Here is a 71,928-nt window from a genome sequence, read left to right on the forward strand (position 1 = left end):
TATATATTGCTTTTGACTTTCATCTTCTCTATTACAGAAGTATAAATTTTCATCCCATGGAAATCAAACTTCATAGCCAGGCGTGCAAGTACACATAACACCATGTACCCTTAAGACATAAATTTTAAACCATGCTGATTAACCTTTCTACCAAGGTGTATGTGTGCTTTTCTTCCTCTTTATAATAACATTGGGATATACACATATTCTACTTTAAATACGTATTCTACAGGAGTTTACTATTTAAAGGAATTTTAAAGTGATTCCTTTCGGGACATCAATAATTCCCCTGGGATTTATTTGTTCTATTGGTTTGAACAAAACCTGGACATTATAAACTGTTTATACTTGGGGGATGTTGCTTGTGTGTGACAACCTTTGAAAATTTCTATCTGTCTCTGACTCCATAGTCAGCCAGCCTGCCAGCCTGCCAGCCAGCCATCTATCCATCCATCAACCAATCATATATTCTTAATTGAGTGTTGAGAGATTGGCATAAAGGTACAGGCAGAGAACTGGGGCTGACTTGATTGAGTGTCCTCCGCAGGGAGCTGCATGCACTCAGTGCCACAGATTTATGACGTTCCCCAAGGACTGGATTACTCGGCAAAAGATTAACATCCCTGCTGCACAAATTAAAAATGCTCTATTATTTGCAGCATGGAGTGGACTAGCTGAAGATCAGCATCTTCTCTTTGAACAACATAATTGAATGTCTCTCAGCCTGAACCCTTCACTGTATTGATTTGAATTAATTATTTGTGCATTTGTAATCTCCTGGCTTCCGCAGCTCAGGGGTGCCCCACGTGGAATGCTGCACGGCTGCCTCCTCCCCAGCCATCACCAGGAGTCTGGAAGCCTTTGACAGTTGGGAGGACAATTAATCAGTCAAACAGAATCAGCTTTTGCTGATAAAGGAGAGTCTTCCCTGTAAAACTGACATTCTATTTTCTGGAAATTAAGGTTCTGAACAATGACTATGGGCTGTCTTAGTTAAAAGTCTCGATTCATTAGGGCCCAATTTGGAGAAGCTATGGGAAATGGTGGTGGCAAGATCAATTTTTAGTATTGAGGGGCTTAAAGCTGATTCATTGGAAGAGAGCTGGAACAAGTTCAAATGCTTTGGTATTTGGACAGTAAGGATACTTCCAATTGCAAATGGAATTATTCACTTATGCAGATGAGAGTACTCAGTAGATTTTTGTTGTTAGAAACAGCAGACTTTCTTTCAAAGCAAAATAAGAAATCTTGTATACTCAAATTTACTTTTTAAAAGGCTCTGAAAAATAAACACTTGAAAGGAAAATAAAACTCAGGTTCCCTGCAATCCAATTTAACATTTTTGCTGTATTCTTAAATTGAAAAGTGGATTCATTTTTTATTGGGAAAAAAAATCAATTACCTGATTTGCTGCTGGGATTCTGGTCTAAAATTCTGGTCTGATTCTAAAACTTCTTTCTCTTGTTTCATTCTTCTTTAGGAAGCATTTTAGTTAGCTACAGTGCCCCTGACTTGTGAGTTGAGACTGCTGATACCAGACATAGGATGGCAATCAGCAAAGAACTTCTTGGTAGCGAAGGCAAATGGGAGGAAGGCAGTAGGGAGTGGGAGAACTAGAATAGTAATGAAACTCCATGTGCAGGACAAACACATAAGCAAGAGATGTCTTACAAGCGCCAATTTGCAACTTCTGGGTGGGAGTTTGAATTAGATATCAATTTGTCTTGAGGACTGTGACAAAAATAAATGTTGTTTTGTTTTTTTCTTTAATATAAATTCCCAATAGGGAATGGTTCCTTTGTGAGTGTGGAAGGGCGGGGTGACAAGGATCTAATCTATATGAGCTACATTCTTTACCGCTGAGTTACATCTCTAGAGGTTCTTCATTCTTAATTTTAACTTTACCCTCACAAATCTGACTAAGGACTTTTCTTTGTTTGTGATATGCTTTTACATTGATTTGTGCTTTGCACAATTCATTCATTTAAAACACTGTGTTTTAAATGAAGCAATAGTACAGCAGTTGACCTTGCACGAGGCTGACCCATGTTCAATCCCGGCATCCATATGGTTCCTGGAGCAATATCAGAAGTAATTGCTGAATGCAGAGCTAGGAGTAACCCCTGAGCATCACTGGGTATGACCCAAAAAGCTCACAACAGCAAGAACAACAATAATAATAATTAAAAAACAATGTGTTGATACACTCTCCACACTGTTTGAAAGCTAAGATCTTGATAACCAGTATGTCCAACCGTGGATCCTCTTTCAATCCATCCCTCCTGCTGTTCACCAATGTCATTTTCTTCCTATATTCATGTTCATCATTATCCTTTTCCTTGTAGGTAGTTTTTATCTTGTTTTGGGGTTACACTCAGCAGTACTGTGCACTACTCCTGGCTCAGTGATCCAAGGTCACTCACAAAAATGCACAAAAGTGCACAAAGACAATATAGGATTAAAACTGGAGCCATTAAATGCAAAGTATAAGCCATATATGGATTTAGGAATATCCAATGCTACTTAGTTTTTTCTCACTTATAATTTTTTTTTGCTTTTTGGGTCATACCCGGCAATGCACAAGGGTCACTCCAGGGTCTGCACTCAGGAATTACACCTGGCGGTGCTCAGGGGACCATATGGGATGCTGGGAATCGAACCCGGGTCAGCCACATGCAAGGCAAATGCCCTACCCGCTGAGCTATCACTCCAGCCCCCTCTGATTTATAATTTTAAATGAGACTGTCTATCTGTCCATTCCTCCATCTATTTATTATGTTTTAGCACTGTAGAGTTTAGCACTATAAAAAAGATAGTGTAAGGAAACTTTAAAATTTACAATTAATAGATAGCTAAGATGTAGTTAAACCATTTTTACTTTTATATAACATCTTTTCATGAGACTACTCATTCTCCAATTTGTGTAAAATGTTTTAAGATTATATGAATAGAGATACCATTAACATATATATATACATATATATATATATATATAGGTACAAGAGTTTTTGACACTTAGGAGTGAAATTTCTGGGCTACAGAGTATGTGAATATTTAGTGTGGGGAGTTAGTGCCAAAGTGTTTCTTCTATTCTTGTTTTTGGTTTGGGGGTCACACCCAGTGATATTGTGCAAGAATAATTGAGAATTATACCTTCATCTGCTAGTATTTAAAGTCCCTTAGCCACAAGGCTGGAAGCTCATTGACTCTGTTATAGTCCATCCAAGAAAAGCCTTAGATTAGGCAGGAAACACTTTATTTGGGGAAAAATGGTAACTAGGATGTGGCATGGAGATGGTATGAGACTCAGAGTGGCATGACCTCTGGGCACATCACTTTCCGTCAAATGCAGAGAATTCCCGAGACTGCATACAGCAATGCTGATAAAAAGGCCCAAGAGGTTTGGCAACATTGGGCAGTATCAGCCAGGGATGTCCTATCAGGGTGGTTGGGTACAAGTTCCCCATCAGTGTTAGGGCTGAGATTCTGCTTCCCAAATGGCTGACTCCCTTTACCTTTACCTCCTTTGCCTCTTCTCATCTCAGAGGTAATTTTGCTCTGCCTTCACTTCTCTCTTCTTTTCTTTGCTCTTCCTTCCTTAACCTTATTTTGGTTGGTGTCTGGGCAGGACCCCAATTTCATAGTCCTTTTGAACAGACCGTGCAATCTTCACTTTCTGGAACCAAAGTTCCCAAGTCATATCTGGTGAGTTCTTCCCACCTTGAAATAAATCATCTTGTCATCATGCCCCAGTTGTCCGCCTTAGCCTGGAATCAAGGGCCAAAGGAAGACATTATTAGGGGCTGGGGGTCGGGGAGAAGGTGAATCCTATTTAAGTTTCCATTTGGGGAGGCTGCCCATCCTTCCTGGATTGTGTGCTTCTTGTGAATTCATTGCACACAGTCCATTCTCCATCCTTACCTGGGAATACAGCACGAGGGACTCCAGAAACCTGTTCACAGCTCTCTATCCTTCTTCATTGTGGGTCTGCAGGTACACACTTCCCTTCTTTAGGGGTGCTGTTCCTAGTGGACTTAAGACCACAAGGACTTGCTTTAGCTTCTGTGAACTACACTTCCTATTTTGTCATACTCTGATTGCTTTTTTATGGGGCAGTGGTGTGTGTAGGGGGGCGTCGGGGGTGGCAATCAAGTTCCCACTTGAAAAAATTTGTAACCTCATCCACAACCTCTTCTTTGGTCTCCAGGAGACTGAGGGATTTCTGCTTGCATGTGAGGCACTCCTTTCTGTGAAGAACATGGGCATACCAGGAGAGTAGTTTCCCCCAAGCCACTGTCTACCTCTCACTATGTGTACTGAGTCAGGCAGTGGCTTCCAGGCAACAAATTTGCTCATGGCTGCAGGCAGGTAAGCCTGGTTCTGTGCAGCTCCTGGTCCCTAGAGTGATCTGTACAGGTCAGACCATCACAAACACATCGCTACTACCCAGTCTGGTGTCTGGAAGTGCCTTTTTCTTTTCAAGCACAGCAGGCCCATATTTAACATGACATTAGTCTGCTGCACTATTGAGTTAACTATAAAAAGAGATGATCCTTCTGGACAGAATCACTATCCACCAGACAAAATGATTAAATTTATAGCTCAATTGGTACTGATCAATAGAAATGAAATGTGAAACAATAATGTGTCCACAAGAAATAGCAGCCAACGAGTCATCTCAGGCATCCCACACGTCCCCATGTCACATTAGAGGTCTCTGCTCATGTGAGACTGTCTAAACTAGGGGTGGAGAATACTTTCTCTTCCAAAGACAATTGAGATATTTATATTTGAGATATTTATAATCATTCGTGGGCCAGAGAATTCAGGCAGACTGGCCCTAGGCTGCCAACAGAAATTATACATGTCTGGCCTTCCATGTATCAGGGCCAAATCACATAATTTGTGGTTCATACAGCCCACTTAGACAAAATGGTTCCAAATCCTTGTCTAAATGTATGTTTTCCTTTTCCTTCAAATAACAGTACCTAGTCAAATCAGTTAGGATAGTCTCGGACCCTTGAGAACAACTTCAAGGGTCCAAGGCTAACACAATGAAGAATGACGCCTCATTATGCTACATTTCCAGTATTTAAAGGCTCTTACCAGTTGTGAAGTGTCACATGGCCACATCAGAGGTTTGCCTGAAATGTTTGTTTCACAGAAAACATGGCTTTCCAAAAGAGAGCTTTAGCCCACTCACAACTCATGACCAGAATAGGTGATGGTTCCCCAGGGCCATGGGATACCCAGAATTAAATTCTTGAATCCCTGCCTATAAGCAGATAGAAGTTTTTGAGCTTTTGATGAACAACATAAACAACAAATATATGTATAAGCTTATTCTCCATTCTCCATCTCCACCATGTAGACTGGCCCACATCTCAACTTAAGATGTGTATTAGAAGTTTTCTCCCACTGGAGGAGCCTGTGTTCTGTGTTCCATTTTGAACATGTCTTTTTCTTTCTTACTCTCCCTTCAAACTTATCTAAGTAAATTTCTTTCATTAAAACTACTTTACAAAATGATAATTTAAAAAAAATCCAGCATTTATGTGCATCATGAGCTCCTGCTACTTGGGGCCAGAGTGATAGTACAGCGGGTAGGTGTTTGCCTTGCACTCAGCTGACCCAGGTTCAATCCCCAGCATCCTATATGGTACTCCAAGCACTGCCAGGAGTAATTCCAGAATGCAGAGCCAGGAGTAACCCGTGAGCATCGCTGGGTGTGACCCAAAAAGAAAAAAAAAATTGAGAGATCCTGCTACTATCACAGGATGAAGAATGATAGCCCCAAGGTAGGTCTCTTTCTTTAAGACATGTAATCTGATCGAAATGCATGCATTGCAGAGAGTCAAAAATGTCAAGGTACATGAAAATACTGTAGAAATAACATCTTTAAACAATTCAAAGTAGTAGTAAATCTAATAACTGCAAATTAACCTGAATGTCTCATCTGTAAGGAGTAAATCCATTTACAGTTGGTTTCTAAGAACAAGGGGAAAGAATGGGTCTGATTTATATCACACCTCTCCTAATGACCTCTTCCTTGCATGACCCTGATGGAGGGTACCTCTGACTCCAGCCTCCATGAGGTCCCAGAAGGCTGCATAGATGTTCTGACTACTAACAGTGAAACTACTTAAAGTGCCCTACACTGTGCCTTACTTAGGCATCGTCTGGCCAAGAACAAGAAATCAAGACATTCAGGCTGCAATAGGCCTTAAGGTTTAACATGTATGTATGTATGTATGCATGCCTATAGAAAGGATATTTCAAAGTCATTTTTTATTCAACTGTTATTTATCAATATACAATAGTTTATAAACAAGTGTCTGACCTTGTTTCCAATCTTTATTTAAAAATAAATATTATTGACAGTGGATTTTTAATTATGATGTGTCTTTTTTAATCAAAATGTCTCAAACGAAATAATTTACTTCAATAAAAAAGAAAATCCCCCAAAGAAAAAAGGTAAATTAAAAAATCCCAAAACACATAATTTGCTAAAAATATTTTGCTTTGTCAGAAAGGCATTGATCCAACATTTTTACATGGTATCCTAAAGATAACTGCTCAACAGTTCGTGCAAAATGAAGATTTAGAGGAAAGGTTTAGAAAAAAAAATACCTAGAAGTAGAGAAATCATTGATCCCGTGCAGAATGCATGGGCCAAACTCCATCTTACTTGGAAACTAGATGCATTTTTTTTAGGTGTTCTACATTTTTATCTTCCAAAAAATATGATTGATTTATTTTCCATGTGGACTCTTCATGCTTCTCTCAGTCTGTGTGTGTCCTTCTGGCGCCGTGGTCCTCCTCCAGGATCTAGCAGGCCTGGAATGCCCACAGGGGTGTGCGATCAGCTGTGGCATCAGTGCCCCAGAAGCAGGCGAAGGAACTTATGCAGAGCTAGCAGGAACAGGGACAGGAGGGGGTCTGTGGTATAGCTAGGGTCAGTGCCTACAGGGAACAAGAAAATGGGAATGGTTAGCCGGGTTCTCCACAATTGGAGGCTGATGAACAGTCCTGGGAAATGAGACTTCTTCCTTCTAGGCCCTTTGGGAGCACCTCAGCAGCTGGTTGCACCCCAGCACAGAGAAAATATCTTCCTGCTGCTTGTTTTCTGCTGATTACACATCTCAGAATTTCACTGTGGTCAGATTCAAAGCGACCCTGACTTGGAGGAGGGTGCATTTCTAAGTCATCATTTCATCTCAATATGCTGAAATGACAATATGCTTCTTCCCCACCCTGGGAGGCAAAGCATCCTAACATTAGAGGCCATGCTTTCTTCCCTTTCTTCCTCCATGAAGTCAATGGGAGACTCCCCTATTCAACACAATTTCACCTCTCCCACTTCCTCTCTGGGCCCGACCTGGGCTGCAAAGTTTAGCCTTCACAAGTTCCCATTGTAGCTATTTTCATCGTTCCAATCATGAACATTCTTTTCACATGCTATCACTCAACCTTCAGGATGCCATTGGAAGTTCAGAGGTCACTGGTTGCTAGATTTTACTCCTAGTGTCCCCAAGGAATGACTTCTAGGTCATCCACCTGCTTCTCCAATATGTGGCCCTGACCAGAGGTATGTGCTTTCGTTCCACTTCCACTGGGTTTTGTACCCACCTCCTCATTTATTTTTTCAGCACAGCTTTCCTAGTGTTGGGTGGCTGCATGAATTTGTGGGAAAGCTCACTCAGAAACCACTAGTTTGAGTCAAATCCATTTTGTCTCCAACTGCCACAATGTAATTTCTAGGTGAGAAGTGAACCCTGACGACCCCTGGAGATTGGTGGAAAGACACCATGGACAGTTCTCACTATCATTAAGAAAGACACATGGAGGACTCTACTCAGTGTTACCAAACACTTGGCTTCCACCACAATTTTCTTAAGGGACCTGTCAAAAACCAACCCAATATTCCTTCAGTGGCCTGAGTAGTCAGACCATTCTCCTTCTGGGTCCTTTAAAATATCCCTCTGGCTTGTCCTTAGTGGAACACCAGGACATCACTTGATTTGTATTCTAATCATGATGCCAATTCCCAGATAAAGATCTCCTTATACTTTAAATGACAGTCTGATTTTTTTCTAAGTTGACATGTGGAAGGCAGAATGCTCCATTCAAGTTCTGAAAGCATTGGGGATGGATTCCCAGACCCTGGGATCAGCAGTGCCAACTTGCATAGCGTTACCTTCGTGGTGGAAGCTATTACCAACCACACTCTACAGCTGGTGGCCTCTTCCCACTCACCCTGCCCAGCCAGCTGGACTAGAGTTCTGCCCCACAAGGAGAAACACAGAAGGTTCTACTCTGCCAGAAGATGGTAAGGTTGTGGCCACTCCCACGTAGCCTTCTAAAGGAGCAGCTACCAGACCAGCTAGACTTGAGGATTTCTGATCATGTGAAGTCTGAACCCAGGACTACTCTCCAGTTGAAGGAGCCGTCAGTACTTTCTATCCAAGCCACCTCCCCCAGTACAATTCTTTCCTGCTCTGGGTATGATTGTGTCACAGACTTCACTTCATGGGTAAGAGAGGTCTTCACTCTGTGAAGGAATACAACTAGACAAATGTCCAGGGGATAATTCCAGTTGGAGCCCATAGAATTCCACCTGTCCACATGCAGGGTGATGGGCTCTGCCCAAACTTTTGAGTGAAAAGGTAGTACAGACTATCAGCAGTGTAGGCCCAGTTAAACTGTCTCTAACTAGTGCGTAGGCCCTGACAAGAAGCTGAGAAAGATGAATCCAGATGCAGCTGACTTTCTCCATATTATTTTTCAGACAGCTGGCACTCCTGGGGATTCTCCGTAAAGTTTGGCCCAGTCTTCCTGCTGCTACTGGCAACAAAGAGGACTTCTGAGTATAAGGATTGCAAAGAATAGGGTCCTCCTTTGCTGCTACCTGATGCCATGTCTCCTGGGAAGGATGAGGGTGCATACCATGCTGAATAATCAGGAGCCTGGATGGAATCACCAAGGTGCCAGAGGTTTCAGGGACAATAGCACCAGAGTGTTTCTTGATCTCGGGTGCATGGGCTTTTGTGGTCAGACTGGCATAGGTCTTCTCGGATCTCAAACCTTCATGTTCCTGCAAAGCCTGACACTTGAGAAGGTGCAGGAGGGATAGGAACACTGTTAGGCATTTCAAAGGTGAGTGTTATGAGCAATGGACTCCAGAACCTTCAACTCTGCAGAAACCCAAGTGAAATGGAAGCAGGAGATATTGAGGAGGTCTAACTTGCATCCAATCATGGCCTCAATAATGTAGCCATTATTACCTACTCATTCATTATTACCTACCAGTCTTGCTTACTTGTGTTGAGGAGTTTTTAAATTGAATACAACATTATAAAGTCCCTGGCATGAAACTGCCCCTCTATACTGGGCTAGAGAGGAAGCAGCAGGGACTGGAAGGATGGCAAAGTGCTCCCAAGATAGAGTGCGGGGGGATAGGGGGGAAGATGGGTACCAAGATTGTGGTACTGCTGGTATATATTCACAGTGGCTGCTGAGGTTTGGCTGGCTCAGCATCCTCATGGAACAGAACATTGGAGGCAGGATGGGGCCAAGGACTGGTACTTGAGAAAGCTTTCAGGTCCAGCTCTTTTGTGGGCCTATGTGACAATGGTCAACGGTGTCCACCTCTCTAGGTTTTGAGTAACACTGTAACAGGGATACAGGGATGCATCTACGCGTGAATTCAGAAGCACATGATTCAAGGGGTTGAGATGAAATACAGATATAATAAGAACGTTGCAAAGAATGTCAACAAATGTTTCCCCTCCCTCAGAACCGAATCCTAGTATCCTCATCCAAGAAAGGTTTGCCACACCCTGAACCAACGGTTTGGCCATATGACTTGCTTTGGGCAATGAGTATTGTCAGGAGAAAAGATGAAACAGTTTAAAGGAGTTTGTATATGAAGCGTTGTCCTTTCTTGGTGAGCCACCAAGAAAGAACTTGGAACCTACTGCTATAGGAACAAGATATGGCCGCCTGTGCTAGATATGGCCGCCAGTGCTCAACAATCTTGAGAAGTTTCCACTGAAAGCCTCTAGATAACTAGTCCCCAACCCAAAGGACAACTGGACACTGTGGTATGAAGGAGCCAAGCAGAGTCTAGCAGAAATGGCCATTGACCCACAAACTCCAAAGTTAACAAGTGCTTCTTCAGTCATATCAAAACTCCTGCGTGTCACAGTCGCTTGGTACTAAGCAAAAGCTCACTGTTACAATAGAAGTACCTGAAACAGGGTACTGGAGCAATAGCACAGTAAGTAGAGCATTTGCCTTGTAGGTGGCCACCCCAGAATCAATCTCTGGCATCCCATATGGTCTCCTGAGTTCTGCCAGAAATGCTCCCTGACTAGAGTCAGGAATAAGTCCTGAGAACTGCTGATGTGATTCAAAAATAAAACAAAACCAGTTTTGGAAAACCAGTGACTGAACCCAGTCAAATGTCATACACACAGATATCAACCAAAAGGACAAAACTGCTAATTCCCCAAAAGGTTCTAGAAAAGAGCTTATTTGGGGATGAGGAGGGAGTTTGTACCTCCTTCGAGGAATATTTTCCAAGAGAAAAGCAGGGCAAGTACCACCCCTGGCTATAGATAGACACCCTAGGAATTCTGTAGTCAGAAGAAGGACCCATATTTTAATCACAAGCTATTCTCAGTCTATTGTTCCTTTCTTTCCCCAAATGATTCAGAACAACCCCAGCAAGACTGGCTCCCAGGCTGGTTCTGGAGGAAGCAGGGTTTGGGAGTTTGGGAGTCTGGTAGGCTACTATCTATTCAAAGAGAGACTGCCAATTGTCTAGAACACAGCTGCAAGACCACTTAGCATCTATGAAGGAGCCAGAACACCCAGTGCCATCTGCGCTCACATGACTCCCCAGGAACTGAGCTAGCTCAGCAGGTGGGGTCTCCGACATGGGCCTCTGAGAATGTGTCCTAGAGACCTCTGTGTCAGACCATGGGGACTGCTGTGTCGATTGAATGTTCTTGGCCTCTTTGTCTATTTTTCTCCTTTCCGAAGCAGTGCCCGGAATAACACCGGAATAGCACTCATTTATTTATCATGATTCAGCTGGAAAATCAGGCTGCTTGAAAGTCAGGGAAGTCCTTGGATGGAATCGGAGCTGATTCATTCTTTGTATTAAACAAGTATCACCATTTGGCTAATCATTGTTAAAGAAATCAAAGCTGTTCTGGCTCTGTGAATATACACATTTATCACTTAGAGAGTGAGTGGGATAAAACAGGACGTAGGGCCATTTAAAGGAGAGAACCCCCAAAGAAAACAGAAAAGTGCCAGTCACTGGAGGCATGCCAAAGGCACCAGTCCTGATGACTCTAGCTGTAACATTTCTCTTCTCCAGTGGTCTGCAGGGGCAGCTCTGCGGCCTTATTAAGAAAACATGTAGAGCAAGCGGCTGTGAGGGGAGCTTGCTTGGGCGGGCACCAGGGGGACCCCACCCTCCCATGTCCGATGATTCAATTAAGAAAAAAAAATTGAGAAAAAAGAAAACATGGAGATCAAAGGACCATCTCGTGCCCACTGGTGAAATAAAGAAGGAGGCTTGGGACAGCTACTACCCTGCCTGTTCTCGGAAGATCACAGAAACTTCTCCCAGTCTTGGAGGTCACTACCCCATCAGGGACCCATAGCCATTGCAGGTCTGCTAGTATTGGTGGGCTAGGAGCTGGGCTTGGAGTTTAGTACCCCTGAGAGTCTGGGAAATTTCGTGAGGTTGTTCAGAAGTTGCTCCCATCCGAGTATGCCCCACCCCTCATTTAAAACCTTAAATATCTGTCAGGAGTAGGCAACGTTCAGATATAGTTGAGGCCTGGCTCTGCATAAAAAGTAAAGAGCGGCTCATTCTGGCTTGTGTAGTTAAGACGCCGGGAGGCCCCTCCAGAGGTGACACTGGATTCTTTGCCTCCTTCTCCATTTGCTCTAGAAGCTGTCCCCTCTTGTGAGCTAGAGAGAACTCACTGTGATCCTGTGGGAATCAAGTCCAGAATAGGGGGTGACCAGCCACCCCCACCCCAACAAACCCCCCTCTAGGAATCTAATTCGCCAGCAGTGTGGGCATAGTCCCAGAGAACAGTGTGCCAGAAGAGAATAAATCAGTCTTAGTGGACAAAGCTATTCATCAGGATCATAGACATACTCCCAAAAGGTCTGGGCCAAGGCTCTCAAGGACAGTTGTCACCTTGGGTCAGGCTGAGCCAGCTACTGGCATCTGTCCTGCACTTTGGGAGTCTCATCACACATCTTTGGGCTTCTTGACTAGTAAGTTGGGACACCTGGGAACAAACTGGCTCTCCCCAGCAGGGAGGACAGAGTCCCAGAGGACAGCTGAGTCATGCTTCCTGTCCATCCCTGCCCTTAAGCTGCCCCTGACCCTTGCCCATCCCTGCTTGTGGCAGAGGTCCAAGCCCTACCAAGCTAAGGCCTCCTTTTGAAGCTTCCTGTAGCTAAGGTGCAGGAGTTTGCAGGGGTTGGTAGAGTTGAATTGAAAGGGCATCTAGGCCACTATGCTTTTATAGGTGGGGCATGCAGGATGGTCCAAGGAAGCAATAGGCCAATAGCCAGGCATTGGTGGGGATGCTCCAGAATGCTAGCCATTTCCTCGCCTTCCCCACCTGCCTCTCTGGATACACACCTACAGCATCTGAGGGCAACTTTAGGAGTTGTTCTGATCTATAGAAGGGTATGGCTTGGCAATAATAAGGATGTTTTTAAAAGTAAATTACAATTCAACATGTGAAAATTAAGGACTCTGATATACAGCTACAGATTTGGGAAGACCTAGTAACCATAGGCCTGCTTTCCCATACTACTGTGTCTCAAAGCTCATAGTCTCCTCAGCAGAAATCCCTCTCTCAGCTCCCTTAGCACACTGTGACTCTTTGAGTAATCTGTCCTCTCTTTGCTCCACCACTTCCCTCATCTCATCCCCAACTAGGCTCTGCAAACCTTGCTAGGTTTGTAACCTCAGATCTACATTAGTACAGGATCTGAGAGGCCTGCTTCTTCTAATTATCCACTGCTTCCCTAAAGTTAGGGCTTTAACGTTCCTGGCTTTCTGATGTCCACTTTTCCCACCCTACTGATTTCTCTGACCCCTGTACTGGACAGTTCAGCAGACTAGCTATAGCTGAGTGAGAAGATGCCATTTGTAGGCTGCTTCCATTGTTACTGGTCTAATTAAAGCCACTTCATAGATAATTATCCCAAGGGTTCAGTTGGGAAAAAATGGGTAGTAATAGAATTGGAGAGCATTTCTGTCATGAAATGAATGTGTTTGTAGCTGGAGACACTCGGTGCTATTGAATTTTAAAGTAAGTAGAGAGCCTTGCATGCAGCCAGCCCCCATCTGATCTCCATGACTTGGTGCTATGGTTCCCAGAGCATTGAATGAGGAATGGACTCTGAGTTCTCCTAGGTTGGTTTAAATCACACCCTACATGGATAGACATGGAGAGTATCATGCTAAGTGAAATGAGTCAGGAAGAGAGGGACAGACCTCTCAGACAGCAGCAAAGCTGCTGGGGACAGACAGCAAAGAGAAGGACTGCACTCATTTGTGGAGTATAAAATTACATCACATGAGGCTGACACCCAAGGACAGTAGATACAAGGGCCGGGGGATTGCCCCATAGCTGGAAGACTGCTTCATGAATGGAGGGGAGAAGGCAGATGGAATAGAGAAGGGATCACTAAGAAAATGATGGCTGGAAGAACCAGTTGGAATGGGAGATGCATGCCGAAAGTAGATAATGGACCAAACATGATGACCTCTCAGTGTCTGTGTTGCAAGCTATAATGCCCAAAAGTAGAGAGAGAGAGTATGAGGAATATCGTCTGCCATAGAGGTGGGAAAGGGAGGTATACCTGGGATATTGGTGGTGGGGAATGTGCACTGGTGGAGGGATGGGTGTTTGATCATTGTGAGATTGTAACCCAAACATGAAAACTTGTAACTCTCACGGTGATTCAATAAAATTTTTTTTAAAAATTTAAATTTAAAAATAAAAATAAAAATAAATCACACTCTACAGCCACAAACAATAATAAAATTAAGTTAAAATGATGGAGATGGAGATATTTGAATGAAAGTTGTTTGTGATGCAGAGCTACAAGGGCTGAGCTGAAGCCACTGGTCTTGTACTGTACTGACCACCTGCTTGCGGGTCCTCCCCAGGCTCCCAGCATCTGGCTCCTGGATATGAGGAAGCTGTCCTCCGGGGATGACAGACATCCTCTGGAGTGAGGTCCACACGACAATCCCAGTGCATAGTCATGTGGCATATGATGACACAGCACCAGGGCACAGGCAGGTTGCCTTACCTGGAAGTGCCTTCCAGCAATGTCTCTCCCCAGTGAATCCCTAAAGTTGTTTTCTGATCACTTCCTCCTTCCAAAGACCTGGAGAACTCTCTAGAAAGTGCAGGACCAACAGCAGCCCCTCTGCTCACTCCTAGGAGAAGTCTCCATCTCTATGCCACACCCCTGCCAACAATCTTACCACTGCCTTGTGCCAGCCCATTCTCAGGCCCTCTTTCCTTTCTGTGCCAAGAGTAGACTCAGGGATTGCCCCTCCTTTTTGGTTTGTACTATGTTTGTTCTCTGCCTCTAGCCTAGAAAAATTGACCCCTCCAAAAAGCCCTTGCCGAATATTCAGGACAAAGGTGTCCTTTGCCTCCGTCTCATGTCCTCACTCTAACCCACAAGCAGGTCAGAGGCAGTGGAAGCAGTTGGAGCTGACCTGACAGCCTATTCCGGGGCTGCACCTATAGCTGGGGGTGGTGGTCTGTGTTGGAGCTCATTCACAGATAGGAGTGAGCTGCAGGAAGCAGACCCAGCCCAGCTCAAGCCGAGAGAATCAAGTACCTGCGGAATAATCAAGCAAGGTTGCTAGTGCTTACCAGAGACAGGCACTAATCCAGTCTTCCTAGCTGTCAGAGTCACTATTTGACAACTATTTTAGAGATGGGGGATGGAGCAATGCTACAGGAAGCATAGGAAGTTCAATTAAATTGGAATTTAGGATAAATTTTCAGGTAATTTCAATTCACTTCAAGCACATGCATATTACAAATATTGATCAGACATATGTCTATGAAAATGGTATTAGTTGTTTACTGAAATTCAAACTTAACCAGAATCCTATGCTTTCATTTAGTAATTTGGCAGCCCTAACAAAACCATGCCAATAATTCAGAGCCTTAGTTTGGCTCCCCCCCCCCACATGCTTCAATGCCAAGAATGCTGCTTCTTAGGGTCAATAATAGGAACCTCCTTCCCAGTGCCTTGCTTGATCACCCTAGACTGCTTCCCAGAGAACAGTGTGTGTGTCTCGGGGGCTTGGGGAAGGGGGTGTTAATTCCCTGTACTTTAACAATCATAATGACCTTTTAATGTGGTCAACTTTGTTGCTAACTCCTTCTCAGTTTTTTATTTCTTTTTAAATGAGATCTTGGCCCAAATGATCCTTTAATAGCCTCGCTTAATGAAAATGGTTAACAGGCCTTTTCCTGGGAAGCTCTGACCATTGTCAGCATTAGGGTGGTACCCAAGAGAGACGGCCTGGGGAGTCCAACAGTGCTGAAAACAATTCTCAAGGGGAAGCCCACAGGCAGGTCCAGCTTCTCTAAGTTCTGAAGCTGTGGATGCTAACAGGCATGCAGTTATCAGTGCCAGGAAATACTTTCCTTTTAACTCTCCCTGGCCTGTGACCCAAACTATAATGAAGTTACTTACATCAGGAAGAGGAGTAGGCACAGGAAACCTGGCCTCACCTAACAGCTCTTCTCAGAAATCAGCAGAGGGGGCCAATCAATCCCCAAACAAAGTCTGTTCATGCCCTCTCTGGACTTCCTTGTTCCCCACCTCAGCTACCTGTCTCAAATCTTCTTAGGCAGTAAGAACACTGGGCAACCAATAATCAGACTATCAGGTAACCAATACGCTGAACAAATCAAATAGCTCCCATTATTATCCAAACTATCCATACCATCCATTTTATCCATGAATTCCTGGTGCAATTTGCAATCCAGTGCTTCTTGCAACCTCATACACAATGTGACGAACTCTTCCTTCTGCTTTGCTTTTTCAGCAAGTAGAATTTGATTTTGGATCAACTTTAGGAAGTAGAAGCCTCTGACTCCTTTTACAGCTGAGAACTGACCCCTTGCCAGAGATATTTTCACCTCCCTACTCCTTCAGGTGTCCAGGCTCCAGGCCAATGGACTCTTGCATAAAGGATGGTATACTCATGCTCCAGGCCTTCGCTCCTACCCCCAGTCCTTCACTCCCTACCCTCCGGCTGCACAAATCCCATCAATCCTACCAGTCTAGCTCAGAGGCCCCCACAAGTCAATCTCCAAGACATTGAGACATAAAGATGTATTCTCACCCCTTTGTTGCCTGGATCCCTTAATCCTCATTTATCACACAATCTCTCACCTGGTAGCAGTAGCATTCTTCACTGGTTCTTCACATCTCACCCCAAATTGGCAGATGCCCATTGCTCAGGCCCAAATCTCAGAGCTTAATCCGCCAACTCAGGTTGAAGGTCAAACTCCTAACCTGTCGCCCAGCCCACTGTCCAGCCTCTCATATCCCTTTCAGCTCCATGGGCCTCAGTCCACACTGCTCCCTGGTATCCCCTTTTTAATTGCTACTTCCTCCTCTTCCCTGACCTTTGTCCAAAGAGCTCCAGAGAAAGTGCTATCTTCTCTGGGTTTGTCTATCATGGGCATATTTACCTTCTGGTTCCTGAATTCCCCCATCAAAAGGTTCACTCAGAACCCTATACCCTGCCTGTCCACTAAGATGCTCAGAGTGTTTGTTGAGAGACTGAATGGAAGTCTTTCTTAGATGTACCCAGCTTAGTATCCAGGATGTCCTGGCCATTGGCCAGATGGTTCCCACTCAGTTCTAGCTTAGAACCTCAGTTCCAAGCTGGGATTAGAGGCCTGTCCAGTCGCAGTGGTCTGAATTTGCAAGTACAACTGCATGCAGACAGCTCTTTGTCTAACTGTTCCTGAGAGAAATGTCACTATGCCTTCTTTATTTCACCGTCTTCTTATTAGATTTATTCCATTTGTCACATACAGCCTTTTTTTTAAGTCACACCTGGTGATGCACAGGGGTGACTCCTGGCTCTGCACTCAGGAATTACTCCTGGCGGTGCTCAGGGGACCATATGGGATGCTGGGAATTGAACCGGGTCGGTCGCGTGCAAGGCAAACGCCCTACCCGCTGTGCTATCACTCCAGTCCCTCACATACAGCTTTGTAAGCCATTTCAAATCCCCCCTTCAAAACTGGGATACACATTTTAATATGATGAGACTGTATTCATATATATTTATGTCTATAGCTATGTACATGTATTTCTATATTTGGAATACAGTTAAGTTGTTATAATTGCTGCATGGAACCCCAATATAGCAGATCATTAGAAGCAGAACTGTTCTGGTTGATGTTGGGATAGGGTTTCTCTCTAGGAACCTGAGGAAGGGCTCACTTAGAGGGACTCTCCTCTAAGTCCTCTAAGACCTTCCCGGGATCGAAGCTACATGGACTGAGTTGTGCGTTGGAGTGCCATGAGGCTTAGAGCACAGTGCTTCAGATGAGTGGGTGTGTCCTATTTAAATCCTACTCATCCTCCCACTACCTTTATGTCCTTCGATGTTCCCCCAATACTTGGAGTTGGGAAAACAATGGGTACTCAGTCTATTAATGCCTGCTCAATGAAGGTTGCTCACTGTAAGTGTCCAGACTTCAACCTCTTGTTCTACCAGCTCTGCTGGGCCTGGTCAAGAGAAGGCAGAAGGGAGAAAGGTCAACCGAAGAGAAAAGGTTGAGGGTTCAAAGCTAGCAAAGCCAGGAGCTACCAGGAGTTAGTTATCTCCTCTAAATCCAGCCTTGGCAATGCCTGGCTATTTTCCTATGTAACACTGAGAACTTTTCTTTAGAAACGCAATTTAATCAAAACAGTTAACAATATTTTAATTGCCCAGGGATAGTGCTCTGAAAATTCTATAACATGTGCTCATTAAATAAAATTAGCACAGAGGAGCTGCCCAGGATATGTCATGCATTAAAATATGACTCTGTAATAGAATGCCTTATGAATTATTGCCTTTTGTATTTTTGTTACATTAATCTTAATATGAGTAAAGATGACTATCCACCCACTCAGAAATTTTATTTTTTAATGTTCAAGAAATGTTTAACTTTCTCATTGACAATAATCATCAATTCTTGGGCCAATGGATTCCGCCAGAGTACCCCATATCCAGCAGGTGGGGTCCCATTCCAAGGCTGAACATTGTGGAGTCAGAAGCAAGCCAGGACTGACTGTCCCTCCTGTGGTCTGGGCTGCCCTAGGCAGCAGTATGGTCTGGCATAGAATTCTGCCAGTTGGTTCCATGCAATTTTATGGATCTTCTCACTCTGTGGTTTCCTTTTTGAAAGATGTGCGTAGTCAGATTTGGGGATCTCCAACCCATGCAGACCTGAAATTCTAATTCCACTCATCCCACAAGGATCAACAGTGCATCCCCTCTGCATTTATCTTCCACCTCTCATCCATACATACACTCATTCTTCATTCACCCATTCAGTCTTCCATCTACCCATTCAGTTTTTGCCTCAACCCACCAGCTCCTTATTCTTCATACACTCTCTACCCATCCATCCTTCTATCTACTCTGTCTTCCACTCTCCAGTCACACTTCTTTCCCTCCACTCACTCACAGATTTTCTACTCATCTACTTCCACACATCTATCCATCCGATTAATCTAAGTCTTGTTATCTCTTGGCTGGATGATGATCTCCCCACAATCAATCAGCCCCATCTATTTAACCTCTACACTGAAGCCAGAGTCACTCTCACACACATCATATCCCATCACACACTTGCTCCCTCATCCTGTTGTCCTAGGACAATGTCAAAGATACAATTTCTATCATAATACTTTATGAATTTTTGCCTCCTGAATTCCTTTTTCCTCCTGATCTGCATTCTGACTTTTTCTGGAAGTAACTTTTAATAAGGACTTTGTATGTCTCTGCTCTCTGCTGCCCCAGGATCTTTGCATATGGTTCTCCTAGAAGACCCTTTCCTCTCTAGTTATTAATCTTTGCTTAATCATCTTTCCTAAGGAATTGACTGGATCAATTTCTTCATTCTCAGCCCCCAAGTCTCTCCTTGATAATACTATCTATGGATTAGCTTCCACTTGATATAATACTACTGGACTTACATCTATCTGTCCTCTGTCAGACACTCTAGATCAAATGGGTCTTAAGTTATGCCCTCAGTTTCTGCATAGCATACATAAAGGATGCCCCACAAACTGTTCTCAGACATAAGTGAATAAATTAACGAACTAGTGCCAGACTCCTGAATTGAAGGCAATGCAGATACCAATATAAGTAGGAAGCAGGAGTCAGTCCAGAGAGGGTTCTCATCCAGGCACCGATTCAGGACATGGAAGAAAATAGGGGAGGGCAAAAACTGCTTTAAAGTCATTTCTGAGTGCTCGGGATAAGACTAAGGATGGAAGAGTCAGGGAAACCTTCCTTTCTTCTGTGAAGTGTTTTTCAACTACAAGCCTACCACATTTTCTGAGCTCCTCCAGGGTAATAGCCATGTTCTAAGTCCATCTTGAGAGCCCTTTCTAATAAATTTGGTCAAGTGGCTAACCTTGAGTCGATAATGGGTTAAGCATGTATTGGGGCATTCCCCTTATGAAATTAAATTCAGGAACTCCGGCCCAACTCAGATTGAGCTGTGATTTGGTATCAGCTCTCCTTCCTCAACCTTATTAAAAATCTTCCTTTTGGGACAAATGAATAAGACTTGATAGTAATTAAAGAGGCTATTAGGAGAATTGCAATTGAAATTTCCAGGCTTAAAAAAGCAAACCTTTTTTTTCTGAGATGTGCAGATTGGCAGGGGGATATATATGGTCAGTAGAGGGAGGGGGGTCTCCTCTGGATACAGTTACTAAAGGTGGTGGGCCTCTCCATATGGCCTGCAGTGGGTTTTCTGTGCTAATTAGAGGCGGGGAGGGGGACAGGCTCACAAGGCGTGGAGGGGAGCAGCCTGCCCTTCATCTTACCTTAACCCCTCTGGTCCCTGAGTGCTACCATCAGGAACAGGGAGCCATGCAAGGGCCTCTGGGAGAATGTGATCACAAAAAAATAAAATGTAGGAGCATATGGGTAGGACCCTTTTGTAAGCATGAACCATAGTGGTTCTGAGCTCCTTCTTTACATCTGCCATTACTGGAGGCAGAACAGGATTCTGTCTCATCTAACAAGAGTCCCAGTGGATGCTGGCTCTCTACCCTGAAGGCTCTGGCCATCTGACCTTCCCCAGGGGTCTTTCATCCTTCTTCTCCTGTCTCTTGTTTGATGCTGCAAACACCAGTCTCTCCATGGAACTTGGCTTCCATGGAAGGCCAACAGATCCCAACTGAGCCCATCCCAATCGCCTCTCTACGGAGCACATAGAGGGAAGCCAGCTTGGTACTATCAACAGAGGTGGTAGTGTGCAATGGTCGTAGCCTGATTGACTGGCAGAACACTGAAATCATATTGAACTTGTTCCTGCTAACCAAGGTGCTCCCGGCTCGTGGAAAATTCCCTTAAACAGGTTAGAAGGATGCTCATCACCTCATTTCCTATGACCACCATGCCCCCCACTCCAAATAATAGAGGGAGATAAAGGCCAGAAATAGGAATTTACCATCCATCACAATCTGATGGCACTGTTGTGGAGCTCCAGCAGCTTCCTTCCCTCATTGTTAGCTCAGGTTTAACAAACAATAGCAACTTCTGAGGGTGACCTGTCAGCTCAGGGATCTCTAGCCCACTATCAACCTTGTATCATGATCCTAGACCATTTTCCTATAGCACAAACAGCTGACAACAAGAGTTGACATCAAATGAGTGATTTTTAAGAGCCAAGTGTTTCACAGATCGGTCTTGAATCCTGTCCTGGTATCCTGGCACATTACTGGAGCCATCAGAAATTGATACAGGTAGGGGGCTGGAGCGATAGCACAGTGGGTAGGGCATTTGCCTTGCACGCGGCCGACCCGGGTTCGATTCCCAGAATGCCACATGGTCCCCTGAGTACCACCACCAGGAGTAATTCCTGAGTGCATGAGCCAGGAGTTACCCCTGTACATCGCCAGGTGTGACCCAAAAAGCAAAAAAAAAAAAAAAAAAAGAAAAGAAAAAAGAAATTGATACAGGTAAAGATAGCAGTAGAGGTATAGGCACAGGTACTGGTGCAGGGACTAACTAATACAGGCAATCACAAATGAATGAACTCTAACAGGGACCAAGAAGCAATGGATGAGGATTGTAATTCAAGTGGTCAGACTCACAGAAGATGAATTGTACAAACCAAAGAAAGTGGGACTGGAGCAATAGCATAGCAGGTAAGGCATTTGCCTTGCATGCAGCTGACCCAGGTTCGATTCCCAACATCACATATGGTCCCCTGATCACTGCCAGGAGTAATTCCTGAGTACAGAGCAAGGAGTAAACCCTATGCATCAACAGGTATAACCCAAAAAGAAAAAAAAAAGGGGGGGTGCTGGAGTGATAGTACAGCAGGTAGGCATTTGCCTTGCACACAGCCGACTTGAGATTCTCAGCATCCCATATGGTTCCCCAAGCACCGCCAGGAGTAATTCCTGAGTGCATGAGCCAGGAGTAACCCCTGTGCATTGCTGGGTATGATCCAAAAAGAAGAAACAAAAAGGAAAGTAAAACATGGCACATACTCTGGACTTTGGGTGGTTAGAGGTCTACAAGTCCCAGAAAAAGGGAACATTTCTTGGCATGCCAACTTGAGTTGCTTCCAAGCAAAGAAGGGACATGTGAAATGTGAGCTGGAAGAATGAAATGGGTAGAAAAAAAAGGAGTGAATAGGAAATTTCCTCTTCAACTGCTTTCAGTCCCTGGGAATAGTGTTGTCTCTCTGTCTCTTCCACTGGGAGGGGAAGCACAGGAACGGAATGACCTTGTCTAATTCTTTCTCCAAGCCTTGCCCCTCAGCTGGCACCTGGTGTCCAGCTCAGACACGGCAGCCCTTTTGTCTGGGTGCGAATTTCTGGACTGAACATAACAGAGACCCCAGGCAAGCCTTAATAAGTGGTGGATGGGGAAAGATCCATTGAAAGTCCACTTTTGCTCTTTATTGTGAACATCACTCCCTCCAAACACTTCTGTTTGAACCATAACAACCAGAAGCCAAACCAAAATAGTTCTGACCATAATATGAGACTGACACACAAGGACAGTAGAGACAAGGCCAGGGTTGAAAGTCTGCCTCATGAGCTGGGGAAGAAAGCAGCTGGAATAGAGAAGGGATCACTAAGTCAATGATGGCTGGAGGGATCATTAGGGATGGGAGATGTGTGCTGAAAGTAGATAAAGGACCTAGCGTGATGGCCTCTCAGTATTTGCATTGCAAACCATAATGTCCAAAAGTAGAGAGAGAGTATGGGGGAAATTATCTGCCATAGAGGTAGGAGGAGGGTTGGAAAGGGGTAGGGATACTGGGAACATTGGTGGTGGAAAATTCACTGGTGGAGGGATGGGTGTTCGATCATTGTATGACAGAAACTCAAACATGAAAGCTTTGTAACTGTATCTCACGGTGATTCAATACATTTTTTAAAAAAAGAGCTTCGGCTTTTCAGTCCAGAGCAGTAATGCCTCTCAGGGACAGGACATCAGAACGCCTACCTCTTTCAGCCTTCCCCAGAGAAGAGTGAAGGGCTCATACCTGAGCAGGCTCACCTCTTGAAGCTGCTGCCATGACTTTCTGCCCAACAGCAGCTAAATGCACCCGTAACATGCCACTTTCATACTTAAAGCACACTTTCCCCAGACATACAGGCTAATTTCCTGAAAGCTCTGCTCTACTCCAAGGAAGCTTGTGCCTTCGGGGGAATAGAGAGGGCCAGGAGTTAGGGGACCTGGACCGATTTTCTTGTAATCCTTCAACCGTCATACTGCCCTTTGGTAATATAAAATGAAGCTTCTTACTTCTTCGGATACAAGATTCCCCTGGTAGTGGCCATCAAAAGCCTAAGGGAATAAAAAGATTTTTTTTTCCCTGTGCTTAGAAGATATCTTAAGCCATGCAGGCACCCTGCATAAATCTCAGGGGTTTAGACCACAGTCAATCCCTTGCCACTGTCCATGCGGGCAAAATTAATCAATATGGTATTACAAAAGCACTTGACCTCGTTTATCCCCATCGATGCATGGCAATATTTAATATCCAGAGTTTTTAAAATGTGTGTCTAAGGGGCTGGAGCAGTAGTATAGTGAATAGGGCACTTTGCCTTGCAGAGGGCTGACCTGGGTTCAATTTCTGGCATCAATTATGATCCCCAAGAGGCCCACCAGGAATGATCCTTAAATGCAGGGCCAAGGGCAAGCCTGATTGCAGGGCCAGGCTGCATTGCAAGGTGTGGCCCCAAAACAAACAAATAAATACGTGCAGGACTTGTTGAACACAGGACTTGTGGATTGGCCCCGAGTGACATTTAGAAAGGCTAAGCCTCTGCTCTTCTCTTGGACACTGCCATCTCAGCTGCAGAAAGGGCTTGGGTCTTAGGGAGGAGACTAGTGGATGATGTAAGAGAAATCACAAAGGAGGAAATCCTGAAATGTGAGCATCACAGCAGTAAAACGTGTTCAGTCAAAAGCACTCACTATTAGGATAACCAACACAGAGTAGCTGCTTAATCCTTAACTGGGAATCCACCTGATACCGAGAAAATGGTTGCACAGGGGAGTTATGTGAATACACATGGAGGCCAAAGGTCAACCTCTTTGGCACAACTTTCTCAATCCATGGAGAAAAAATGGGATAAAAGGGAAGAACAGGAGGTGGGGGAGGGAGGTTCTAGAAGCTTCTCTAACTAAGACTGACCTAAGCAGAACATGAGGCCAGGATCCTAGTTCATGCCTGAAATCATGCACTGTTTATAGAAAACCTCACTGGTTGCCTTGGGTTGAACTAATGTCATTTCCCCTGGTGTAGAGGGCTTTTTCCTGGAGTTCTGTAGGAGGCATGAAGCTCCTGGTCTAGCTCTGTGCTCATCAGTGGAGCCAGTAACCACACACATCTGCTGCTGTCAGGGTGGACAGCTGTGTGTGAGGCTTTATGAAATCCTTCCATTTCTCTGCCCCCTCCTCTACGTGACAGTTTTTGCTTTATTAATTTTCTCCTTAATTGTGATCCTTATGTCTGATAAGAGCATCAAAGAAAAGTGAATGGGTTCATTCAAGATGAAGATTCAGGTTCCTTGTGGTTCTAGGGAGATAAGAAAAGCCAGAAACTGCCTACTGGTTGTGTTGCTTAAATGGGTGAGGAGGGCTCTTCCCCTGCCAGGAGACCCCCCCTGGGTCATTCCAGCACCACTTCCATCAGCCCTGCCCTCCACCACTGGCACCATCTAAAATGAACGCCTTCACCTTGCCCACAGTCCCCTATGGTCACCGTTTATGGTTACTATGGTGACACCCAAGGATGCTCTCCTAGATGGCTCCCAGCATCAATGCCTCTGAAAAGCTGCCACACCCATGACCTTGGCTGTCTTTCTTCCATTAGTAATGGAAATACTGAGGGTCTAGTGCTCTGTGTGGGTACTGGGCAGCAGTTTGCCATATCCAGTGACTCTGGAGGGACCAGGGTGCCCCTCCTCCCAGAGAGAGCACTGAGACTAATTAGAGACTTACACACCATGAATCTGATCCCAAGGTCAATGTAGAGGGAAACCTCTCACCAATATGCAAGCCGTTCACTGGCAAACAATATTCTTTTGAGCCTTCACCACAAAGCTTTTCTAATTCAGAGTTATTTGTCTGGAAGATAGTGTTTTTGTTCTCTCTCTCTATCTCTCCTTCTCATCCTCTAGAAATGACAACCAGCAACAAAATATTCATTATAAAAAATCGGTCAGCAGCCAGCTTAATTAGGAGTCTGATTTACTAATGCAGCTAAGAAGGACCTTACTCCTGCACCATGCTATGCTAATTCAGTTATTTTTAAGCACAAATATCAAAATGTCTCTTGACAAATGAGACATGAAATGAATGAGCTTTTGCATATAATCTTTAGTGCAAAGAGGTAGGTGGCTATGTCGGGCATATTTGGTCACTGCGAGGGTTTTCAGGCCCACCTGTGCGGCAGCTAAAGGAAAGAAAGAGTTAGTGCCTACCCCACCCTCTTTCCTGGCATGATGTGAGTAGCTTGTTGAAGAACTCGAGCCGTTCAGCCATATCCAAGACTTGTGGTATTTTTACTTAATGACTTAATAAATGAATGATGAGGTAGGCTGCTTGGAACCATCCCTGAAGTACCATTGGAAATTTTCTACTTAAAGCAGGCTGACTTTGACTCAAGCCTGAATGACTTCCTTAATTTCTAAAATAAAGTTTGTGGAACTCAACTCTCAGCTCTGGCTTTTTCCATCTTCCTCCCTCTTACTATGCCTTCCAACACTTTGTTGCACTCTTTGAATGACTGCATCACCCAAGTGCCTTTGCCCTCCACTTTCAGGAGTATGGCCAACTTCAGCCTTCAAGACAGGGGAGGTGAGTTTTCAGTTCAGCCACTTTGAGTGGGCTGGGCTCCTCTACCACATCCTTAACCTTCTGCCTGCCAGCTGTCTGCACATAACTTCTATGGGCTCTAAGATTTTCATCCTCCCACAACCAAGTAAAGGGTGCTAGGAGGGCCCGTTTGGAATGGGAGATGCATGCTGAAAGTAGACTATAGACCAAACATGATGGCCACTCAATACCTCTACTCCAAACCACAACACCTAAAAGGAGAAAGAGAGTAAAAGGGCGGGGTTGGGTGAGGGGGGTAGGATAAGGTGGGGGTGGTGGGAGGGATTCTGGAACCATTGGTGGTGGAAAATGGGCACTGGTGGAAGGATGAGCACTCAACCACTGTATAACTGAAATGCAAGCATGAAAGTTTGTAAGTCTGTAACTGTACCTTATGGTGATTCACTAATAAAAAATTAAAAAAAATTTTTTTTCCTCTCTTTGTGCCTTCAGACTAGAGGTGCTGATGACCTTTGCTTTTCTCAACCTCAAAAACATTCCTTATTGACCCTCTTTCATGACCCTGCTTGAATATGCTGCCTGCTTCTGCAGCATCAAATATGCAAACGTGCTTGAATGTTAACTTTATTAACCAAGTCCTTCCTGATGCCACCCCTCCAAGCTGCTGTCTACTATGAGACAGGAGGCCAACCAAGGTGATGCTGATTGTGGCTTTGAGCTATCCACTGGAGGCTGACAGTCAAGCACAGGACACGTTCCTGCAAAAAGGAATTTATTATGTCCTCTCCCATAGAGAAACCCTACAATCTGCTGGTTTCACCCACTCAGCTGCTCAGCCTGGATGGCCCTGTGTGGTGGGTTGAGTAGACACTTAAAACAGCATTATTTTTAAATTCAGGATCAAGGCCATTGGTGACAATTGACTGGAGTTCACCTAATCACTTCTCCATGCACCTAGGATACAAATATGGTCACAGTCCAGGGCATCTCCCAAGAATTCCATCTGGAAAATAGAGGACACAGCCCTTCTGATCTTTTACCTACAGACACCCCTCCTGGACCTTTCCAGTGGAGCTGAAGAAAACATAGGGCTCTTTCTGAGATAAAACTTCATGGTTCCTGGCCTCTGTAAGAGTTGGCAAGGGATTTGGGGGTCACCACAATCCTCTCTTACTGGCACTATTCTGTTATACTTCATGAAGCCTACTTGTTGGAAATTGCTTGGCACTGTGCTGTCCTGTTCTGAGCTGACAGGAAACCTCATCTTTCTGCAAGTAGGGCACTGACAATCCACAGATAAGGTCCTTGATGAGGATCATTGAGGCCCCCTTGTGGCCAACATAGGGATTGGAGTTCTGATCAACCATGTCAGGCTGAGTGGAAGCAGCTTTGGTTGGAAGCAGGGGAGAGAGACATTCAAGCAAGAATGAGGTCATGACCTTGATCTTAGTAACATTTCTGTGAAAATTCATATTGTTCCTTTTAAAAAAAATTGAAATTAAGGCATCAGGTGTGCATCAGTGAGAACCAAATGTACATGTCTACATAATATTCACCACTGAAAGTTCTATTTTTGTTCTTCACCATGCATTTGTCCCATATGGCTCTTACTTAACCAAAGCCTTTAACGTATCCTGTTGACGCCACTTGACAGTCAAGGCCCTCCATAGCTTTCCTTCAACTGTAAAACGCTCAGCTTTATTTCCGTCATTTCTCCTAACTGCCCAAAGTACCCAATGACCATGGAGATAACAATGAACTCCATACTGAACATCTCTGAGATCAGGGGTTACCATGGCTGTTTCGTAGGTAAAGAAATACATTGAGATATGTTAAATCTCTTGCCTCAAGTCACACTGTAACAAAGTTGTGGAGCCATTATTTATGTCTGGACTTTGCTTTCCAAATTCTCTATTTTGACCCTGGGACATTTATAGAACACCCTACAGTAATGTTACAGACTATAACATATATGTTGCTTTGCTGTCATCTATGGGGATAAGGTCTTTTTTTAAACTAACAATAATGAAGTAGAATCAATCACTCCACAAACCAATAAGTCTTTTCTAGCACATTTATTCTGCTACAGAGATGACTAATGCTTCAAAGATTCTCCTTCCTCTATGAAGGAATAATACTGAATGCAGCTGCCACACTGAGGACTATGCAGTCCATCCTCCCCTGAATGTCAATTGGACCATATGACTGAACTCTGGCTAATGAATGAGGGTGGGAGTAACTGTATCACTTGGACCCCTGACCTTACATGCTACTCTTGTTTTTCTCTACACCAGCTCTTCTCTGAAAGAACTACAATACCAAACTGATGAGAAAGGGCATTTTATCAAGCTTCCAAGATTAACATATGTAGTCCCATTGTAAATGTCTAAGAAAAACTTATTCATTATGCCTGAAACATTAGTGCTCTGTTCTTTCAGGCCTCTATGTTGAAACATGTTGCTCCCACCACTTTCCCTTGAGTCATAGTTTTATGGGATGCTCAGAGATATCTTGGAGCCTTGAAGATAGTCTCATCTCTGTCAGCTTGGGTTCCTGTATCAAGGTATGGAACAGAGCCATCATACTCCCCAACGGAGCACTTGACTTGAGTCAGAAAGAATATGTTGTAATTGCGTTAATCCACAAACATTTGGAGTTTGTGAGAATAGCTAATGTTATCTCACACTAACATGAGGTGACTTAAAATGCCAACTCTTGTGGAAGAGCTTGAAGTCGTTTGGAAAGAGAATCTTTCCCCGGATAACAGATGATCCACTTACTCCCATAGCCCAGGGAAGTGCTGTGGCTCCCCTGAAGAAGCCTACGAGAGAGAAGGCCTTGAGAATCAGCAGGGGGCATGAACAGCATGGGAGAGCCCCTGTCATCCTGTTGCTCATCAATGTGCTCAAGCAGGCACTAGTAACATCTCCATGTGAGACTTGTTACTGTTTTTGGCATATAGAATAGGCCACGGGTAGCTTGCCAGGCTCTGCCGTGTGGGCGAGATACTCTTGGTAGCTTGCCTGGCTCTCTGAGAGGGGTGGAGGAATCCAACCCGGGTCGGCAACATGCAAGGCAAACACCCTACCCGCTGTGCTATGGCTCCAGCCCGGAAGAGCCCCTATTGGGTGGAATTAAGTGAGGAAGGTTTACTGTTTGTGTGAGAGATAAACTGTCTGTTATCAACTTTGTGGCTATAAGGATTAGCAAAGGGAAGGCTAGGATGCTTGTTCCTTGCTTAAGCAGGATAGCTCCAGTGCTTACATCTTAACAAACTATGCCGCTCACAGGTGAACATCACTTTGAGAACCATGACTGTAGGCTGGGTGGGCGCCCTCTTTGACATGGAACTCTCTTTGGGGCTCACGTTTACAGTGCTGTGCACCAAATAAAATCAAGGACTGGAGTTCAGAGAGAGGAATCTGTCTATAATCAGGCAAAAGGGGTGATCACTAGACCTTAGTCCAGCTCTGAGGCCCATCCTTGAGCAGGCAAAAGGGGAAGGGGACACTCTGAAGAAGGGACAGACACGGGTTTATGTACACCCGCAAGCCCCAGGACAGTCAAGCAGTCCTTTCTCAGAGTCTCCTGCCCTCGTGGTCATTTTTTCTTACCTTCTCTCTTGCTCCCTAATTGCCTCCCTGAGACTCCTCAGCTCCTTAGCAAAGCTTGCTTTAACCTCTGAGTGCCCTTCTAACCATGCTTAGCGCTCTACTCTCGACCTTTGGGCGGGGGGGGGGGGGGGGGGGGGGAGCTGAAAAGCCTGAACCTGTGTGTATCTGGGATCATTCTGGACTTGAAAAACAGGCCTATAGCATCCTATTTCTGGGCTCCCATTCAGGGTTGCTGAGACCACTCCCTGTGGTTCCCAGGGGACCATGAATTGTCTGGGTTCCAGCCTGCCCTCCTGTATGCAAAGTATGCACTCCGCTGAGTGAGCTGTTTCTGAGACCCAGATCTCGGCTCTCCGAGAGCCGAGGACAGTTCCAAGCTCTGCCTCTCCAGACTCAAGAGAAGACTCCACTTTCCAGTCCTAGGTGACCCCCCTCTCGGTCCCCGGGATGTCTGCATGGCAGACCCACATTAACCTGGCTAATAACAAAGAATAGAAGAGAGACCGGGTAGCTAAGGCAAAGCCCACCTCTGGGTCACTGGAGGTAAAGGTCCCTCTAGGGGTGTTCCCTTACCTGAGCCGTGCCTTTGGCGCAGGAGAACAGCCTGGCCTGATGGGGGCGAGGCCGAGGAAGCAGCGGCCACGGCCGTGACGGCGGTGGTAGCTGCCTGGTCGGCAGAGGCAGCGGCGGCGGCGGCGGCATCCAGGACGCTGGGACCGCGGGCAGAGGGCAGGCTCCGGGGAGGCAGGTTCTTGTCGCCCCGGCTGGGCTCCGACGTGCTGCGGCCCGCGGGGTCGGCGGCAGCCACGTGGTTAACATTGGCGGCGCTGGCGGGGCCGTGGCGGCGCGGACCGCTGCTCTGGATGTGGGACACGGCCTCGGCTGCCTGCAAGTGCGGAGGCGCAAAGCGCGAGAGCACGCGCAGCAGCGCCTGGGCCTTATGCTCCTGCGTATCGTCGTCGCTGTAGTCCGACACTCTGCACTCATACACGCCCTCGTCCTGTCGCCGCACCGCGGAGAGCCGCAGCCGGTGCGAAATGTCATTGCCCTGGACGCGCACGGTCTGCAAGAGAACGGGCTGGATCAGAGGCGGGACCGCCCGCCCGGGGCCCTAATCACAGCACCCCAGCGCTCCCTCGACTGGTTTGCCCATCTTTCCTTTCATTGAATCCCCAGCAGGATGAAGCTCCCAACTCTGGTCGTCCTGTCCACACAGCACTGTCCCAGTCTCCATTATATTGCGAAATGCAATGCCTCCTGTTGCACTCCTAGACGCACGTCATCTTAACCTTGACATCTACCTAGAGTTTCCTTCAGGGGCCCTGGGGCTAGGCATCCAGCCAGCTTCCCCCACGTCTGCCTTCACTAAGCTTGATTCTAGAATAGCAGAGCTAGTGCACAGTCAAACACCTGAGCCCTCAGTGGGCAGACACACCTATCCTGGCTCCCCAGGACCCCACAACTAACGGACTGCTCTCCCAAGCAGGTTGGGACACACAGGCTCCCAGAACCACTGGCCTTGCTACTTACTGACCTGCTATTTATGCTGAGAACCTTTTCCGCCTACCCCAACCTCTCTCAAGTACTGCGTGGTCCAGAAGAGACTTGGGGAAGAGGCCACTTTTGTGGCCCTCGTTTAGTAGCCTAGGGTTCCAACTCAAGGGAGGAGAGCCTGAATGTCTTCAGGACCCGCTATTCCCTTGCCCCAACTGGGCATACTTTAATACACAGCATGCATCTCTCGAGTTAGGAATCTCAGGATTCCAGAATTGCCCTTCATCCTCCTCAGAGAGACCCGATGACCATGACGCCTCCACCCCAGCACCGGGGTTCAGGCAGGAGGGGACAGACTAAGGCATCACAGATGCTCAGAGTGTGAGGGACCCGGGGGTGGGAGCCCTAAGCTAGAACACCAAGGTCTCTCCTGCGGAAGGAGCAGCGCTCTCGCCTGCAAAGGCGGTGGGTGCGCCGGGCCTAAGCACACCGCTCCCATCAAGGGCAGCGGGCACTGAACTGAGGAAGACGACTCAGATACGCACTCTGGATCTACACTACGGGGGAACCGGCTTCTGTTACAGGAGACAGACATGCCCCGACACGCCCCGCACAAGCCTACATCGCGCCAGAGCCTACACTGCTCAGTTTCATGCAGGGCCCTAAGTGGCTCGACCCCTGGGAGCCTTTTTCTAAGAGAGGAAGCTGCGGGGCGCGAAGTGGCCAGAAGGGGTCTCCCGCGGCCCGCTCTGAGCGCCACACTTACGCTGATTTTAGTTGCATCCTTATTTGTTACCTAAAATGCAAAGAGGGAGAGAGAGACATTAGGCTCTTGGCCTTCAGGTTTGGAAACAAAACATGGATCCACCTCCAGAAGAGGTTGGGGGAGGGGGGGATCCTTCTCTGGTAATCTGGAAACCGCTGGCGAGGTGGCGAGGCTGAGGGCAAGAAGAAACATCTGGATTTCCAGCAATTTTACCCAGAAGGAAACTAGTCTCGGTGCAAGTATGGACCACGGTCAAGGGTCAAGGAGGGGCTCTTCTACCACACCCACGACTCAAGACAGGAGGCGGGGTTGCCACGTGGGTGGGAAGCCAAGCCCATTAGCTCACCCCATCCCAGTATCCTTATTCCCTGTTGTGTTGATCTAAACTCCTTAAACAGGATCCAGTGAGAAATGTTCAGTGACGCTGGGAGGTACCCTGGGATGAGGTAGGGTAGGTGTGTGCGCATATATTTGTGCTAGAGCAGATGAATGCGACTTGAGGCAGAAAGATAATGGCTGTCAGACCCAGGCTGTCCCCTCTGCCACTCTGGGGGCTGGAGGTGACCTGCTGGCTGGCTTTTTCTTGTACACGATGCTCTGTCGGCTGCTGGAATCCAGCCTGGAGGAGCTTAACTCCCTGGCTGTGTGCCCTGAGGACCTCAGTGGCAAGGGGTAGGGAAAGCCCCGCCAGACCCAGTGGTCTCTCTTCACCACCCAGCACCCGTCAGACTCTGGGGCAGCAGCCAGACAGAGGAGGAGGAAGAGGAGGAGGAGGAGGAGGAGGAGGAGGAGGAGGAGGAGGAGGAGGAGGAGGAGGAGGAGGAGGAGGAGGAGGAGGAGGAGGAGGAGGAGGAAGGTGAACTGGATAAGGTACCGCTCTTTAGGGTCTAGATGGAGAGTTGGGTGAGGGGTTTGGGCGACGGGAACGCACTGACAGAATGGGGACAATGAATTGCCGCTGAAGATGCCGTGCGCCGGAGGGGGGGGGGGGGGCGGGGGGGAGATAGGCTGCGCCACAGGGCGGCGCCCTGCGTCGTACCCCCCCCCCCCCCCCCCCGCCGGCTGCGTTCCACCCTGGATTCCCCCAGCAGCCGGGACTGCTCGGCGGCGCCGCGGGGGCGGCGGGTTACCTTGCTCCGGGCGCCTGGCACGCTGAGCGCCAGCTCGTGCAGCAGCTCCCGGGGCGGCTCCTTGAGGTACCACCACTGTATCTCCAAGGAATAAGAGGTGGCTCCGCTAGCTCGGAACGCGCAGGGCATTTCGATATCGTCTCCCTCTCGTACTGTCACATCTTTGGGGACTTCGGTAAATGTAGCTAGGGGGGGTGGAGGGGGGGAGGAAGAAAGAGGCGTGACCAGCTGTGGGGCGGGGGCTGGGGCAACCCTAGGCGAGATGGTCGGTCCCCAGACGGCTCCCCACCCTGGGCTACACGGTGGCGCACGACCGGAGGCGCCGGCAAAGTTCCGCGGAGCAGCTGCCAAGCCACAGCAGAGCCTGGCTAAGGCTGCGGGCGGCTTCCTTCCGGATCTCGGGTGGGGGGCGGGCAACCTGGGTGGCTCTCGCTTTCCCCCCCCCCCCGGGGCCCCGTCGCACTACTGCAGCCAGACTGGGGGAGCAGCAACTCCCGCGCCCTTCCAGCCGCCTCTTTTGCAGCGGTAGCCCCGGTCCGAGTCCCAACGACACCGGTGCGGGCGATGCCCAATGCGGAGACCCTTCGCTGATCGCCTCCCCCTTTATCCCTCGGGGCTCCCTACAGCACACGGAATTAACTGGAGACCGGGGAGTCTTCCCTTCTCTTCTTGCGACTTCTCCGCGGCCGCGACCCGGGCAGGTGGGCTCCGGCGGCCCTGGCAAAGGACCCTCCCGAGCCCCCCGCAGCAGCAAAGTTCCCGCGCTCACCGTCGGCCAGGAAGAGTAGCAGGGCGTGCAGCAGCAGCAGCGGCGGCAGGTATCCGAGGGTGCAGAGCGGGTTCCGCTGTTCCATCTCCCGCAGGGGCCGGGGCGCGGAGAGGCGGCGGCGGCAGCAGCGTGGAAGGGATCCGGCTCGGATCGGGCTAGGACGCCTCCGAGCCTGCCATGGCCCCGCGCGGCGCCCCCTCCCCCGGCCGCCGGCGGCCGCCAATCAGCCCTGCTCCCTCGCCGGCTGGCCCGGTGCGGCTCGGGCGGGGGGCGCGCCGGTGGGTGCGCAGAGGGCTAGGTCCCGCCGGGAGGCTCCCGGCGATCGGTTCCAGCCGGTGATATCCCACCGTTCGCCGGACACTGGGGAACCTTAGTTCAGTCTCTGCGTGGCGGGTCCGGCAGGGGCTGGGCCACGCCGCGACCCATCCCTGGTCCAGGGAGTGCGCGTCTCCAAGCCGCTTACTTCCGTTTTCCGTTCTCTTTGGGTTTTTTTTTTTTTTTTTTTTTTTGCTCCCAACTGCCGCCTCCACCGCCCCCGCCCCGCCCCTGCGGGTCCCTCGGCGGCTCTTTCCGCAGGGCGAGTGGGCGCTCAAGCGCTGCGCGCAGACCTGGCGTCCGACCCAGCGCAGCACGGGGAGAGCGGGTCCGGCGTGGTGGACCCGGAGCCGGAGAGAGGCGGAGAGGGGGTGAGGGGGAGGGAAGGCGAGAAGGAGGGGGGCGGTCAGTGGACGGGCGCCGAGCCGCCTCCACCGCTGCATCACGCCCCCCCCCCACCGCCCTCCCCTCGGGTTCCAAAGCCCGCACCGCCCCACCCCGGAGCGCGTCCCAGGCTCCCGCGGGGGGTCTCCCGGAGGGACCACTGTCTCAGCAGTCGGGGCATTGCCCCGCCCCGAACCCGGTTTGCCTGGGGCGGGGGAGATCCTCCTCCCATCTAAACTCTCCCTGGCTTCTTCCCAATCCTGGTCTCCCGAGACACCGCTAGTCCCTGCACCCCGCGTGGCCAGCGGACTCTCCGCAGCACTCCCCCCTCCTCTCCCCCACCCCCATCCCCGCCCTCAACTCCTTACCCCGATTTGGGCAAAGAACTACACGTTTCTTTGTCCCAGGCCCAGGCCATCTCGGATGAGTGGGCACCGGGGGGCTGGGGAAAAGGGCGGAGCTGCTGTGCGGGGCCGGGACCAGGCCGGGCGACCGAGGCGACGCCGGGGAGTCTGCAGTACGCGAGCGAGGAGTGAGCGCAGAGCGCCGGCAGAGCAGGTGCCTGTGGCGCGGAGAGTGAAGGAGCAAGCCAGCGAGCAGCGGCCGTGAGTGACGGCAGAGGCGGCGGGGGTGGGGTGGGGTGGGGTGGGGAGCGCCCGGCACGACTCAGGGCCCAGGAGGTTTCCAGGCGGCGGGGGTGGAGTTCTTGCACCTTGATCGGTAGCCCCTGAGTCCTCCCCGCAGGTTCTTCTCCAATCCCGGTCTCTGCTTTACTGGGTGCAAAGAGGGAATCCTGAAAGCAGCCGCCAGCCAAGGTCGGCTATCCTCCCCCAACTCGGTCCCCCCTTTGCTTTACCCTTCACCCGGCGGCCCCTGACCCAACCTTCTGTGGAATGTGTTCCGTCCAGCCAGAAAGAGCAAGCCGGGGAGGGAGGATGAACTCCTGCCTCGGAGGGACACACAAGCTGAGTGGCGCGAGTGCCCACACCTGGGCGAGGGTTGCCTTGCTTCTCGTCCCCCTTTTCAGTGACTTAATCTCAGTCCCTGTCTATCTATAGCCCTGCCCCATCTCCCTGCCCCAGCCTTGCAGGTAGCTCTGACCCGAGGTTGGGGTGAGGAGACCCACTTGATTCACATCTGCTCTCCCTGCTCACCAGCCTGTCTCCTCAGAGGATTCCCCAACACTGAGGAAAAGGAAACAGAAAGAGCTACCCAGACTCTGCCCCTACCTGTCCAGGTGTGGGTGACAGCCTTAGAGGGGCAGTGGGGCAGCCCTTTCCTCCACTTTGTCCTTACTTACGGGGGCTCCCGGACAGCCCTGGTGCCAGCACCCTTCCCTGTGCCTGGGTCTCCCTTTTCTCGTGTGTGATCTGAAGTATTTCCCACCCTCTCGGGTCACTGTTCCTGGCCAGGCTAGGAGAACCTTTCTCCTCTTTCTGCAGTTCCACTCCAGGAGCCACAAGGAGGCAGCTGCTAGCTTCCTTCTGTCATTACATTCCTACTGACTAGACATTTCCCTTGAGAAATCTCAAGTTCCCTTAGAAATTGTTTTTTGTGGATGGCTGTTAGACCTCAAGGGGTCCCACTGCTGCCTTCAACTCCCAGAGCAAGAGGGCAGACTTGCACTGTGTGACATGGATTCGCATGTCATATGTGAGATGGCAAGAACTCTCCCACTGCACACTGACCTGACTAGAGAGGCAGAGGCGCTCCAGTCTGATTCCAAATCCAAGCAGAGATCATGTGATCAGGAATGTATAATTCCTGCAGCCAGTGAGAATGACCTTTAAGGGCTGCGACTCATCTATGCCTGTACATCGAAGGGTTAAGGTGTGGCTTGTCTACTGCACAAGTTTGTATACAAAGTGTGACTTGTCTACTGCACAAGTAAGAATAATGACTGCACATTAGCACCCGCTTCTCATGTACCAGGCACCGGCTATGCACTTTCCACTGAGCGATCTTTCTTTAACAGAAATCGCATCACCCTTCCTCTGCTCGGAACCCTGCAGTGGCTCCCCTTGCAGTGATGAATACTAGTGCCCTTGCAGAGATTGACAAAGTCAAACAATATGCCTTCCTCCTCAGTTCTCATCTCCGATTTTCCATCCGTTCCCTAATTGATCACATGCCTTTAGCCACACTGCCTCTTTCCTAGGTGCATTGCCCTAGAACCCAAGGCATATACTACTAGCATCTGACTTGTTGCCCCTTCCCCAGACACTTTGTTGGCGCATGCTATTTTGTTCTCTGGATTTATGTTGTGGAGTCACCTTCCATTGGGAGCTCATCATAATAGTGTGAACTACAATCCTTGCCCCTTTAACATGCCCAGCACTTCACCCTGTTCTCCTTTTTCTCCTTTCTTGACACTGCCTTCCTACATAGGGTGTATGTTCTCATACAATTTGTGGTCTATGAAATGTACTAAAATGAGACTCTTGCACTTTTTTATTCATTGATGTATTTTCAAGACCCAGAATATGATCTCGTGTAGGATAGGAGCTCAATGAATATTTATGGCATCAATTAAATGGTTTAACTTGTATAACAATCTTGTAAGTCAGACACTGTGATTTCATCCCATTAGCAGCTAAAGCTCATGGACTTAACCCCGGGTCACCTACTAATATATCCAGGTGTACATTATCCTCAGCTCTTGTTTTAGTTTGGGGGTTACATCTACCAGTACTCAGGGCCTATGCCTGGTTCTGTGCTCAAAGATCTCTCCTGGCAGTGTTTGAGAGACTATTTATAATACAGAAGATTGATTTGGGATCAGCTGCAGGTAAGGTAAGTGCCTTACCTGCTGTATTATCTCTCTGGCCCTCAGGCTCTAATGCTTGACAAAAAAAATAAAAATTTTCCTGATTGCATGTGGAATTTTTCCTAGTGTGCCTGGAATCGCCATAGAAAGCAAGGCCCCTAAGTCCTTGGATGTTGGTAGTCTGGTAAACTCTCAGATATTCTGGTAGATTCCTCTCTGCTTATTCAGCTGGTTGATGGAATAACCAGAAATTTGGTAGTGAAGGACCTGTAGTCTGTTCCATCTTATAGATTGTGATGGCAGCAGTTACATCTTCCTTCTCTTGTTTTTAATTACCAGATGAGCCAGTAAAATGTTTAAGTTTGGGGCACTGCTTACCAAGAATGTCAAGAAGGGGGTGCTCTGCTGTGCTTCCCTTTTGCTAGGGATTCCCCAATGGGAAGGGAAAGGAAAAGGATGCCTTCCTCCTTATTTGGGCTTTTGCAGATTGTGGGATCAATGGTCTAATAGCAGACTACAGCCCACACTCATCCTTGCCAGTTCCTGGCTGGATGCCTTCCTTCAGGGAAGTCAGTTTCTTCTCCCTGTTGTCATGAGGTGCCATGAATTAAAGAGTCCAAAGACAACATCTGTTATGGATCATATAAATATATATTGTTTCCTCAAAGTTAAGCTTCTTTCTGGGACACAGCCACTGAACATACCATCTTCAGAGTCCTGTAACTCCCACAAAAATGTCCTATGTGGAGGTTGGACTTGTAAGATGAAACTGGTCTCACCTGGACTGTTTGTGAGAGCATTTGGAAGTGCTGAGGCCCGGATCTGCATGCTTATTGTGTGCGCCCCAAATTCACTTTAGACAAAAAGATTGTTTTCTTTTCGCTTTCTCCTCTCTCCATGCATGAGCTCTGACGTGACTGTGAGGTCACTGTGTGCAGTCACGTGGAGGATACTCTTCCTGGCATATGACTGTAGGTCATATGGTGCCTGACCACTCATGTGGCCATGTCCGACTTTGCTAATGCCTGCCCGCTGCATAATCACTGTGCTGTCATGCAGAGATGGTAGTTTCAGCACCATGGTCAATACCATTTTTTGAATGGATTCACTAAATTTTCCAAGGCACTTCAAATAGCGCTGTTTAAAAAAAAAATTGGGGCTGGAGCAATAGCACAGCAAGTAGGGTGTTTGCCTTGCACACAATCGACCCAGGTTCGATTCCCAGCATCCCATATGGTCCCCTGAGCACCGCCAGGAGTAATTCCTGAGTGCAGAACCAGGAGTAACCCCTGTGCATTGCCGGGTATCACACACATACACACACACACACACACACACACACACACACCAAAAAAACAAATAAAAAAAATTGTGTGTGAGAGAGAGAAAGAGAAAGAGAGAGCAAGAGCGAGAGAGGGAGAGAGAGAAGAAAAGTATCTGCCATAGAAGCTGGGGAGGGGTGGAGAGGGGTGGCAGAAGGAAACTGGGGTCATTGATGGGAAAAATGTACACTGGTGGAGGAATGGGTGTTGGGTCATTGTGTGACTGAAACCCAATCATGAACAGCTTTGTAACTTTGTATCTCACGGTGACTCAATAAAAAATAAATTAAAATTAAATAGCACTGTAGCACTGTCATCCCGTTGTTCATTGATTTGCTCAAGCAGGCACCAGTAACATCTCCATTGTGAGGCTTGTTGTTACTGTTTTTGGCATATCGAATAAGCCACGGAGAGCTTGCCAGGCTCTGTCATGTGGACGGGATACTCTCAGTAGCTTGCCAGGCTCTCCAAAAGGGATGGAGGAATCAAACCCAGGTCGGCCTCATGCAAGGCAAACACCCTACTCACTGTGCTAAGTAAATAGAAATAAGTAAATAAAATTTTTAAAAAAACTAGCCTCATGTGAAAACACTTCATATTACAGTCCTCAGTGAATATTTTCATATCCAAAATTTACTTATTTTAATGTTGAGGCCTTCTTGGAGTTTTTGGCTTCTATATTCTTCTTTGATTTGACCTTTCCTATGCTCTTTGTGCCACACATAGAAACATTGATTTGGGGTAGTATGTTTTGATTTTAAGATGCAATCCACCCATAAATTTTTCTATCAATAATGCTAGAACACTCTGTGTACCTAGCAGCATAAAGGAAAATTTAAGACTTATGGGGGCTCTTGTCTTTGGTCAATTTAATCATCTACTTGCCATTAGTGTCAAAGAATAAAGGCCTAAGGTCCTCACTTCCAAGAGAGACCATAGTGGGGGGTAGGCATTTTGTGGCCTTTTTGGTCAAATTTAAATATATTTGCTATGACTTTTACTTTGAAATAATCAAATTTACAGGAAACTGCAAGCCAGCAAACAAAAATGAACAGAAAGATCTCTTCAACCAAGTTCTTGATAACCTCTTATTTAGCTACAGAATTATATTAATAACAGGGAAATTGTCATGGAGTGATCCATAGAGTTTGTTTAATGTATACACATACACACAAATATATTTTGCAGGTGGAACCCAAGTCCTCACACATACAAGGCAATTGCTCTATCACTTAACTATAACTTAGTCTCCCATATATATGTTCATAAAAATATATTTAATTAAAAAAATTTAGAGGGCTCAGCCTTTCCCCCTTTGCGGCAGCATGGCGACCACCACCTTTCAGAGTCAATTGGACAGAGAGGTAGGAGCTTGCAGTGATGGGATGCATGGGGAATCTCGAGATGGAGAAGTGGGGGCAGAATCAGCCATGCTCGCCACCCAAATGAGACCCCGAGCGGCCACCCACGAACAGCTCCTCCGCTCCTTAACAGCTATGATCCCAGAGGCACACAAACCAATCTCGGAATGCAGCGGCTGCAGGCAGAAATACCTCTGGACTTAATTGCTAAAACACCAGAATTCCAAAACCACATAGCCACTGTGGCGACCATGCAACAGCATATGCTCTTTGTTATCAGCAATAGAAAACATATGTTCTAATGATGCCATTTTGACAGGTCTGATTATTGGGGAAAAAACTCCAAATAATAATAGTGGGTTTTCTGTTGAAAATTGAACATAATCAAAGTAAAGAGAGAGTAAAGTGAAAATCATCTGCCACACAGGCGGAGGTGGGGGAGAGTGGGATGGGGGTATGCTGGGGTTCTTGGTTGTGGAACATGTGCACTGGTGAAGGGATGGGTGTTTGATCATTGTATGACTGAGACTTGATCCTGGAAGCCTTGTAACTGTTCCCACAGTGATTCAATTTTAAAAAAAGTAAAATTTAGAGTGCCTCGAAAGCAGTGTTTGAGGAACATATATGCCACTCTCAGCAATACTGGTCCAGTCAGGTTGGGTGCTTTAATGCCATCCAAGAGTGTAGGCCTGTGACACCAGGTACCACCAAGTTACCCTGGCAATATCTGGGGAGCATGCAGTGCTAGGAGACTGCTGAGCTATCTTCTGGCCCTTCAAATATAGCATGCAATCAAAATAAAATACTAATCCAAAACACAAAACAAGCATCTCCACCAACCTCCAAACTCAAGTCTAAGCGGAAAATTCTGTATCCCTTCCTGATCCAGCAGCTACCTACCGGAAACTGCACATATATGTACCAAAGCAGGTTTGCTCCAGCACTCTGGAGATCTCAGTGTGCAGGACTATGCCCCACCTCCCGGATGCTACCAGACTGCCAGCATTCAACAGCCTTCCCTGTTCGCTGGGTGATAGCAAGGGGGCGCATGACTGGGCAACTCTAAGATGTTGGGGAGGCCTGAAGTTAGGGTTCCCGTTCTTGTCTGCCTTGTTGCCCAGCACAGTGGGAATCCAACTCTGTTTGGCAAGAAAGGACCCTCTGCTATATCACAGGTTTCTGAGAGTCATTAAAGGGATGAGTCCGGTCCTGTCCCTGTGCAGTCGGCAGGGCAGGCATGACCTGCAGCTTGTGCTCAGCTGGAAACCATTGGGGAACTCATAGCTGTCAGCCTCAAGGCCTGTCCTGTCATTGCTGTGTTGATGTCACTTCACTGGGTCACCTGGGATGTTTGTTTGTTTGTCAGAGAGAATTGATTGGACCTGGGGACTGTTGGCAGAGAAGGAATGAAGGGGGATAAACTCCAGACAGAACCTGTCTCCCCTCAGATATTTATTCTACAACATGACTGAGAAGACACACCTTCATTTTTATAGCACATATACAGGTACTGACGCGGTCAGCACAGTGCTCCTGCCCACAGGGAATGTGCATTTTAACCCAGGAGGGGGCAGAGACATAGCCATTAAAAAAAACAACGGCTGAGTTTAACCATCTTGGTGATGATGTGCCACACACGTGCACATGAACACAGAGGGCGCAGTCAAGCCGATCTGAAGCGATCGACTAGGAGAATGTTTGGAGAAGACATGTTTGGGAAAATGTTTGGGAGAAGAACACCTTCAGGTGCTCAGGCTTGGGCAGGGAATGCTGAAGGGTGCTGGTGGGAACAGGGAGACGGTGCATAAAAACATGCAAGAGAGACCTTATAGCCTGTCAGTATGCTGAGAAAAGGGCTTTCAGAACTAAAGAAGACTTGGCTCTGGGTGGGCCCAGACCTAATGCAAAAGCAAATTAAGCAGGGGATTCCTAAAGAGGTAGGAGGTGGGCCCCATCTGCCAAGATTTCCTGAGCTCAAGGCCTTTCAACTCATTCCCTGAGTGGCTGGTAGGACTGGATTAGGGTTGTCAGCTATCCAAGACAACGACTGCCTATGCAAGGTATATAGGTAGAGCTGGGGGACCTGACAGGAACAAGGTGATGGGATCTTTGTATGGAGCTGAGAGACGGGACAAGCTAAAGCTTTGACCTTAAGGTGGTAGTGAAGAGGTCAGAACCTGACATCAGTGTGGGGATTGTGGAAGCAGGAAACTCAAGAGTCTGGAATGACAAGGGTCCATAGAGTGGAGTGTGTGTTTGTGTGTGTGTGTGTGTGTGTGTGTGTGTGTGTGTGTGTTGGGGAGAGAGGGAGTTCAGGAGCAAAGTAGTCTATTGACTTTGGAGAGAGCTAAAGGTGACACATTTTGATGAGTTCTCCCCACAACTTCCACTTTCTCTTCCCTTATACCTTCGCACATGAGACCTCACTCTGATAGATAGAAGCACATTTGGCCCAAATGTGTGAGGATTTCAGGGCAAATCCCATTTTATCTGAGGTCACCTGCCTGGTTCCTTGCCCCTGGAGGTGCTCTGTGCTTCTTTACAGGTTGGCAAATTCCTCAGACCTCAATAGCTACAACTAGAATATGGAATTCCAATATCTGCCCTGCCTCTTCTCTTTGTACTGTCTCCCAGAGGTGTTCTCCAGGGTTGGGCAGGAAGGGCTTGTAGAGAGTTGAAGTGAGGGAGAGAAGAGGTTCAGACACCAGCTGTGAAGAACATCCATAGGCAAGGCTTTGCCCTGTGTTTATTGTTCCAGAGAAAATTAATCAAAAGCAAAACAAAACCAAAGGGGTGCCCAGGCTATGGAGTCAGATGTGTGTGTTCAGATCATGACCTTGTCTGAGTCTCTTGAAACTTTAATTTTAGCACCTGTAGAGAGGAGGAGGCAACATGCTGGCCCAGAGGTGGGGGAGGACTTGGTATGAGTGTTCCCCAGGAGAATTTCACATGTTCTCACAATGTCTACATCTGGCAGCACATGCCCTGTTGGCTTTGTGGATGTGAGGTACAGAATGTGGGGAGAGAGGGACTTCAGGCATTGCCTGGTCTTCTTAGAGGCTGAGTGCTTGGGAGGGGTGATGTTACTGTGGGGAGATGACCAGTGGTGTTAAGTGCCCCCTAATTGATTTTATTACTGCTTGTGTGTTATTTATTTAATCATTTGCCAAAGTAAATCTTGCAGACCCATGGAGACTTTTATTTTTAATATTCTCAGTACACTCGGGATTTTATTTCCTGCTAGATCTATTAGTTTAATTTAGTAGAAGACAGACTGTGTACTTAACCAAAAATTGCTTTGACATTATGGAGAATTAAGAGGTGAGGGCCAGGCAGATCTGAATGGATTGATCTGTTTGAGATAAAACTGTTTTTTCTTTTGTGCATCTTCACCTTAATGGTGATGATGTTGATTAAAACATACAGCTGGCTAATGCCTACGGGTTGATCAGAGGACCAAGACTTTCTACAGACACACCTGAACTCTCCCCGTTAGGGAGATGCTGTTTGATGGTTCCAGCAGAAATTCTTCTGTGGCAGGAGGTGTCTGTAGCAGCCTCCAGTGTCTTTGACCGAGCATCCTTCCCAAGAGGTGTCTCATCACTTTAGGAACCCAGGATAGCACAGAGCACAGGTGTGGCTGAAGCCTGGGGCATCTTGACTGAGTCCACCGGAGCCAAATCTTAGCAACCCCATCAGAGAGCACCTGCAGTCCTACAGGGGGGCACACTTATTCTAATAAGTGTGGGCCTGTGTCCCATGCAATCTTGGGTCAAAGGAGCTCCAAAAATGTCATCGGGTTGACAGATAGTCTCATTTTCAGAACCTCAACGTGTTATACTTCTGTTTGGTCTACTACCCAAAGTTTATAGCGAAAGACTCCTCATATGGCAAACGAGAGACAGTCAGTGACTGCTCATACACCAAGCCATCTGGACTTAGGGCTGCTACTCTGCAGTGTGTGTGTGGGGGGGGAGATACAGGATCTCTTGTCCACTGTGGCAAATGTGGGCCCAGCAGACTGGACTCAGAAAGCTGACTTGAGTTTCCCACCTCCCATAATCTTGCCATGCCAGTCTTACTCCTCTGGGACTTGCTCACTTGCCTGTCCTACCCTGCCTTCTCCAGAGCCTGGCCACCTGAAATCTTTCTCCAGAGATATTTCCTCATGGTGCCTTATTTCCACCTTTTTTTTTTCCCCTAGAGCAACTCTCCTGCCTGGGTTTCAATATCATTTTAGGAATACCCAAAGCTACTTTCTTCTTGCAGCCTGACTCAGGTGAGGTCAGGTCAAGTACTACAAGTACTTGTCAACACTGCTGGAGCTGTGTTGACAAGTACTGTGAGGCCACACTAACCCTTGGCAGAAAATTGTGCTATAATTGATTAGTGATGTCAGCCATTTGGAAGAGGGGATATGGTGAGGAAAATAACAGTATTTGCTACTCCAGAAGTGGTGTCAGGGGTTTCCAAACCAAGTTTCCTTCTTACACATTTCCTGAGGCCAACATAGGTAGGTCTGTGCCTATAGTTGACATTTACTAGAAACAGGAGAGCTTTCCAGTTTCCCCTTCAGTGTCACCCACACGGCAGGGACAGGTGCCCAAGAAGAAGCACAGGTCCTGACAACACCTGATTTCAGCCAGCCTCTTTGCTCCTGGCTAAGAGGAGGGGAATGCTAACTGGTCTGCACCTGCCTGCAACTCAAAGGGTATTTGACAGATGCTCATGGGTGCTGAGGTTTGAGGCAACTGTAGAACTCCTAGTGAATTTTAAACCGTGGTTATTCTCAAAAAAGACTTCCTGATGCACACTGGCTGGTGGCTATTCCCTGCACGAGGATTGTGGTCTGTCAGCCTTGGTTTTGTGGGCAGGCGTCAGTTCTGGCTGGCTCTGTGGCTTTAGCACCATAGGCGGATGAGTCTGACAGGCCCTAGAGATCACCCTACTCTCTGCACTGGAGGGAACCTGGGCACTGGGACCAAAAAGGACAGATCTGTCATCCAGGGGTTACCATGCTGGCCTGCCCAGGCTGGACTCTGGTTCCCTTGTTGTCCAGGCCTGGGAGAGACTCCTCAGCTCTCCCATGACCTTCACGCCTGACTTGTCCCTTCTGAGTTCCTCCTGCCGCTAGACTGGCAGCTGCCAGTGCTGTTCAGTTTGTGAAATGTCAGTGGTTTAATATCAATTCCGGAGGTTTTATTGCCTTCTCCCTCCCCCCTGCCCCCATTTTCCGATGGGATTTTGATCCAATCAAGGCCGATCCAGAGTGATGGTAGATTTGTGCTCACATCTGAAGTTGACAAAAGGTCACCCTGCTTGGGGAGCCAGGGCATCCAGGCTTTGCATGAGTGTGATTAAAGTCTGTCCCTGGGTTTGGAAACCAGCCAGCTGCCCATAGGAGAGCATTTCAGGTGGGTGCGGGTGCTACACTAGTGGGGCCTTTGGGCTGGGCCTGACCAGGGATTTAAATTCAGTCGCCTATTACAAAATGTGCTAGGTTTTACTTGCAAAATATCTTTAATATATCAGTTTTAAATTCATATTTTATAGCAGTATTGTAAAATGTTATTTCCCCCCGTTTTTAATAAAAATCATTGAATGAGACTCTGGAAAGAGGCCTGAAGTTGGGGGGATCCCTGGGAACCAGTGCTCCTTTCCCCACCCTGACTCATCACCCTGCCTTCCCCAGGGTTGGGGGGAGGGGGATAAACATCCTATTCTGCTTATTCCAGGGAGAATAGTGGGCTCTTTGATCTTGAACTGTGGCAGGCCTTTAGAGAGGTATTACCACAGACTCCCCTCAGAGCTGAGGCAGGGCTGGGGCAGGGCTGGAGCTCAGTGGTGGAGCCTATGCCCGGGAGACTCAGTTCAACTTGGACTTTAGAACAGTGGTTTTAAAACAGTGGTTTTCATATGCTGCTCTGCAGGAGAGAAAATGTTGAAAACAACTGCTTTAGAGAGTGCCGGCGGGTGGTCCAGGGGAGCTTTGCAGAGTGGAAAGGCAGAGGCTAACATTGATGGAAATGCAGGTGTTGGTGGACTCTGGCACCTCTTGCTGCTAGAGCTAAGGTGGTCTGGCTCCTGCTACACCTCAGCAGTGCCAAGGCCTGTGTGGAGGAGACTGGCAGAGAGCTTCTGGCTTTCAGACCCCACCCAACTGACTGATAGTGGGGAGAGCGACATTCCTGTGCAAAGAGACAGAGCTCTCGGTGACAGAAAAGGTATGCTTTATGCCAGCCCCGAAGTGTCATCATCATCATCATCCCGTTGATTGTCGAATTTCTTGAGCGGTCTCAGTAACGTCTCCATTCATCCCAGCCCTGAGATTTTAGAAGCCTCTCCTTACAAGTCCTTCCAATGATGCCGCATTGGAGGCTCTATCAGGGTCAGGGGAATGAGACCCAGCATTGTTACTGGTTTTGGCATATGAATACACCATGGGGAGTTTGCAAGGCTCTCCCATGTGTGCAGGAAATTCCCAGTAGTTTGCCAGGTTCTCCCAGAGGAGCTCCTTCTGGGAGCTTGCTTTTAAGTCTCTGGATGTTGGCCATTGATAGGATTACAACGGCACCCAGGGAAGTTCCTGGGTGTGATGGGAAATCTAGGTGGAGGAGGTCTAGTCCCCATCCGAGCAGCCTTGGAGGTCGCAGTCCCAGGTCCCACACACCTGGATTCCTCTGCCGGTACCTTCATGCGTGAGGCTCGTCCGAACATGTGGAGAGGGGCCTTGAGCATGGCTGTGGCTAGGCTCCAGAGGTCTTCGGCCACCGGGAGCTCTGCTTGGGGCGGGGATCGAAGCTGGAGCCCATCTCCTCCGAGGGGCCCCGGGGAATACAGCCAGGTGCGAGGGCAAGAGACTCTCTGTCCCGAAGTGTACCACTCATTAAGTTGTAGGATTGGTGAAGAAAGGCAGCCCTCCTACACCATTGCTGACCTGAGGAGGAACTGGGAAGATTGCAACATCTGGGTGTGACTTCCAGTCCTGCTGGTCCCTATCCCCTGCTGTGTTCTCTCATAGGAAGTCAGGGCTTGACTACGGGCTCCATGCTGCCACTATGTCCCCTGCTCTGATACTGAAAGTTCCTAGACTGAGACTGCCAAGTGCTTGTCTCACTCCTCAGCCTTTCTGAAGTGGCCCCAAGTCCATATTACCTCTCTCTTCACTGTGTCCTTGCTCCGCCCATGTCCTTTCTGTTCAGTCCTTAGCCTACCTGACACCCCACCTTTCACAGCAAGTACTCCCAAGAAGCACTTTCATGTGTCAGATGTAAAGGCTACTTTAGTCTTCATTTGACCTAGCACTTTTCATTCAGTAGGGTGGAGCCCGCTCTTCTTTCTGAAGCAGTAACTCTTGTGGTTTTGTGGCCTGTGTGACAAGATCTATGGCTTCCCTCCCACCACTTTACCCACTAGTCAGTCTCCTTAGAGAGCTGCTTTTTGCCGAGTTGCTAAATGTTGGAGTCCTTTCTTAGTCTCAAGCTCTTTTTTTTTTTTAACTGCACATAGGAATGTCTTTTGTTTTTAGGGGCTTCTTGGTCTATTTGTCACAGAGGGACAAATAGATAACTGGTGATTATATCTGACTCAGTCATTTTCCTGATACAGATTATCATTGACACCTTTCTCTTCATCACTTGGTGGTGCATTACTATGAACATCAGAGTTCATACTAATAGGCCAACGGCCTTTGGGTCTTTCTCAGATCAGTTTATTTCTCTCTACCTCCTCAGGCACTACCCCATCCTGGCCTCCTTTACTACTTCTGGCCACTGGTGATGCCTCCTGTGATCTCAGCAACTGGCCATGCATTTCTCATATAAAAGAAGCTCTGGGAATAGTTATAGATCTTTGCACTGAAGGGTGGTCGTTCTGGCTCTTTCCTTCAGGATAGGTGACTGTAGGTCTCTATCAGATGAGATGTGTAGTCACCCAGGTCACAGATATCTATTGGCCTTGTCAAGAGCTCCAGAGTGTTTCCTTCTCATAAACATGATCCATTTATTGAGTCATAGAGAGTAGATCTGCTGCAAATATATTGAATCTAGGAAGTGAATAGAGGCATCAGCACATTAGCACCCTGTAATAGATTTTCTATTAGCATCCCCATCTTGCAGAAGGAAAGTCTGAGCCAGTAATAGCATCAAAGGGCACAATATGGGTACAGGGGAGTTGATATTGCACCAATAAGGGCCACCAGTGGGAACTGTTTGGGATCCATATCCTCCCTCCTACTCTTGGTCCCCTTCATCTTCTTTTCTATTGGAGAATTCCCCCGCCTCTTAATCTTTGAAGGTGGGGGCTGTGTAGACACGGATACTAGGTTAGTCACTTCAGACTCTGGTGAGCAACTGGGTAATTATTTCCAAAAATATTGACTTGTAATGTGAAGAAAGCTCTTCTCCATGCCACCCGTCAGCAGAAAATTGCCTTTGGTATTAACATTTCATCAACCGCATAATGTGAATTGATGTAAATGCATAATTAGAAATAATAGCCTGGGAAAATTCACTCTTATTTATAAAATTGGACTTGTTAAATTAAAATAGGAGCTAATGACTTCCATCTCTTAAAAGATGTCCAAGGCTTTGCCTGCTTTCCTTTCCTGGAACAGTGGGTGCCTGGGGATAAGCAACATCTCTGTACCTTGGAGAGGGAACCCTCTGAGGAGGCATAGACACCTTCTGTCTGTTCAAAACGTGGCTCTCTAGTAATGATAACCGGGTCTCTCAAAAGCATCTCAATCAACACATCACAAACTGCAGTCTACAGGAAAGAGACCCAGTGACAGTTTTTTTTAGCTCTCATTCCTGTAGAACGGGCATCAGTCGACATGTCCCACACCAGTTCTGGGGATGTGGGGACTAAGGCATGCTGTGTGTTGCTTAAATTATTTCATGAATCGTAAGGGGGTTGCAGAGGATTCATGAAATAATTTTCATGAAGCAAGAACAGAAGTGTCTTCATACTCACTGCCATTGTCAGTATTCATTTTTCCTTCTGCGAACATTCATTAAACACCCACTGCTCCATGCAAGACCCTGTGCCAGGTAGTGCACATACACAGAGAAAGATGATTTGATTTTTTTGATCTGTTGGAGATCATCATTGGGGTGGGAGGGATGAGCATTTAAACATGTCTTTATTGCCCGTGACACCTACATTAATTTGAGATTTGGGTAGCTGCTACAGAGAAACAATGACAGAAACAGAGAAACAATTTATACTATTCTAAAGAAGCAGGAAAGCAAACAAACATCTATGGATTCACATAACTCGGGTTGGATTTTAGGGAGAGCCTGATCTAGAGATTCAAATGTACTTAACCAGGTTTCCTACTTGATCTCTTTCCCTGGATTCTATCTCTACATGCTATTCTTATTCCCTCTTCTTTTGCAGGTCTTTCCACACATGCCATACACACATTGTGGGGGAAAGGTCCATATTTATGATAGATGGCTATTTTTTTATTGAATCACCCTGAGATACAGTTACAAAACTTTCATGTCTGTGTTTCAGTCATACAATGATTGAACACCCATCCCTCCACCAGTTCACATTCTCCACCGCCAATGTCCCCAGCATACACCCCCTTCCTTTCACACCCTCCCCCTGCCTCTATAGTAGATAATTTCCTCCATGCTCTCTCTCTACTTTTGGGCATTATGGCTTGCAATATAGATACTGAGAGGCCATCATGTTTGGCCCTTTATCTACTTTCAGCACACATCTCCCATCCCAAACGATCCCTCCAACCAACATTGACTTAGTGATCCCTTCTCTATTCCAGCTGTAGATGGCTATTTTAAAAAAATTTTCCCTGGAACTCTTTTTTTTTTGTAGAGATAAACCTATCACTATTGTCTATTTGGGACTGACCTCTCTCTCTCAGCTTTAGAGATGGAAATGTGACTCAAATCTACCAGAACACTCAATGCCCTGACACAGAATACATGGAGGCCTTGCCTGGAAGGAGCGAGGAATCTGTCAGCGTCATCAACAGTATAGGGCTTCATGTCTCAAGTGTGTGGATGTGAGGACAGTTGGAAACATCCACTATCAACCAGGAATCTGATATTATGATGTTTTTTTGTGTCCTTGGTACAGCCAGGCCTAGGGGGTAATTCACCCCTCTCTCCACAGTTCCATAGCCAGCATGCTATCTGTTGCTTCTCACCAGCAGGAGCTGGTTTTCCTCTCATTTATTCCTGAAGATCCCACAGTGTATTCAGTCTCTGATACCACTAAAGAGCGCTCACTAGGTTGCAGCCATTGCCATTGTCAAGAAGGTGCAACACGAGTCTCTCCAAGTGCTTAAAGCTCACCGTCCACCCAGGTGAACATGTAGACTGTTCCTTTACTGTCAAAGGACTGTGCCCTCCTGAGGTGTCAGATGCCCTGGCCTCTGCAGCCGAGCTTTGAAGACCTGCTCAGGAGTTTTTCCTGTCTTCACAATCCGGATCTGAAGCCTGAGGAGAAGTTTAAGGGCAGGGTCCTCCCCAGCTACCTGGGGAGTGTGCGGGTGGTGCAGAGAGGAAAGTTGATATGGAGATCTGTGGATTTCTATTTTCCCAAAGAATAAGGAGTGGGGGCTGGGGAAGTAATGCAGGATTTATGTAACATGTGCGTGACCCCAGCTTTGTCCCTGGCACCACATGTGCACCCACTCCCAGCATTGCCAGGTTTTCCTGTAGTGGTCCCCAGCACTGCAGGTCTGAACAGCTCTGCTTCAACTAGCACGCTGGCCAAGAATTGTTAGAAATAGCTCCCAGGTCCCCTGAGCAAGACTTAGGAACCCTCCACTGCCCCCATTACCCCACCATCCAAAAAAAAAAGAAGAAATAAGGTGTATTATTAATATAAGGCCAAGGAAGAGACAAGAGGCAACTTTTAAAAAACCCACTTTGATGGGTACAGGGGTGAAGGTGTTTGCCTCACACATAGTCGAACCTGGTTCAATCCCTTGCATCCCATATGGTCCCTAAAGTATTGCCAGGAGTTAATTCCTGAGTGCAGAGCAAGGAGTAACCTCTGAGCATTGCTGAGTGTGACCCCCAAAAGCAATTAATTAATTAATTATTTAAACATTTTTAAAAAACCACTTTGAATGTTTCTGTTGAGATTTTGGAAGAATTCTGTGGCTCTAGGTATTCGGATAATGTATTGAGCCCTCAGAGGGCACCTTTGGTGCCTTCTCTTGGAGGTCTTTCCTGGACCTTGGGGCTAACCGTACGGGACATTAGTCCACATTGTTCTGGACTTGCTGGTCTTTCCTACCAACTGAGCTGGCAACAGCCCTGCTTAGGCCCCTCCGCTGCCGTGGTTTGGATTCTGCCATTTCTCCTCAATGGCTAACTTTCCTTGCAGAGGACATAAGCCCCTCTTTGTCATCAGAGAAAACTGAGAGCTGAGCTAGCATGGGGATGGGGCTGGCACGTGGGTCATTGGCAATGGCCGGGTTCTAGCTCCCATCATGCATAGTGAGGCATCCATAAAGCTCTCCTGGGATCATGTGGCTTCTCCTCCCTGGCCTCACGCAGCCCATCCCAGAGCACTGAGCGCCCTGAGGGGGCATTGATAGCCCCGCTTGGGCTGCCCCTGGCCTCTTTCCTCTCTTTATTCTCCCTCCCGCGGGGGACACAGGTTCCCTTTTCATGTGGGAAGAAAGTTGTCTGCTTGTCCCTAGGAACAGCTGGGCCTTGTCCTCTCAGATGTGGCTCTGTGCCTGCTGCAGGCTGGACAATCCCAGCTGTGTCCCGGGAACCAGGAGGCAACGGAAGAGCCTTGGCTGTGGCCCAGGAGGTGCAGGGAGTGTTGGATCCACAATGGCTGAGGCCTTCAGTGGGGCCCGTTTCTCCAAGCCTTCAGCTTTCTCTCACAGCCCCCAGGGGACCCACACGGAGCTTGCTCAGAGGAAAACTGGAGGCCTTGACGGAAGTGTGAAGTGCCTGATTCCATTCTCCTCTGCCGTTGAACTCCCAGGGATGTCCAAGAACATCAAAACAGTAGTGGACTTGCTGCTCTCTCATCACTGCCCAGAGCAGAATGAGAGAATGCAGCAGACTGAGCTTCTTCCAGGGGATGGGGAACGGAATGAAGTACTGTCTCAGCAGGCTCCCATCTGGGGGGGGGGGGCATTTAAGCGGGGAACTTCCACACACAGCTCCACTGGGCTGTCTAGCTCTTCCCCAATGTGCTGCCTGGGAGCAGAAGCCTCTCACCCACTCTGCTTGACAAGGGCCCCTGGGTGGTCCTGGACCTTGACCCCAGTTTCTCCCACAGTCAATCAGTGCTCTGCAAATACCGTCTCACCCCGCAGCCATTTGAGCGTGATCTGCTCCTGCCAGCCGCGCCTTGTAGGAACAGAAACCCATGCTCTGTGAGGTCACTTTACTTGCCCCCAACTACATAGTCAGCCTTCCCAGCTTTTCTCATCACCATGTCGCACTCAGAAGCAAAGACTGACTTATCTGGGTGCTGGGTCTCTAGCTACAGTTATGTTGACCTGAAAGCTGTTTTCTTAATTCAAATGACAACCATATATTGAATTTCCACCTTGTGCTTATTCATGGAACTGGAGCGATACAACAGCGGGTAGGGTGTTTTTGCCTTGCACGCGGCCAACCTGGGTTCGATTCCTCCATCCTTCTCGGAGAGCCCAGCAAGCTACCGAGAGTATCCCTCCCGCACAGCAGAGCCTGGCAAGCTACCCATGGTGTATTCGATATGCCAAAAACAGTAACAACAAGTTTCACAATGGAGACATTACTGGTTCCTGCTCAAGCAAATCGATGAACAATGAGATGCCAGTGATACAGTGACACAGTGCTTATTCATGGTCTTACAATCTAGAGGGGGAGGCAGAATGCATACATGAATAAAAAGAAAGAAAAATCAAACAATAGTGCTCATTGCTATGTGGAAATTAAAAACTAGTAGTATGATTGGGCAGAGAGTCTCTTGCCTGCATGCCTGGCTGTCTTCCCCGGGGCCCCTCGGAGAGGATGGCCTCCAACTTCTCTCCCGACCCCGAGCAGAGCTCCCGACAGCCAAAGACCACCGGAACCTAGCTACAGCCATGCCCGAGGCCCCTCTCCACATGTTCGGACAGGCCTCATGCATGAAGGTACTGGCAGAGGAACCCAGGTGTGTGTAATCCCATCAACGGTCAACATCCAGAGAGAGACTTAAAAGCAAGCTTTCAGAAGCTTTGCGGCCGCGAGATATCTTTAGCCTACTTCTCCCTCTGGGAGAAACTGGCAATCTTCTGAGAGTTTCCTGCCCACATGGGACAGCCTTGCAAGCTTCCCATGGTGTATTCATATGCTAAAGCCAGTAACAAGCTGGATCTCATTCCCTTGACCCTGAAGACCCCCCAGTGCAACATCGTTAGGAGGGCCGAGTCGAGATAGACTTCTAAGATCTCAGGGAAAGGACGAAATGAGATGTTACTGAGCCCGCCCAAGAAATCGGTGATTAACGGGATTTTGTGATTTGTGATGATTGGGCATGCTTGGTGTGCACTAAGTTTCTAGAGCTATTTAAGAACCTGGGCTCTGGAATAGAAAAGGGATCACGAAGAAAATGATGGATAGAGGAACCAGTTGGAATGGGAGATGCATGCCGAAAGTAGATAATAGACCAATCATGATGACCTCTCTGTGTTGCAAGCTATAATGCCCAAAAGTAGAGAGAGAGTATGGGGAATATTGTCTGCCATGGAGGCAGGGGAGGGTGGGAAAAGGGGGGTATACCCGGGATATTGGTGGTGGGGAATATGCACTGGTGGAAGGATGGGTGTTTGATCATTGTGAGATTCTAACCCAAACATGAAAGCTTGTAAGTATCTCACGGTGATTCAATAAAATTTTAAAAATTAAAAAAAATAAATAAATAAGAACCTGGGCTCTGAATGTCAGGATAGGAACCTTCTTTGCAGAGACCGGGAAGAAGCATGCTGGCTGAGAGATGAGTCAAGCAAAGATTCACTGTAGTAGTGAACCTGGTGTGTAAGGAACGGGGAGCGGTCGGTCTGGAACCATAGGAGCAGGTGTGGAAGGGGCCCCATGAACACTCAGGACTGTTTTCTACTACTAAAGCCAATTCGGTCTGCTCTTTTGTGTGTGTAGAGTCTGTTGTCCTGCAGGAAATTGCTTTGTAATGGTCCCCTGCCCCCAAGTGTCAAAGATGGAAAGGAATAGCTGAAGTGAGTAGCTATGTGTGGAGGAATTAACTTTCCGTGTGTGACCCCTGAGAGAAGAATGGAACCTGTTATGAGAGATGGATTTTAGGAGTGTTTAGCAGGCATTAAGCATTCTGTTTAACAGAAATGTAGGGAGGAAAAGCTACTGAATGTTTTGTCAGTAACAAGGTTAGGTCTGAGAGAGGCCAAGTGGAGGCAGAAGAGCTGGTGGTGGAGAACGGAGGCCTGCGTTGGAGGGAGGAAGTGCCAATGGACTCTGGTTTCTCCCTTTGTGTCCTCTGTGCTGCTTGTGCATGGAAGAGTGTTGGCGCTGGAGAAAGGGCAGGTGCTCCCTGCGGCTCTGAGCCCTGGCTACTACGGGTCAGGCTCCTGAGCTGCCTCTATGCTTAGAGCTGGCATGTGCCTCTGGCACTTGACAAATTTTGTTGCTTGATTGATTTTATCCTGGCCCTGGAGGAAAGTGAAGGGAAAGATTTCTTGATTTGAGAAGACCAAATTAGGAACAGATGTCTTTTCAAGCTATTAATAGGCAGTGGGGGAACAATGGGGCTTATTTTTAAAGGAGCCCTCAGCTTGCTGGTTTCTGCTGTCCATTTGGATATTTTTGTGTTGCAAGGAGCATTCATATTCTTGTGGGTGGAGAGTCATTTTAAGAAAAAGACTGAGCCGTCCCTCTGCTCCACTGAGGTCAAGAACCAGGGGGCCTAAATTTAACCTCTTCTTCAAACTCTTCCACCTCCTGGTAAGGTTCCAGTAAACTTCATGTGTCTGATAAATGGGTACAGCACAGAATAATTTCGGGGCGATAGAGATAGTACAGCAAGAAGGGCTCTTGCCTTGCACACGGCTGACCCTGGATCAGTCCCTGATCCCTGAACCCCATCAGGAATGATCCCTGAGTACAGAGCGAGGCATAAACCCTGAACACGGTTGGGTGGGACCCAACATCTTCCCCTGCCTCCACCCCCAATAAAGAATAATTTTTAGGGAATTAGTTGTGGAATACGAAAGGTGTGCAAAGGAGTTCAAGTCATTTTAATTTTCATCTCTCCCCCTTTCCTTTATTGTTGTGAAGACTGGGAATTGCACACACATGTTGCTTCCATGCTCCCACATATTTAGCTGTGATGCTCACACATTGGAGCTTCTTTAGTTTCAGTGTTTTGCGCACACATTCGGGGGTTGGGCGGGAGTGTGCAGTCTTAGTTGAGGCACACAAGTTATGGTTGCAATGCTGCTGTAAGTTATTTGTAGCATCAAGGGTCACGGACTGCAGAACCAGCAGCCTCAAATATCCAAGTTGTCAGAATCATGCCCAGCACAAGGACATTTGAACTGGTGATTTGAATTCATGATCAGGGCTGGAAGAGATAGTACAGCATGTAAGACACTTGCCTTGCAAATGACAGACCCAGGATCGATCTCTAGCACCCAATATAGCCCTTGATTTTCCCAGGAGTTATTCCTGATCACAGCACCAAGAGTAAACCCTGAGCACAGCCAACAAACAAACAAAAAGCAATGATCTCATGACTAAACACTTACAAGACATGTGCCCTAAGTGACTGAGCTATTTCTCCGGAATTCAATTAGAAGTCTGGGGGTTGGATAGTTGATAAATGAATATAAACAACTTGTGGAAGTTACTAGTATTATTATTTACAATCATAATTGTTGAAAATGAAAAATTTTCAGCTATTCTTTGTGCTTTCTCCATTGTAATTTTAAAACTAACACTGCTTAGCTCATTAAAAATGCAACTAGAGAGGAACATTATCTTTTTCTAATCCTCAACATTTTTCTGTAATGTATTCTTCAGAAGAAAGTTAAATTAATTATGATGCTGACAAGGGAATGATCTCACTTGATTTAACATCCTGGATTGGATCTTTGTCCCGCCCCTGCAGCACATAGAGATCAGGAAAGGAATTCTGTGCTGGGGCAAGTGCTACTTCTGAGCAGTTACTTTGAGATAGCACTCACTGCAGAAAGGCTGGGGCTCCCTGAGCAACTGGTTATTTTTCAGCAAGCCTAAACTCATCTACAGGAACTAAGCCCTGCTGGGGTGTCCGTCCTCTCCACTTGGGACTAATCTCAGCCCTATAGAAGTACCTAGATAGATTGCAAGAACTCTCAACATTCTCTCGTCAGCTAGAGTTGTCCAGCACACCAGCAACTTCTTAGGTCTCTGTCACTCTACCTGCATCTCTCTCTAGCCATAAAAGTGGTGACTCAAAACACAGGAGAGCTAATTTTTCAGGAGCAATGCACGGGAACAACAGCAGAAAGTTAAAAGCCCAGCTTCTTCCTTGTGAGGGTAGGGTAGCAGGTGGGTGTGGCAGGTGTCCGGCAGTTTGTCCACAGCGCTTACCTGCTCAGAACCACACCCTATCACACACAGAGTCAGAACCACACACAGATCCCCTCCTATCACCAGTGTAACTGGTGGAGCTGGCTCGGAGTTCTGCTGCTCAAATTGTCACAGGATGAAGGACAACTTGTAGGAGGGTCAGAGGTCCTGAACCGGCATATTTTGTTGCTACAAGACTGTGACCAGGAGAACTTCTGCCCAGGACAAACCCCATTCCAGTTCTGCATGGTTCCTAGTCATGCTTAGGTCCCAGTGCCTGAATGCTCCTCCTTTGCATACTTCTTGGGAGGAGCTTCTCTCTCTTGACCTGCAGTTCCTGACACAGCGGCCAGTCAGCGACATAGAAGTCAACCCAAAATATAAGTAGGAATTTTGAACTTGCAGCCAAGGAAAGATTCCCCACTCCCTACAGCCAGCCCTAGAGTAAGCTGCATAGCTGTGAGTTGAGAGTTGGCGTTACCACACTCCAGTGTAGGGAGCACTGAATGACAGAAAGCTGCTCGTGTGGGCAGAGCACAAGTGAGTGATAGAGAGTCCTGTAAGTCTAGGCAACCACTAAGGTCCCCTGAGAACTTTCACCTTTCTAGGGCTTTAGTGTCCACAAATCTTCCCTTTGTGCCTAGTTTGACTCAGATTGTTTTTTCTGTCACTTGTCGCTGTGGGTCCTGACTGTCAGACGCACATTAAGACACATTTGTCCAGCCCCTAAGGCTCATTACTCATTGTAATCCTAAGGATGGAGTAGTTGTGTCTGTCCTTTGGCAGAGCTATTCTAACTCAGCCATTCAATGAATGTCACTTGTCACCAAAGCAGTCTGATGGATGCATTCCCCAATCAGATCAAGAGACCCAGAGAAACTAGCTGAAGAGAGAACAAAAGGGACAAGTGGCCAGGAATGTGGCTCAGCAATAGAGAACTTGCATTGCAAGTCTGAGGTCCTAGATCCAACCTCCAACACCACACAAGAAAAGAATACCACTGGGACAAGTGATGCTGACCCTTCACCTGTGTGGAACACCTGATTATAGAAAATGGTGTCTTGACACATCTTTCCAGACCCACCATCATGTTCACATATCCAGGAGCAGGGGCCCTGTCCAGGACAGAAGGAGGAAGTGGAACGGAGGTGGGTGCTTAGTGTATAGTGTTAGCACTACACCCAAGAAAACAGAAGACTGTGGTCTGTTACAGTGGCCCGCAGTGGTGACAGGGAAACCCTGTGGCTACAATTCTCCAAATTTCACATCTTTTTTTAATACTCATAGTATCAGGTCTAGTTTCTGATTATTTTTACTTTGGGTGTAGGGTCATTCTAGAATTAGGAGGTACAACAAGTAAGCCACAGCGCCAGGCAGGAAAGAGTGTCTTTTGTAAGAGGAACTCAGGAATTCAGAGCCAGAATGGCTACATCTGTGGGAATCCAGGTGTCTGTATGGATAGAGTACTTCAGGGCTCTCTTGTGGGTGTCCCACAATGCCCGATGCTCACAGGTCATAGGGCTCTTTGCAGCCTGGAGACATGGTGTGGTCCATTTCCCAAGCCCAAGTTTATATGAGCCTTTTTGCCCATCTGTGAAACCTCTGAGTTTTACTCCCCAGCCCCTCAGTCTGGGCTCCAGATCTTGATGCGGCTTAGTCTACCTGCCAACTCCAGAGCTTGGACACTAAGCAGCAGTCCCCAGGTGCGTTCTTCTGGATGAAGGGACCCACAATGAGCAGCCTCATTGATTATTGGTCAGCTTATTCCTGAGCTCTGTATCTCGAAGGAGGTCTTCCTGCCAGCTAACCAGGTACTATGCTCTTGCAAAGTGTGATCTTGTGTCCAAGCTTGTATTTGGATTGAGGGTCTTAAGGGAGCAGGAAACATTCAGAAATGACCTAATCTCACTGATTAAAAATACTTTAGTAGCAGAGGATTTCTCTTGACCAAAAATGGATCTTTCACTTCCCATTTTTCTTTGCTTCTAGGGTGGCTATCACTTCAGAAACTGCTTGTGTCAGGCCTCTATGATGTCTGGAATCTTGAGTAGTTTCCTGAAGACAGATGGCATTGATTTTTTTATTTGTTCCATCATGCCTGTCTCTCACCAAATATTAGCATCAGCTTTTGACAGGGAACTCCTGGAAATATCAGAAACAATTTGATCTGAGAGTTTTTAAAAGCTATTTGGTAATGTGGTAGGCATGGAAGCAATTTTCCAAAAGGGACTCTTTTGTAAGCATTGGAGAATTTTGGAGGATTGCCAAATGGATGTTCCTTTTTTTGCATCTTGCTCCTGATATATTTCTTTGCCCACTTTTCTGTGTTTCAGTAACCAGAGAAATAATCAATACAGGGTAGAACTCTAGACCCAGAGCTCTATGAGTAGGCTGAAATATTGCTCAAGTCACTTTCTTCCCAGGACCTCAACTTCTACCCTCATGAATGGCGAGCAATGCTCTTTTCTTGCTTATATTTCAGGATGCATGACTTACTGTTGTTAAGGAGACTTAACTTAAGACATGTGGCTTCTAAGGGGACTTCTCTCTTTGGGTAAACATAGAAAATACTTGGAATTACTGGAAAGTAAGCACCTTGTCTTACAATAGAGAGTAGGAGAATTCCATGACCTACTATTCTGTTCTCATAAAATCCCTTCTTGCTGGGAGGAGGGGCTTTGACTATATGAGCCCTCCATACCCTAGACCTTGAGCATCATACAGCCAGATATGATGATGGCAATATAGACTTCAATAAAATAAATATTAACACCCATCTCACATGCAAACTAAAGGAAAAGTCCATTTTAGGTAGCAATCAGGCTGAATTTGGAATGAGGGTGGGGTTGGTGTTCAGGGAGGGCTCCTATCCTGTCTTTCACAGTACTTCTCTATGTCAGTTTTTCTGCTGAGGAAAACCTGAAAACGTCAGGCCAGCTGCAGATACTTGAAAAAATTACATCGGACAGGAGACATTTAGTGCCAGTTAGAAGGTCAGGCAATTCTAACTGGCAGAATTGCCCATGGCAAACTCATGTCTCTGAATGCTCAGTCCTTTCCCAGTTGGCTTCTGTTTTCCCTCATTCTTTTTTTTAATTAAAAATCTCTTTAAAAATTTTTATTTAAGATTCATGACCTACAAAGTTATTGATAGTTGCATTTTAGGCATACAATAATTCAACACCAATCCCTCCACCAGTATCAACTTCCCTCCACCAATGCTCCCAGATTCCCTCCCCATGCCAACCCCTACTCCACCTCCACCTGTGAACTTGACAGGCACATTACAAAGTTTCAGTGGTTGCCACTTAGAACTCATATTTTCAATTCTGTTGCATCTGTGTTTTGGGTATATGGCTATACCCTTCATTCATATCACTGGTAAACTAAAGCCCCGATGTCTACATTACTTCTTGTTCTCTTTCTCTCCCCTTTCTTGATTTTTCTCCTTTTCTGTCTATCTCCTCTCAAAACAATGGGGTTAAGGATGATCTCACTCGAAGGCAAGGTCTGAATGAATATGAACTGCCTGAAGCAGAAGTAGTTCTGAACAATGAGGGCAGCCAGTGTGGAGTCTCTGAGGAATGAAACGGGTGAGTGGGTGGATATGTGTCTTTACTACAGAAAAACTACCACATGTAGCATTTGGTTTACCTGGGTGTCAGTTCACTGGGAATATGGCACCTGACTGCTTTCCCATTAGTTAGCTCTAGCAAAAAAGACCCGTAACCAGGACTCGGGAGTGTTGCTAAAAGTTTAGAGAAACATTTACAGGATAAAGGATCCCCAAATTCCATCCAAAAGGGACTTTGGAGACAATCTTCAGTGGGATGTTTGCAGATGAAAGGGATAAAAAAAACTATCATATATTTGAATTACGTTCACAAAAAGAAAAAAAATACTGGCAAAGTAACTAAAAGTTAGTTTCATGCATTTCTTTAATGAGTCTTAACCTCTCCTAGCTTCGTGTACTTTTTCCTGTGTGTGAAACCTTAGAGCCTCTTTGTCTAAGCTCTACCTTTTCAAATTAATGGATGAATGGTCATTAAAATTATACTTTAAAAGTTTGTTTTAAAATAATTTTTATGATTCATTATCAGTAAATGATTTTATATACCTTTGTAGATCATGAATCTTAAATAAAAATTTTTAAATTTTATATACCCATTATATATACCTACATTTCTGACACAGTGTAAAAATGTCTTGGGATAAAGTGGAACAAGTTAAAGAGGCCCTAGTCTATATTAGCAGAGGTTTCCAAAATAATCTGGCCTAGCCCCTTTTCAGACAAAAGAATTCACAGCTCTCTAGAAATCTTAATAAACAGACAGAAAGTGCCCCTGCACCAGAAGTTACTACTGCTTGTCACCTGGATTATTTTCATGCCCCCAGGAGATGGCACCACCCATTTGGGAAAAATGAATCTATAGCTTGTGATTAGCTTCCCGGGCAGAAAGAGTGCACCCTCTGCAACAAAAGTCACCGGTGTGACTGCCATCGGTCCATGTGGCCATGTTTCTTAATCTAAATCCTCTCTCTCTTTCTCCCTCTCTCTTTCTCTCTCACTGTCTCCCTCTTTCTCTCCCTCTCTCTTTCTCTCCCTCTCTCTTTCTCTCCCCTCTTTCTTTAGGAATGACTTTTAAAAGCGTATCGTCATAACAAGTAAAAGAGAATCATAAAGAAAAGGAAAAGAAAATATCTATTTGCAATCCACCTTTCACCACCTAGACATAATTATTAAAATGAGGCACAGGCCCTTTCAGAAACTTCTCTAGGATTATATACAGACTCATCCATAGAAGCAGTGTGAGAAAATGAGGTGTTTTCTGTGTCCCATTTGAAATAAAATAGCCAGAATATCACTGATTTTGTATCAGCAAAGGGAAACCTAACATGGAACTGAAACCATAGTTGGACTTTGGGGCAAAAAAAAAAAAACCACCTAAAATTCATCATTCTTAAAAGATAACTAAGATTATGATAAGAAATTATGAAAAACAATATGAGCTTAGAATAATTTTATTTTAAGGGATGTTTCACTTTTAGGCAATTAGAGCAAACCATGTGCTCTAAAAGATGGAGAAATTAGCAGTGTTTTCCCCCTGAAGACTGTCCAAGTCTCACAAAACGTTACTGGTGCCCACTCGAGCAAATCCATGAGCAACGGCATGAGAGTGATATAGTGATAGATTGCTCATTTACCCTGTCAAAACTTAAAATGTTTAGATATATTTCTTAAATTTTTTATTTAATTAAAGAATAGTGATTTACTGAATTTATTGATAGTTGAGCTTTAAGCCTATAGTATTTCAACACTAGTCCTACCGCCAGTGTCAACTTCCCTCCACCAGTGTTTCCATATTCCATCCCCTACTCTCCACCCTTCACCCCATTCGTGCCTCTCACCTTAGCAGACACATTACAAGGCTGTAGAAGTTGCAGCTTAGATCTCATGGTTTTAGTTTGATGGAGTCTGTGTTCTGAATATATGACTATACCATTCTCCCACATTACCGGTATAACTAAAAAACCCAACCCCTGTTTGCCCATTATTTCCCTGTCTCTAATTTCTTCTCCTGCTTGATTTCTCTTCGTGTCTGTTCTTCTTTTGACTACACTCTGGAGTCAAAGGTGACCTAGGCATCCCACCTTTACAAAATTAGATGTCCTCATCCAGTTATTCAATCTATCACAGATAAGGGAGATGACCCTCTGTCTTTTTTTTCTGGCTTACTTCACTCAACATAACTTCCATTTCCCACCAGGTTGCAGCAAATCACAGGATCTCACAGTTCCTTTCAGCTTCATAGTATTCTGTTGTGTACATATACCACATCTTTATAATCCATTCATTTGTCTTTGAACACCTATGTTGATTTCATATCTTAGCCATAGTACTGAGTGCAACAATGAGTAATAGTGTGCATATGTTCTTTTGAGACAGTATTTTTTTTTTGGTCCTGGAGGTGGGTGCTCAAGGTGAAATTGCTGAGTCATATGGCAGTTAAGTTTTAAATGTACTGAGAACTCTCCATACTGTTTTTCACAGGGATTGTACCAGACAACATTTCCACCAGTAGTGGATGATAGCTCCTTTTTCACCACATCCCTGCCAACAGTTATTGTTCCTACTATTTTTGTTGTGCCATTCTCACTGGTGTGAGTATCTCATTGTCTTGATTTGGATTTCTATGATCACAAGTGATGCTTAGTGTTTTCTTCATGTGCCTACTGTCCATCCACCTATCTTCCTCTGAGAAGTGTTTGTTCATTTCCGCTCCCCATTTTTTTAAATAGGGTCTTTGTCATTTTTTTTATTGATCTTTGTGAGTACTTTATATATCCTAGATATGAAACATTTATCTTAAGTGCTCAATGCAAATATTTCCCCATTCATTTAGCTGTCATTTAGTTTTAGCCTGTGTTTCTATGGCCATGCAGAAACTCTTAACTAATCTCTTTAGATTATTTTTCATTTTGTTACCTTTACTTATGGTATCAGATCATTGAAGTTTCAAATCTTGAAGTCTTCTGCCTATATTTTCCTCAGTACAATTTATGGTTTCTGGTTACATCTCAAGGTCCTTGATCTCCTTTGGATTGACTTTTGTGGCAGGTGTGAGACATGAATCCAACTTTGGTTTCTTACATGTAGTTATTTAGTTTTCCCAGCATCATTTGTTGAAGAGGCTATCTTTACTCCATTTCAAAAACATTTGGATGTTTCGCAGTTTATTTTTGTTTTCTATATTTTATGGCGTCTGATGTTTTTCAGTTTTTAATGATTTTTTCCATTTTAATGTTTTCCCCTGCTTTGAGGCTCTTACTGTGAAATAATGATTTTTTTCGCTAAGAATTCAAGGTTCTGTATTGCCTGACTTCATAATGCCAGAGAAAACTTGTAACTTGAGTTTTCTATTTCAAGGACAACTAGAAGCATACAATTTTGTCTTTAGAAATGCCTTTCCACAAGCTTTGCTGTAGAGACCCTCTGTGGCAAGATTATCCCCGCACCCTCCTCTTTTATTCCTAATACAATAGCTTCTTCCTTTTTCCTTTTGCTATACTTTGCCTAGATAAAAATACTACTAACACTTTAAATAAAATATCTTGGAATGCACTGAATCTTGAATTTATTTGACAATATTTGTGTATTGCTTTTTCACTGGAACAACAAATAATCCTGTTTAGGCTCTCATATTCATATTCAGTTTCTATTAGTGAACATTTCTTTCTAAGGTTTGGATTAAAACAAACCTTGCTGATCAAAAAATGACTTGAAACCGAAAAAAAATTTTCAACTCTATATGATTTCAGGTGCCTCCTTTCCCTCCCGAACAATGCCTTTCTTTTTCTTTTATGAATGCATGAAGAATTTTCTTTATTAATGAATTATGTTTATCGATAGCTGTCATGTGTAATAATTTTTTTCTGAACCTGTTGTATATTGGGCTATAAAAATTAAGTTATGTTTCCTTGAGGGAAATTTGTATTATATTTTAATATCTTTTTTGTTTTATTTTTTGCACATATGCTCAAAAAAAAGGTAGGAAGTAAATGACATAGAAAAGGTGGAAAAGTTCTTAAGTTCATTTTATAAAGCATGTCTATTCCAGTCAGCAAGGTCAGACAAAGACGTCTGTGTGTGAAAATTGTGTGTGAACTGTGTGTGAACTGTGTGTGAACAACATCAGACAAAGGCATCTGTGTGTTAAATCTGGGTGAACTTCATTTAGAAGCAGGTCCTATGAAATATTAGCAATGCAAATAAAGCATTAGAGTATAAGAAACCTTGAGTGTGTTCAAATATGACTTATTCCAGCAATATGGACAACTCACTATTGTAAGAGAGACCAATTTAAGTATTCCACTGGCTGATCAACTCAGTCTCTGCAGTATTTGATGTAATTGCACATTCCTATTTAAATAGAGTGGTGGAGAGTCTTGGGCACTTTGGTTGTAATTAAGGTTGCAGTAATTTTAGAGATCAAAACAGTAAAAGTTATTGTAGCCATGTTACCTGTGCCATAATTTTTTGAATTTAAGTTAAAAAAAAGAAAGCCACTTAGTTCTCCTCTCTCTCTCTCTCTCTCTCTCTCTCTCTCTCTCTCTCTCTCTCTCTTATTTATTTATTTATTTATTTATTTTTTTCTTTTTGGGTCACACCCAGTGATGCACAAGGGTTATTCCTGGCTCTTGCACTCAGGAATAACTCCTGTTGGTGCTCGGGGGACCATATAGGATGCTGGGAACCGAACCCAGGTTGGCCGCATGCAAGGCGAACACCCTACCTGCTGTGCTATCACTCCAGCCCCCATTAGTTCTCTTAACAAACCCCATACTTACTGTTCATTTGGCACAACCTTGTGAAACCCCAATCAATGGCTAGGAAACAACTTTGGCAGAAAATAAAGTGTTAAATTCACCCAGAACTGAGGATTTTCTGAGATGTGAGATGGGTGTTGAAATAAGATCTGCTGGGTTTGGAATAGACTCTGGAGGGAAGCGGGATCTTGAAGCAGAAGGGGAAATTACGGAATTTTCAGAGGTCTTGGGAAAGGCAGTGTGAAGTTAGTCCTGCCTTGTCTGGACCTTAGATGGTGGGAGGTTACAGTCTCACCTAAGATGTAGAGAGCACAGAAGCTGACTTCTCTGGATAAGTTAAGAGAAAGAACTGAGATTGGGCCAGGTATATGTGAAGTACTCTAACCTATAGTAAAGCTTCTAGATCAATGAATAGGTTGAGGCCTTTAACTCTCTGGGACTCATTTTCTCCAGGGATGCTGTGGAACTAATATTTCTTTAGGAGGTGTACCTTTCCTTCCCTTTCCTTTTCTTTCCCAGTCCCTTCTTTTCCTTCTCTTCCCTTCTCTTCTTTACTCCCGTTTCCTTTCTTTTCTTGCTGTGCCAGGAATCAAACCTAGATCTTCACACATGTAGAACAACACTCTCACCCTCACCCCTCACAGCATCTAACTCTTAACTCAACTTTTGTGTTTGCTAAGATGGAGAAGGACCTAGAATTCCATACATACAATCTATCTGTAGAAGTGGATAGATTGATGTTTAAATTGAAGGAGAGCTGGATATTGGACCATAACTTATGTTTCTTTAAGAATATTGCTTTTAATGAGAGAACTGATCCACACAGAGTTGGTGTAGGAGGTGCTTGGGAGGAAGGGGTGTTGAGAACTTGGGAAGGGGGTACACTGGTGATGAGTATGGTGTTGGGATTATGCACATGAGAAACCATTGTAAACCACATAATGTCAAAAAAATAAAAGTTAAATAAGTAAAATTTCATACTGACAAGGGAGAGGTGAGATTTGTTTGAGTGGGCACCAGTAATGTCTCCATTGTGAGACTTGTTGTTACTGTTTTGGCATAACGAATACACCACAGGTAGCTTGTCAGGCTCTGCTGTGTGGGCTAGATACTCTCAGTAGCTTGCCCAGCTTTTCAAGAGGGGCGGAGGAATCAAACCCAGGTCTGCCGCATTCAAGGCAAGCACCCTACCCGCTATGCTATTGCTCCAGCCTTGTTTTATTTTGCTTATTTTGGGCATGGAGGAGTGGATATGTGCCACAGTCAGTAGTACTCATGAATTCAAGGCTTTCTCTTGACTCTTCTGGTATCAGTCCTGGCAGTGCTTTGGGGGAGCTTGGGGGGCATATGTGATGCCAGGGATCACAGGGGTTGGTCACATGCAAGGCAAATGCTTTACTCCCACACTATCTCTCTAGGTCCACAATATCTTCTTTTAAGTAAGAACACTGTTTTTGTTCATCCTTCTTTGCCTAGAAAAATAACTCTTCAAAACTAAGCTTCTTCCCAGGTCTATGGGATTAACACGTATCCCAGTTTCAAATTAATGCTATTTATCATCATCACGGCTTCCAGTGGTGTTCTACTTGTATTGCTGACCCTACTTTTTACCCTGGGCCAAAATTTAGGACACTTGGATAAACAACGGTACTTTTCTCAGTGTGCGTTTAAACATATGAAATATTTGATAAAGTTCTTAAAAGCTCAGCATTCTGAATAAATCATTACTGTTGGATAGAATAAAGGGATTGGAGGGGAAGATTTCTTGGAAAGCATGGGGTTTGTGCCTACTACACGAATCTCAGTTGTGAAATAGGGATGACCCAGGATCTTGATCTACGTGTTGCTTGAGAAACTCCAGGCTTTGGGAGAATATGATGACAGATTCTATGTAGTTTCAAAGTAGCACTTTGCTGGCATCCATGCACAGGGCTTATGTGAACCAAATGAGAAGTATAGCTGATGGATCCCAGACCCACTATCTCTTTCTGGTATATTTATTGGGTGTTGCTTGTGAATACCAGCCCAGGTCATATTTGGACATTTCCCTATCATCCACGAAGGCTGTGGTGAATTGATGCTCAAAACAAGTCCTCAGAGGAATTACCAAATCATCACATTCATCTCCAGATGTTTGTGGGATTAATTGGTATTAGAAAGGGGCCTCAAACCCCTTGTTCTACAGGAGGTACTGTCACCTTCCCTCAGCACACTCCCCAGGAAGCTATGTCCTTTTGTGGCACCACTTAGCTCTAAGTGATTATGTAATTAGGTTTGGGAGTGTAATCCTGTGGGGCATTATTCTAATTATAGTGTACGATCTCTTTCTGCAGCTTTCAGAGAAATAATTTGTGCGATGAAATGGGGCTTTTCAGCTGCAAAAATGTCTGGAATTGCAGTGCACACACCATGTCACTGATACCCAGAATGCACATGTCTTCCCTCTTTCTTAGAAAGGTGGCAGAAACTACTTCTTGGGGAAGATCCAATGGCAGGTCCCAATCCACTCTGCAGATCTTCTTTTCTCCCACTAACCTTCTTCAATTACTAATTGCTCATTATGCATTCTTTGAAAATAGTTTGTTGTGAATTTTAAACTATGCAAATTTTACCTCAATAATATCTCTAAGGACTGGAGCGATAACACAGCGGGTAGGGCATTTGCCTTGCACGCAGCCGATCTGGGTTCAATTCCTCCATCCCTCTCAGAGAGCCCGGTAAGCTACCGAGAGTATCCCGCCTGCACGTCAAAGCTTGGCAAGCTACCCGTGGCGTATTCGATATGTCAAAGACAGTAACAACAAGTGTCACAGTGGGGACATTACTCGTGCTCGCTCGAGCAAATCAATGAACAACGGGACGGCAGTGCTACAGTGCTAAGGTTTCTAAAAATATTTACTAAGTTAATTATACTAAAACAAAGAAATGTATCTGTCCTAGAGGTGTTGCTGTGGACCAGCACAGCAATATGATGAGAAGGACCTGGAACATCTTACTGAGATGGACTCTGAATAGTAATTCTAAGAATTGATTAACAGAGGTGCAACGTAAAGTAGGAGCCATTTGTCTGTAATGAGCTAAGTTCTTTCACCTCTCTGAGAATGCCCCTTTCCACCTTCCACATCCCATTTTGTTTTGTTGGCTTTGTTTTATCTATAAGAATGGATGTTCTTTGATGTATATTTACTTTTAGCTGGATACAGTAGTCATTTTCTTTGTAGGTACCCTGAGACCCAGTATCTGGTCTTATCTTTTGGGGTTCACAGGCTACTGGAAGAGGAGTCACTGCACAAATATGAACTCTGAATTTTTTAAAGAGGAGGCTGCCACCTTGTGACACAAGGATACAATGCCTAGGGTCAGCTTTTCTTTATTCCCTAATAATAGATGTAGTGCAGGGAGAAGTTTGAAATCACTCACTTGAAGTTTTTATAGATATGCATTCAGAATTTCTGCACTCATCTTGGTCTTGTATTCTGCTAGCCATTTAGTAAAAAAAAATAGATTCTAATTTTAATTATTAAAATTATTAATTATTAAAATATAAATTCAAATTTGAATTATTAATTACAAATATGAACTGACCTTATATTCTCAATTTACCTTAGCAATGAATCTGTGTTGGTTCTATAGAGACATACAAGTTTGTCATGTTAGCTTTTGAAACCAATAACTGGAGTTAAAATGGAGGAGCTAAACAACCCCAATTAGGGTTTGGGGTTGTTTTTTAATGATTCATTATTTTTTAAAATGGCATCAACTTGTGTATGGTTCAAGCTTGATGGTGGTGGAGAAACAGCAGTGCCGTGAGGTGGTCTTGGGAATGCACGAAGTGCTGGTGCCTACAATGCTTGAGCCATATTCCAGGTCATCCAGGATCAGGACTTTCTGAAGCTCACAGGTGGGCTGAGGATATTCATGTGATAGTTATGGTCTGGTCCTCAGATTGAAGTTGTATTGTACATAAAATGTTTAATTTATTTAGCACAGCGGGTAGGGTGTTTGCCTTGCATGCGGCCGACCCAGGCTCAATTCCTCTATCCCTCTTAAAGAGCCCAGCAAGCTACAGAGAGTTCCAGCCTACACAGCAGAGCCTGGCAAGCTACCTGTGGTGTATTTGATATGCCAAAAACAGTAACAAGTCTCACAATGGAGATGTTACTGGTGCTCACTCGAGCAAATCAATGAACACAGGAATGACAGTGCTACTTTTTTTTTAATGAACGCCACAACCCCACAGCAGTGTTCAGGGCTGGCACTGTTTTTTTGTTTTGTTTCATTTTAGGGCCATCCCTGGCAAAGATCAGGGGTTACTCCTGGCTCTGCACTCAGGAATCACTCCTAGCAATGCTCTGGGGATCATATGAAATGCCAGAATCAAACCCAGGCTGGCCCTGCCCCCCTAAAATGTTTATTTGAACAAAATTTACTGATAAAACGGTCCACAAAGCATGCATATTGCATTTTTAAATGCAAACTGTCTCTGTGTGTGAACTGGCAGCCTGAATATTCCTCCTTAAACAGCAGCCTGCTCTTGATTTCTTATGCTACATTTTATCTGCTTTTTCAGTATCCCTCTGAACTTTGGATGGATGCCATAAGCTTTCAGATTCTAACATATATTGTTCTTTTCTAAATGCCAGATGCAAAAAATCTGTTAAATCTGAGCTCTTTGTTTACAAGAAAATAAAAACACCAAAGGATTATGTTTTTAAAAATTAGACACAGAGGCTGGAGCAATAACACAGTGGGTAGGGTGTTTGCCTTGCACGCAGCCGACCCGGGTTCAATTCCCAGCATCCTGCATGGTCCCCCAAACACCGCCAGTGCAGTGCCATTCCTGAGTGCAGAGCCAGGAGTTCACCCCTGTGCATCGCCGGGTTGACCCAAAAAGCAATAAATAAATAAATAAATAAATAAATAAAAATAAAAATTAGACACATTATTCATTTCCAGTATTAAAGTATTCTCTGTGCCCCTCCATCCCCCACCCCCACCCTCTTTCCTTGTCTGGTGTGGTACACAGGTTGAAGTCCTAGCTGCTGCTGGCTGATTTTGCAGGTGGGAATGGTACAGAGATTGGATGGGGCTGCAGGGAAGATCAAAGTGACAGAAGAGGAGGGGAGAAGGTCCCCTTTTTCACCTCCAAACAGTCCCTTCCATGTGTTCTCCTTCTCCCTTTGTTTCTAAGGTAGCCCTGCAGAAACCATTAGGAAAAGTCAAGGGTGCTAGAGGGCTGATGTGAAGCCTGGGGCCCAGGTGGTATTTTCCAGGCATATTTGAATGCCTGAAAGGGGGATTTTCCAGGCATTGCATCTCAAATCTTACCTACCGGGAGACTTTCCATTGGCCTTGTACTTCAGCCAGCCAGACTGCAGCAAGCCTGCTCCCACTACTACCACACCACCTGTGGGAGCCAGGCAGAGTTTTTCCTCTAGCAGAACAGCACTTCGGGGAGAAGATGGAGCATATACACATGGGAGGGGGGAGTAGCCAGCTAGTAGTTCCAGAAGAACCAGGGTGCTGGGCCCCTAGTGGCCAGATCCCATGATTTTGGATTGTACCTACTGCTGCTCTCACTTCTAACATCATCCTGGAATGCCAGAATCCTAGGAAGGGCCAGAGAAAACAACACAGTGGGTGTCACATCCAGATAGTTCTACTCAATACCCACATCTTTTAAGGTCATTTGGGAGCTGGAGCTAGAGCTGGTGGCATTAGGGGTGCAGCCAGCTGAAATGGGGCAGGGGAGAAGCTTATTGAGTTTTTCCATCTCTACCATCAGAAGCTCCCTGCCCACCCTCTCCCAGGCCATGCTTCCCATGGATCTTCACCTTTTTTTCCTTTTCTTTTTTTTTTGGGGGGGGGTCACACCTGGTGATGCACAGGGGTTACTCCTGGCTCTGCACTCAGGAATCACTCCTGGCAGTGCTCAGGGGACCATATGGGATGCTGGGAATCGAACCCGGGTCAGCTGCGTGCCAGGCAAATGCCCTACCCACTGTATTATTACTCCAGCCCAAGGATCTTGACCCTTTATCTCTTTATGAGGTGTCAGCTCTGCTAGTAGCCCCTGTCCAACTCCCCACTCCCTGGGCATCAATCACCGAGAGGCTGGTGGGTCTCCTTGTCTCCATGAGCATGGTGGCTAGTGGGTTTTGGAAAGTGTTAGGACTTGAGGAGCAGAGTTGATGCCCAACAGTGGCAGAGCATTCCTCGAGTGTCATCCTGTCCAGAGACTTCCCAGGAGGCACAAGGGAAAGTCTTCCCTGGGACAGAGTAGCTTGAGACATACTTAAAAAGCAAACACACAAATAAATAAACAAAAAAACAAGCAAACAAAAGCCCTATGGATTATTTAACCTGCCCCAGTGAACAGTGAGATCTCTCTAAACTCAACCTCAGCTTCCTCATCTAGGGTATGGGGGCATAGTGATGCTTCCTCTGGAGGCTATTTGATGATGTGAGGAGTGGTACGCATGTGTGAAAGGCAAGGCTTTCCTGAAATCATTCTGAATGTGGCTTTCCTGGTCAGGGGCTTTTGTATCTGCACACCTCCTGAAGGGGCCCACCCAAATCTTCTGGCCATACTCTGAGGATATGTTAGAATGAAGGGAGGTGGGGTGGTGGTGGAGGGAATATAGATCTTCAGGAAGAGAATAGACTGGGGAATTTTTTTTCCTATTTTTAAAACTAGGACTTTTTTTCCCCTTCTGAGTCATTTCCACAAATCTCCCATGATGTCAAGTCTTTTCACACACCTCTCCTATTCATCTCTGGCCCATCATTTATCACAGAGCTTGTTTCAGCCCTTCCTAGAACAGTAAATCTGTATGCTATGACCCAGTCAGAGAAACACTTGACATAAAATCGTTTCCCTCAGATCTCCTCACCTAAACCCTGCAGTGCCTCCAAGACAGTCCCACCTGCAGACTCTTTTGCCTTTGATATCTCGCCTTGATATCAGTCTACTGGGGCTTTGCCAGTTCCTCCTGGGAGTTCTCTGTGTGCCCTGTAGGTGAGAGGCCTCCCAGGGCTGGTTCCTAGCCAAAGCCATGTGAGGATCTTGGCCCTCCATTGAGGAAGCTCGGCACCCCTCCCACCCACACTCAGGATTCTGATTGCTGAGGACACCAGGGCACAGCACCAAGTGCTGGCGCTCTCAGCTTCCAACCAGCACTTGTGCAAACATTAGGTATTTCACACGAAGAGCTTGACAGGAAGTTGCGGTAATGGTACTGGCCCCTCGTCTGTCACCCAGTTTTCCCCATGGCTACCGAGATGTTCAGGCAGCACAGTATCAAACCCGGAAGCATGATGCCCAGACATTGAACTGGGACCTCGAGTATATGCTGCCATGTGTCATTGGATCTCACATATCCCCACACACATTCAATAGATCCCTCCTGGATCTTTGGCCCAGTTTCTCCCTGCCTGGAGTAAAGATGGGGTGAAAGTTCCAGATCAAAGGTCATTCTGT

At 46.2% G+C, this 71,928-nt stretch overlaps 1 protein-coding gene across 2 annotated transcripts; it reads right to left on the bottom strand.

The window, feature by feature from the left end:
• Positions 1-6,334: 6,334 nt before the first annotated feature.
• On the bottom strand, positions 6,335-33,555 carry VSTM2B (V-set and transmembrane domain containing 2B). Of its 2 annotated transcripts, XM_004600693.2 has the most exons (5): positions 33,419-33,555; positions 32,650-32,834; positions 31,520-31,549; positions 29,833-30,322; positions 6,335-6,963 (listed from the first exon to the last, which is right to left on the bottom strand). In XM_004600693.2, exons 1-5 carry the CDS (start codon positions 33,501-33,503, stop codon positions 6,875-6,877), a joined length of 879 nt encoding a protein of 292 aa, XP_004600750.2. In that variant the 5' UTR covers positions 33,504-33,555; the 3' UTR covers positions 6,335-6,874. The 2 variants fall into 2 exon arrangements, with proteins under 2 accessions (XP_004600750.2, XP_055002347.1); XM_055146372.1 differs by lacking the exon at positions 31,520-31,549.
• Positions 33,556-71,928: the final 38,373 nt, after the last annotated feature.

The sequence above is a fragment of the Sorex araneus genome, chromosome 8 (assembly GCF_027595985.1).
Source record: "Sorex araneus isolate mSorAra2 chromosome 8, mSorAra2.pri, whole genome shotgun sequence".
Taxonomy (NCBI): Eukaryota; Metazoa; Chordata; class Mammalia; order Eulipotyphla; family Soricidae; genus Sorex; species Sorex araneus.

What these genes read in the sequence shown, in the direction of transcription:
- VSTM2B (XM_004600693.2), bottom strand. Translation starts at nt 33,503, where the DNA reads ATGGAACAGCGGAACCCGCTCTGCACCCTCGGATACCTGCCGCCGCTG. An exon ending in GCTACTCTTCCTGGCCGACG is followed by an intron (nt 32,835 to 33,418) that starts GTGAGCGCGGGA and finishes CACCCCCCCTAG; the next exon opens with CTACATTTACCGAAGTCCCC. An exon ending in AGGATGCAACTAAAATCAGC is followed by an intron (nt 30,323 to 31,519) that starts GTAAGTGTGGCG and finishes GTTCTCTTGCAG; the next exon opens with ACCGTGCGCGTCCAGGGCAA.